This window comes from Macrobrachium nipponense, chromosome 6, assembly GCF_015104395.2.
Source record: "Macrobrachium nipponense isolate FS-2020 chromosome 6, ASM1510439v2, whole genome shotgun sequence".
NCBI classification, from domain to species: Eukaryota; Metazoa; Arthropoda; class Malacostraca; order Decapoda; family Palaemonidae; genus Macrobrachium; species Macrobrachium nipponense.
The window spans coordinates 97,196,546-97,258,775 of record NC_061108.1 but is presented as its reverse complement, the minus strand read 5'-3'; the positions used below and the strand labels follow the sequence as shown (position 1 = coordinate 97,258,775).

The 62,230-nt window shown below is 35.2% G+C and overlaps 1 protein-coding gene across 1 annotated transcript; it reads left to right on the top strand.

The window, feature by feature from the left end:
• The first annotated feature begins 27,796 nt into the window (after positions 1 to 27,796).
• On the top strand, positions 27,797 to 60,385 carry LOC135216595 (chorion peroxidase-like). Its single transcript, XM_064251974.1, has 13 exons — positions 27,797 to 27,989; positions 28,245 to 28,436; positions 29,265 to 29,450; positions 29,677 to 29,801; positions 50,158 to 50,269; positions 50,952 to 51,136; positions 54,726 to 54,828; positions 54,957 to 55,154; positions 55,769 to 55,908; positions 56,042 to 56,206; positions 56,384 to 56,583; positions 57,137 to 57,306; positions 60,202 to 60,385. The coding sequence occupies exons 1-13, from the start codon at positions 27,797 to 27,799 to the stop codon at positions 60,381 to 60,383; spliced, it is 2,151 nt and encodes a 716-aa protein (XP_064108044.1). The 3' UTR covers positions 60,384 to 60,385.
• The last annotated feature ends 1,845 nt before the right edge of the window (positions 60,386 to 62,230 follow it).

Below are 62,230 nucleotides of genomic sequence, written 5' to 3'. Positions count from 1 at the left end.
AGAAGTCTTTGTCCATTATTACAATTTTGCCGTCTTTGTCGGATCTACTTATTATAACATCTAACTTTTTTAGCGAGTGGATGGCTATCATGAATCTGGGGAACAGGATATTTCTTATGAAGGTCAGTTAAAGCATTCAGTAACACTCCTTTTAAACATATCTCTTCACGGCTGTAGTTATTGTCAGATATGAATTTATCAAAAGCCACTATGAAGTCTAGGTTGTTTTTGCGGTCTGGCATAAGGGCAAAGGATAAGCCTAAATTTAAAACTAAATGTTGATTTACAGTAAGGGGGGTGTTGGATAAGTTTAAAACTTTGTCTTGTTGTTCAAGATTATTCCATGCGCTATTATCTATTAGGTTATTTAACTTACGTAAAAGTCTGTTGGAATGAGTCACGCTTTTATAGGCAGCAATGTCGGAACAGAATGAAATCAGATACCTATATACGTGGTCCGTAGTGAGGAGGCGAAGATTAGACAAAATCAACCAGCTCCTTAGCGACACAAATACTTACGAAAAACTGACGAAAAATCCCCTCCAGAACGTTCCCACAGAATTTTTTCGGAAAGTAAGATTAATTGGCCAAGACAAAAAGAGTATTGAACCATTAGAGAAATTTAAAGTAATTAATCCTAAATTACCCTACTTTTATGGTCTTCCCAAAACTCACAAAGACAATCTTCCATTCAGACCCATCGTTTCATGCGCCGGAGCTTTCAATTACAAAATTTCTAAATGGTTAGCTGGCCTCCTTTCTCCTTTTTTAGGCACTTTTTCTCCCAGTCACATCAAACATTCGGAAGACTTTTGTCACAAATTCAGAGAAGCACATATACCACTTCACAACATAAAACTTTTAAGCCTTGACGTAGACTCCCTATTCACAAAAGTACCAGTACAGGACGTTCTTCAGTTTTTAAGAGAAAAATTATCCCCCTATTCAGATCATTTCCCTTTGGCACTTGACAAAATAATAAAGTTAGTTGAATTATGTGCATCTAATAACGTATTTTCATTCGGGGAATCATTCTACAAGCAAAAATTCGGGTGTAGTATGGGTAGTCCTTTAAGTCCTATTTTAGCCAATCTGTACATGGAATACTTTGAAACTACAGTAATAAATGCAATAAAACCCAAAAACATGCTGTGGATGAGATACGTGGATGACATACTAACATTTTGGATAATAAGTGGGGTAATTTTAATGAATTCCTCTCAAAATTAAACGCATTAGTGCCCAGCATCAAATTTAAAGTTGAATGGGAAACAGACAACAAAATTCCTTTTCTTGATGTTTTAATAATCAGAGACACGACAGAATACAAATTTACCATATACAGAAAACCAACGTTCTCACTTTCATATATTCACTACTTTAGCTATCATGACAATACTATCAAGATAGGTGTAGCTAGCAACCTATTCTTAAGAGCCTTACGAATTTGTTCCCCAGATTTCCTGGAAAAAGAATTTGAACTAATTCGCAAGCAACTTTCATCTTTAAAGTATCCTGACCATATAATTGAGAAAGCAATTCAAAAAGCAAACGTAATTTTCTACCGACCCCCTAAAGACAAGACCAGAGACACACCCAACAATAAAATAAAATTCCCCACCTGGAGACGATTAAGAGAGGTAACTCACCCCTTGGGAAATCCAAACCCTTTTGCATTTACCTACCCAGAAATACCTTAGCCAAATCCCTGATTAACGTCCAACAAAAGACATCGCCCAAAGACTCTGGGGTATATGAGATCCCATGCCAGGACTGTGACCAATCTTACATCGGATTTACAGGTAAATCACTTCCCCAGAGATTAATACAACACAAACGGTCAGTTAGGTATGGACAACAGAACTCGGCTATTTTCAACCATATAAATGAACATAACCATAGAATAAACTGGAATATGTCACGTGTAATTTATAGCAGCAACTGCCGGTACAAGAGTCAAATGATGGAATCGGCCTTAATAAAAGAGAAGCAGGTAATGAACATCTCAAAAGGGAATTGGACATCGGACATCGTCGACGCAGTGTTCATTCAACCAACGCTTAAGAAGATTAAAGGAAGATTATCAGCGGGGGTGACCTAAATTGGCTTACTTGTGGACGAATCTCTTGGTATAAATACCACCTTTTCTGTAAACTTTTCTCATTCATATACCTGGAAGAAGAGAGACAGCAGTCCCCCTCTGAAATATAGTACTTTTCTCTCTACATTTTGGTGTTTTTATGGGTTCCTTTTATTAGATGGAATTCTGTTGTTACAGACATTTTTACCAGTCATATATATATATATATATATATATATATATATATATATATATATATATATGTGTGTGTGTGTGTGTGTGTGTGTGTGTGTGTGTGTGTATAAGCATGTATTATTGTATGTATCGTGCATGTTATGTGTGTGTGTGTGTGTGTATATATATATATAGTATTTATATATATATATATATATATATATATATATATATATATATATATATATATATATAAATATATATATATATATATATATATATATATATATATATACATATATATATATATATGTGCTTAAAAATCACAGTAGATGCACGTGACTTCATTAAATAAGCAAATACCACAGGAAAATGATAGTCAGAAATCCAAGCGCTTTCGTCTTTACTAAGACATTGTCAAGGAACGAATGAAATACAATGGGAGAGAAAGGTCTCGGGTACACAACAAGATTAAGAATACCAGATGGTTAATTGTCAAAAAAGTAAAAATTAAAAGAGATAATCCAGGATTATCGGATATCACACGATCACACACCTAAACAGATTTGACCCTAACCGAAATTACAAACTATCCTTACATTCTAAAACATGTAAAAACTGAATATATTAATTTTGTTGCTTATATTTATCTACAACTTTTTTCATTATGAAGACATCAAGTTTAAATAAACCAAGACTTAAATTTAGAACATTTCCATTATTTGACTTGATGAAACAAGATTCAATGATATTCCTTTTAACTGTGTCATTACATGGGATTAAGGCTCTTGCTTGACTCCAGTTAATAGGATGATCTAAATCTCTCATATGTACGAATAATGCATTCGATATTTGCCCAGTTCTCACAGAATATTGGTGCTGTTTGAGACACTGTGAAAGTGACTTCCCGGTTTCTCCGTAATAGACTTTATCACACTTTTTGCAAGGAATTTCATATAAGTACGAAATATTTACTACTATTAGAGAATTCTATCTAATAAAAGTTGCCTGTAAACACACCAGAGAGTACATTTTACATTGCTATATTTAGGAAACTGTTTACATCAAAGGACCTTCCTGTCGGAGATAAACGGTAGTTTCCATAATATAACACTTAAAAATCTACCCTATTTGGTGTCTTATGGGCAACCTTTATAAGGCAATATAAATATATATAAATATATATATAATATATATATATATATATATATATATATATATATATATATATATATATTATATATATATATATATATAATATATATAAAAAAAAAAATATACTATATATATATAATATATATATATATATTTATATATATATATATATATATATATATATATATATATATATATATATATAACCATCAATGAAGGGAAGAGGACACACACAGATGTACATGCTGTCTTTATTGCAACGTTTCGTAATTATCAAGTTAATTACATCATCAGGCTGTTAAAATGAAAAATAAATTTCCTAGTAAAATTGTAAAAACAAAACTAAGTATTAAAAATTCAGAAATGCAAAAGTTAAAAAGTTATTCTTACAAGTGTACAAAATATACACATTAAAATTAAGGAAGTTAAATTATTTAAAAGGACATACATTAAAATGAAAGATAAATGAACATAAAATAAGCAAAAATTGACAAAAGATTGAAAGCAGTTACAGAACAAAGAAGTTAAGGACCGACCTAGAGGAGTGACAGCGTTTAAACTAAAACGTAAACATAAAAACATAAATAAACAACACAAGTCAAGACAAATACAGAGGGGAGGAAGAAGACGTATGGGTGTATTCAACGACGGAACAAGTTGTTTAATTAAGAGCGATTCTAGAATAACAAGGTCGTGCGGGTTGGTGGTAATGGCCGAAAATAACTGAACTCTTTATTTATCGATATATGTTTTACATATTTTGGAGTGATTTCTAATATTGGAGTGTTCTGGGGTTTGCAATCCTGCTGCCAGTACGGAAGCTTATGCCACGATGAGAATCGATACGCACCTTAAGGAGTCTGCTGGTGGATCCCACATAGGTCCCTGTTTGACATTCAGGGCAAGTATATTTATAAATAACACCAGAGGACATATAAGGTGATAATCGCTCCTTCGAGGTAAAGAGGGAACCGATGGTGAAAGGGTTCTTAGGGATTAAGGAGTCTGCTGGTGGGATCCACCAGCAGACTCCTTAAGGTGCGTATCGATTCTCATCGTGGCATAAGCTTCCGTACTGGCAGCAGGATTGCAAACCCAGAACACTCCAATATTAGAAAATCACTCCCAAAATATGTAAAACATATATCGATAATAAAGACTTCAGTATTTTAGGCCATACCACCAACCCGCACGACCTTGTTATTCTAGAATCGCTCTTAATTAAACAACTTGTTCCGTCGTTGAATACCCATACGTCTTCCTCCCCTCTGTATTTGTCTTGACTTGTGTTGTTTATTTATGTTTTATGTTTTACTTTAGTTTAACGCTTGTCACTCCTCTAGGTCGGTCCTTAACTTCTTTGTTCTGTAACTGCTTTCAATCTTTTGTCAATTTTTGCTTATTTTATGTTCATTTATCTTTCATTTTAATGTATGTCCTTTTAAATAATTTAACTTCCTTAATTTTAATGTGTATATTTTGTACACTTGTAAGAATAACTTTTTTAACTTTTGCATTTCTGAATTTTTAATACTTAGTTTTGTTTTTACAATTTTACTAGGAAATTTATTTTTCATTTTAACAGCCTGATGATGTAATTAACTTGATAATTACGAAACGTTGCAATAAAGACAGCATGTACATCTGTGTGTGTCCTCTTCCCTTCATTGATGGTTATTAATACGGATTGACTCCTGACTCCTGGCACTAAGCTATATATATATATATATATATAATATATATATACACACAATGGTACCTCGAGATACGAAATTAATCCATTCCTAGGCGCCCTTCGTATCATGAGTTTTTCGTATCTTGAACCGCATTTTACATGTAAAATGGCTAATCCGTTCCAAGCCCTCCAAAACACCCCAGTAAATTTCATAATAAAACTAAATTGACCTGTAAACAATGAAATACTACAATAATTTGGAACATACAATACCTAACCTCATACGTACTGCTAATATGTACTACATAGTACCTGTAAATAAAGTGTATTAGTGTACATGGTATACGTACAAGAAATACTGTCTGTACATAGGTACGTATGTATTAGGGCTTGTGCCTTGTATGATAAGGCGCCCTATGAGGTAATGTTAGACTAGCGATAATCTATACGCTAAGTCGGTTGGTATTGCACTTCCATCTTCAATGGAGTGTCTGGGGTTTTGTAGATCACTTACGAAGTCGGTATTATCTTTACGACGATGTGTTAAACTCATGGTTCGGTGAGGTTCTTGTAGAAAACACAAGGTATAAAAATAGTATATTCTTCTGAAGTTTTACATGATGAAGATCAGGTATGATCGTACAAGTCTTCTATGACGATAGCTTGATCGCTTCTGCCAATGATGATGATTAATCCTATTCCTCTACATGATAAAGCTTAGGTAAAGAGGTACAGGTCTTCTAATGACGATCACTAACTCTGTTCTGCCTGTCTACCATCTCTGTTACAAGTTATGAAGGAACAGACAGTAGTTCGAACATATGAACATACTATCAGATAACATAGTTTCATACGAACACACAATCGAATGAGACACGCTACAGATCACGTAGGCCGTTTGAATAATAGGTCGGGGTAGTTGTCTCAAGCAGGGAGCTTGGACTAATGTTTATAAACAATTGAATGACTACAGGTGACGGCATGTTATCTTAGCCTACATACTTATTGTATACGTCATCTTTAGCGTCTCTAGTCTGATCACATTCCTGCAAGCAATCTGGTTGACCTCTTTAGTTTTAGACTTTTATATATATGGACTAACATTCCATATTTTTATTATGTAAACACTTACATTAGCTCGGTCAGCTACCAAAACCAACTACTGAATATTACTCAAACTTGACTTGCATTTGACTTATAGGAGTGTGATACAGACACTATGTGAATATATATATATATATATATAAGTAAATAAAAATTCATTGTGTACATGAATTGATTCAAGTAATAAAATATAAAACAATGATATTGGTAAATAATAGTGATCACATGATATATATAATGATACAGTTTTTTCACTTCATCTCATTAAGATACATATGCTACAGAAAAATACTAATGTACTCTGATAATTGCATAGAATGAAGATTAACATGATAAAAATCATATTTTTAACTGATAAAAAAGTTCATATATGAATTGATAAAATTATTAATGTTTATGCTGATTGATTCGTTGATTTTTATGCTAAATATTATATCTGGATTCATTAATCAATATACTAACTCATAAATAACTGCAGATATTGGTATGATAAAAGGTAACAGATTGATTATAGGCTACCTGATTTGTTTATACATATGTATATGGATTCATAAAATTATGATTAATATATGTGCACTTAAAATAGATTCCTATTGCGTACACGCAAAGGTATATTTAGATTCTGTTATTTATGATCATTTATATAAGAGATTCCTATTGCGTACACGCAAAGATATATTTAGATTCTGTTATTTAGATCATTTATATAGTATATAGGATACATGATACTTTTATATATAGGATACATGACCGAGGTTATACTACTACACTTTTAACTAGCTTTCGAACAACTTTTCGTCCATTACACAGTTCCAGACAACCACCTTTAACCAAATGAAACGGCCTTTTTTCAATGGTTAAAACAAGGGGAAAATTTGCCTGGGCGGGTCCAACGTTCCATTTTGCGCTCATACTTATTCTCTGCATCCTAAGCTACACGATTACGTTCGCGATGAATAAAAAAAACATCCCAGCACGAGTCCTTCGCCAGCAAAGTAGAGTTGAATATCCTTCGGGTCGTAATTGTCGGAAGTATGTCCCTTTTGTAGTCGAATTCCGACAGCCGCTGGAGCGTTCCGCATGAAACGAGATTAACGACGAGATACGGTGTCGGTCGAAGAAGTCCATGAAATTCCTTTCACACTGTAGGCGGTTGTTACTTGACTGTAGTCGTCCGCTGCGACGAACGATTTTTTGAAGTTGCTATGTGAAACTCTCGTACTGCAGGATACTGTAACCGGTTCCATTAATCAGCCTGCAAGTGAAATTATACTTGTCACAAGGGCAAAGTAAATTCAGACGACATCCAAATACAGGGGAGGGGAGAGAGCCTTTTAGACCAGACTTAACCCACATGAATTCGCTGATATTTTGGAATTCAAAAGAGTCCGCTGTACAAACTTTTTTATCCATGGCATTAACAATGAGTGAACCTATCCAGGTCTATGATGACTGTAAAAATATCCAGAATTATAAAAAATAAATAGATATCATTACGAATCTCAAAGAAAATTCGATATTACTGGTAGTAGGTTACTAGACAAAGAAGTGGAAAACGGAGCTAATTGTAAGATTTCCAGGCAACATAAGAGTCAAAGAGAAGATTAATCATGATTCTATGTGCCCTAACAAAAGTTTCATATTCAATTTTCTCGTGCGCATCCTCTGAGGTTAACTTTTAAAACATTATTAATAGGTAGGAGATGCAACGAAAAAAACCCACTATGTAACTAATTTCTATATAAACTTTGGGTTTTCCAAGAAAATGTGACATTTTCCCATGAATGTGATTTACTTGAATTGTAATAGGCTAATGTTGCAAGTAAATATTTCTTATCCACAACTTGATAATTCTAAATGTCCGTTTACCCATGTCATAAGCTGAATTATTGACTAATTGTCTATGAGGTTCAGAAAAAAAAAATTAATTCATTTTGTTGTTATAGAAATTCTATTTGCTTATTATTGTTCATTAATTTTAAAATGATTACAAGTCCTTAACTAATTGACCTTACACACACGGATAAGAATATGTTATGTGGCCTGTCATGTGACCTATGAACCACATGTGAAGTTCATGAGCTGAGCATTCCTTTCTCCAGTCAATCTGCTGTTGCAAGCAGAGACGACACACAGATGAAGCCTGTGTAAGCAGATTATTGAGGTTAAAAGGAACAAATGCTGATACGGCAATGATGACGTCGTCACTTGGCAGGAGATTGCTCTCAGCCAGCTAAGAGTTACGTTACTTGCTGTAAGAGATAGACTTTAGTATTTCAAATGATATTTTAGTGTTTTAATTCTCCACCCGCATGAGAAGAATGTCTGAAAAAAAAAAAAAAAAAAAAAAAAAACAGTACCAAAATTGAACAATATATTAGTTTCATGTTGGCATTATGTTAAATAAATATTCCTTATTCAAACTATATGAAAAAGGTTTCCATACAAATTCTATATATATTATTAGCCCTGTATAAGATTCATATAGGATTATTCCATAGATAACATTTTCACTTCTAGACTTCCTGACTTTTAAAATCTCTTTTATTTTATTTTTAATCTTTTTATTTATTATTTTTATTTATTTTTTATTTTATTTATTTTAAGGGTGTTTTTTTTCAATTTTTTTTTTTTTTGACCTACCGAATAATAAATCCGGGACCGGGCAGACAATATGTCAGTAGGTTTTGATATGTGTTTGAACTTTTAGCTTATTTGTCATTACTAAAGCGTTAAGTTAGAGTTCAAATCTTTACGCATATATATTTGGATATTAAATGGTTACGTTTTGCTTATTGATATTATCGTGATTCCTTTTTTATTATAATTTGTAACCCTTCCGACTTCTTACGGAGTGTATTATATTGACTCCACTTGTATCCATATTTATTTTATTTTTTTATATTTATATTTATTTATTTATATATTTTTATATATATATTTGATAAATTAATGGTTGGCTTGAATATGTGGAAAAGTGTTCTAGCGACGTACCGTATAAGGCTACTTGCGGCATCAATTCTATAGATACAAGATATATATGATAAAGGTATTTAAAACCGCGAGAACCGCTATAATCAGTTTCGGATCCAACATCACGAGTTGTAACTCGTAAGACATTGACACTTCCTATTTAATTATCAGTTATTCTACCAAACCGATTGACTCTGGGTGATCAAATATATTATTGGTTTTCTTAATGGAAAGGAATTCACACCACGTGTTAAGGAGATTATTATTGATTTACACCACCCGAGTCGGATTATCCTGTGTTGAATTCCATGTTTACTGATTTAGCACTCATAAATATTCCTAACGCACTCAATTGCGGTGTTTGTTTTTAGTGCTATTACTTCTATATAACGTGTCAAGGAACTATTAACACTAAGAAGTGTTTATTTCCTCTGTCAGACTCGTAATTCTGTTAATAATTCTACGTATATTCTTTCAAGGATTGATTTGGCACAGGATAGGCTCCTAAACTGACAGGTGTCTTAGTGTGTCCCTTGTTTTCATGACACGTGTTACAATCAGTTATGTGTTTTTTATATCTGTAAGCATTGTAGGCCAGTAAAATAGTGATTTGGCTTTCTGTGACATAGGAGGGAACCCTGGATGACGGAATGCAACCAGTTTATGACGATTGGTATGAAAGAGATTATTATTACTACCTGGTCGTTAGTCATCTGCTGTGTTCTTCGGGTTTTCCTCGTCACAGACCTACATACTAATATTGACATTTGATTACTTATTCTGATACACATAGGTACTTTAAATGTACTTTTGAACTTTAGTTTCTGTCAAAAGTGTTTATTGTTTTTTGCTTAGCCACTGACCCTGTTTCCGTTTCGAAGTGTTTATGTTTTGGTGTTTATTGCTGCTGACTCTGTTTCCGTTCGAATGTTTATTGTTTGGGTTATGTCTGTTGACGCTTGCTTTGTTCAGTTTGTAACAGTTCTGCGCTCCGACCCAGATATTCAATGCTCGCGATCTTCTTGGGTTAAGGAATTTTTTGTTCTTGTTTTTAGATACGGTTTTTAACAATAGGTACGGATGTTTTTCTATATCTTTTAGTCTAATTAATGTTCTTGCAGTATGATGCGGGATTGCGGGATAATGCGTCAGCTATGATAATTGCTTTCCAGGTAGATATCTTATCTTGGCTCCAAGACCTGAATGATCATTTGTCACCGAGTCCTTTTGGACTGTGATTAAAGCCTTTGAAAAACTCTGTAAAGGACATGTTTCAGTAAAGACTTATCAGGATAGCCATAGATTATGAACTTAAAATGTAATAGTGTTAAAGATACCTAGCCCTTCCTTGCCTATTACTGCATATTTACTTTCAGAGGGCTTTAGTTTACGTGAATAAAAAGCTATAGGGAAGAAAAACTGTTTATCATATGACTGAAGTAATACCCTCTTACCCTTGGTCTGAGGCGTCTGTTGCAATAAAAAAAAAAAATTCCTTATTTAAATCAGGGATTTTTTAAGTTAGGTAAGCTGCATTTTCCGCTTTTAAGATATCGAACGCCTGTTGATGCTTTTCAGACCATAATAAATCTACGTTCTTCTTCGTAAGATCTGTTAAAGGAGCTGTCATGATTGAAGAGTTACATATTTACATACGATTGTAACACCCACTACAGCGCAAAAGTGCTGTATCCCCCTTTTACGTTAATAAGTACCGGAAAGTTATGAATAGCCGAAACTCTTACCATGGACTACTTTTAAGACCTAGACCAGACACATAAAACCTAGATAAACATGTTCGGATTTTTAAAAACTCACATTTAGATATTTTACTCTGAGATTATTTGTCTTTGTCTCTGTAGCACTAGCTCTAGTTTATGTCATGTACTTCTAAGGTATTAGAAAAGATTACAAGATCATCCATATAGGCATGTAGGTTATCCCCTAAAAGTCTCCAAACACTATATTGTAATTGGGGCGCAACGTAAGCCGGAGGCATACGTAAAAATTGATAATGTGCCCCTGAGTGTGCTGAAAACGGTGTATGAGGTACAATCACTTAGGTAATGGTATCTTGGTGAAAAGCATTTAAGTAAGTCCAAGTTGGTGAAAAAAAAAAAAATTTATTCTAACCTAACAGAGATAAGATGTCGTCGGTACATCGCACTGGAAAAAACTATCGGAAGTCGTTTCCTTGTTTAAGCGACAGAATCTACGCAGATACGCGAAATCCGATCTTTTATGGCATGACATTTGAGGGAAAAATTATATGGGCTTATTTGATTTCCTAATGGCTCCTATTACTAACATTTTTCAACTTCGTCATTTATCTCTATTTTGAAATTTCATTGAGAGTCTACACGAAGGTACGTATATAGCTTTATGTTTGTCCTTAGACCGTATTTTGTGTTAAATTACATCCGTTTTTTTCCAGAGATCACTCGCCAGTGGAGAAACTTCCCGGTATTCAGGTAAAAGATAAAAAAAATTTTTCTGCTGAATCACCTCTGCTTGAATGACTTTACGGATATTACTTTAGATAGATTATCAGAGAGATTCATCCACGACTGGTTGGGCGTGATTAAAAATTACAACAAAATAAAAAATGCGATATTTATAACTTCCGTATCCCCGATATGTATACTTTTAGGGCTTTGTTCGCGGAAATCGTTATATTTCAGAGTGTCGGGAAGGATTAAAAATTTCATTTCCCAGCAAAGTCTTTTTACACGCACTAACACCCATTCGAGGGTGCATGCTTCTCGATTTTTGATTTTTTGCGTGCAAAGTACGACTGCGGTTGTGGGAGAATTCTGTTGGGTCATTTGAACATGTTACGATTTATGAGACAAATGTATAGTTCCTTTATATAAGTTATTATTTGATTAACTCTCATTTTTGTTCAAAACGGATTTTAATATGTTTGAAGGTTTATAGGATTTTCCTTTGATAAACACGCCTTATTTTGGCAAGGATGTAAGATAATATTTTGTATACCCCTAGATGGATCTTACAATTACACTAGATACAGATCAATGTTTTTTTATAACAAAATATAGAGGTATCTGTAAGCGCTCGCTTATCCGGACTTCTCATTAGGGAAGTTCGAACAACAGACAACGGTGAGTCCGTAAATACAAGATATTACGTGTATTAAAGAAATAAAACAAGATATTCTAATTTTTACGCGCGTACAGTTGGGCTTAATCCACCAGTATTTATTATAACTTATGTATTAAAAAGAAAACGAAAACCTGCTCTGATTACTTATACGGTCGTGTGTTTCATAGGAAAAATCCTTTTTAATTCAAAAAGATATTGGTATGAACCAACATCGCTTTTCCCCACTCTGCTAGAGTCGCTTATTGCGTGGAATTTGCTTTGCTTTGAAAACTTCGGCAGATCTGACTAACCTTGACCGCTTGACTAGGTGACACAGTCACCGAGTTTGCTTGTTTGATCGATTCTGAACGGGTACTGTTTCTATTTCTTTTTGTAATAATTAGGATCCTTCTCTTTATTACCATCGGCAACGTATTTGTGTGGTTTTTAGCATTATTGCTGTGTTACGTATAAAGCAATGAATGACGAACTATTAGGAACTGAGCGATTACTAATAAGACAAGTTATCACTACTGCATACAATATTAACTGTTTGTACTTCATTCTTTGCTAAAATTTGAAATAGTGAGGGATCCTGGTCAGCGCATTTAGCCTGATGAAAGTTTTTTACAGACATGTTATTCCTTGCAATCCAGCCATATTTTTAAAGTTAAGTTGAGTCATTGAGGTTCGATATTTTATATAACTCAAAAAACTCAAGGCTAAAACTGCGATCGGGACTTGCAAAGGAGCATTTATTGTCATGACCCGAAATAGTGTTACCTCTAATTTATCTAGATTTGTACGGGTGTTCCACTTGTTTTTGTGTGTTTTCTAATCACTACGGTGCTTAACGACCGTATCCATGCATCTGTATAAATACAGACGTCCACTGCGTAAACGCATATTCACTGTTTAATATGATTTGTTACGTAAGGGATTAATAATCACCCAAAATGATAAAATTAACATAGTATATGATTATGAAATTTTCAGTAGAACTTCTGGAAACAGACACTCAAAGATAAAAAAACTCGCAGTAGCGAAATCTCAATGATGTAGATAATTTCTGTAAAAAAGTAAGATTAAGAATGTCTCGTAACTTCAGCCACAGGAATAACGAAATTCTACCTGTAAAGGAAACACTCAAAGTTACTCCAAATGAATAAAAATTGTACTTAGCTTGCTTTTGTGGGAAGTCACGGTGTTCCGATAACGACAACACGGCCTTGGTCCTCCTTCTCTATTTAGCGGACGACCTGGTTTGGCTTCAGTTTCCCCCGTGCGCTTGTTGTTTCGATGATTCGAGCCCTTAAAAATCCGATGCTGCAGATGCGTTCGGTTTGTTTCTTGCAGTGCCGGAAACGCTCACTAACGATGTTTTCTTGAATGATTCTAATGAGAGACGAAGCTTCCGTTGCCGTAGAAAAGGACACGTCGGTTTTGTTTCTTGAAGTTATTCACTAACGATGGATACTAAGTTGCTTGACGAATCTTGTTGTTTTCTGAAGTCGCTCACTAATGATGATACTAGGTTGCTTGAAGAATCTGCTGCTTTCGTCGTCGTTGACTTCATGATTTATTATTCTGTTTTCTTCGTAGGACGTTGTAGAGTTCTTCTGGTCCGCTGGCCACCAAATATTAGGGCTTGTGTTCCTTGTATGATAAGGCGCCCTATGAGGTAATGTTAGACTAGCGATAATCTATACGCTAAGTCGGTTGGTATTGCACTTCCATCTTCAATGGAGTGTCTGGGGTTTTGTGTAGATCACTTACGAAGTCGGTTATTATCTTTACGACGATGTGTTAAAACTCATGGTTCGGTGAGGTTCTTGTAGAAAACACAAGGTATAAAAAATAGTATATTCTTCTGAAGTTTTTACCATGATGAAGATCAGGTATGATCGTACAAGTCTTCTATGACGATAGCTTGATCGCTTCTGCCAATGATGATGATTAATCCTATTCCTCTACATGATAAAGCTTAGGTAAAGAGGTACAGGTCTTCTAATGACGATCACTAACTCTGTTCTGCCTGTCTACCATCTCTGTTACAAGTTATGAAGGAACAGACAGTAGTTCGAACATATGAACATACTATCAGATAACATAGTTTCATACGAACACACAATCGAATGAGACACGCTACAGATCACGTAGGCCGTTTGAATAATAGGTCGGGGTAGTTGTCTCAAGCAGGGAGCTTGGACTAATGTTTATAAACAATTGAATGACTACAGGTGACGGCATGTTATCTTAGCCTACATACTTATTGTATACGTCATCTTTAGCGTCTCTAGTCTGATCACATTCCTGCAAGCAATCTGGTTGACCTCTTTAGTTTTAGACTTTTATATATATGGACTAACATTCCATATTTTTATTATGTAAACACTTACATATGTAGTAAAATGTGGAAGCTTACCTTTTGAGTGAGGCTATCTCCTAAAATGGCAACAGAGGAGGAGGACAAACGGCAGATACGTATACTTAACTTTACGAAACACATAAAAAAATGTCAGGAAAACATAAACTAAACTTTACGAAACACATTAACAAAACTGTAACACTTTACAAAAAACTTAAAATTAAATTTTTTTTCTTTTTTTGATTTTTACATATTTTTTTATACTTTACGTATTTTACAAAATTTCAATTTCTTCACCACCGAATGGATGCCAGTCCATTTACAGAATTTTTCGAAACACCCATGAGAAGCCTTGAACTCTGGGATTGCCGTCGATGTCCCCACTCCTCCGTCGTCTTCAGCTTGGGCAATCAAATCGCTTAAAATAGCGCTGGCCTTCTGGCAGATTCCCGTCTCGGTTATCGTATCACCAGCGATTATTTATCTTCAATCCATAGAAGCAGCCTCTCCATTTCATCATGCACATGGCTCCTCTTGTTGGACAAAATAGTCACGCCCTTGGAAGGTGTAGCTGCTTTGATGGCTTCCTTCTGCTTAAGGATGCTGCCTATCATCAACGGATTTCAGCCGTATTCCTTAGCGATCACACTCAACCGCAAGCCAGCTTCATACTTTTTTATTATCTCCATTTTTGTCTGCATAGAAAGCATTCTCTTCTTTCTGTGAACTTCAGCAACTTTCTTGGGTCCCATGACTATACTGTACGTAATTAAGTTATGTAGTATACTAATTAAGTTCTCACACAACACGATAAAGTAGTACAACAAAATCGCTAACACGAATTTACGTTAACAAACGAAACCGTATAGGTGAACGAACGAATTCCGCGTGTGTATGATAACGCTGGTGAGAAGCAATGGCTGAAGAAGAACGCCGCTACGTACGATGCATGATGGGATCATGGGAGGGATGCTGACCAATAGGAGAGAAGGATCTCAAGGCGGTGACTAGCATCAGGAACCAATGGGAGAGCGGGACGATGGTGGTAAGTCTACTCAGTTGGCGGTGCGCAAGTTTCAAAAATGTTATCAGTGGTCCAGGCGATTCTCGGACTTCACAGCAACAACCTTTCGTATCTTGAGCAATTTTCGTATGTAGAGCCGTAAAATTTTTCGTATTTGCTTTCGTATCTCGAGTTTTTTGAAAGTTGAGCCTTTTGTATCTCGAGGTAGCACTGTATATATATAAAACAAAATATTTTAGTCATGATATATATGTGTGTATATGTGTATATATATATATATATATATATATATATATATATATATATATATATATATATATATAATATATATATAATTTTTCTTTGATTAAACATCTCCAACTATGGTGTATATATATATATATATATATATATATATATATATATATATATATATATATATATATAATATCTATATATACAGGCGGTCCCCGGGTTACGACGGTTCCGGCTTACGACGTTCCGAGGTTACGACGCTTTTTCTTAAATATTCAATGGAAAAATCCGTCCTGGGTTACGACGCTTGTTTCCGAGGTTACGACGCTGACGCTTCCGACGCTCCGAGTTAACGACGCTTTTAAAAAACGCATACTATGATAAAAATCCTTTATAGTTTAGCACAGTATATTAATAAAAATAAGTTTCTGGTTAGATTACAACAAAAATTTTGAGATTATGATGATTTTCGACACTTTTTATGTTGTATTTTTCTATGTTTTTTAGTGACGCCTCATATGCGGAACTAGTTTCCGAGCGAATGAATACATACTAGTTTACATATAACAGTCCAAAAGCGCAAATAATGAAAAAATCATTGCTTGTTTCCAGTAATAGTAACAAAACGAAGTTTCTGGTTAGATTACAACGCAAATTCCAAGTATCCAAAGAGAGACATTATCCAGTAATTTGCATACTATGATAAAAATCCTTTATAGTTTAGCACAGTATATTAATAAAAATAAGTTTCTGGTTAGATTACAACAAAAATTTTGAGATTATGATGATTTTCGACACTTTTTATGTTGTATTTTTCTATGTTTTTTAGTGACGCCTCATATGCGGAACTAGTTTCCGAGCGAATGAATACATACTAGTTTACATATAACAGTCCAAAAGCGCAAATAATGAAAAAATCATTGCTTGTTTCCAGTAATAATAACAAAACGAAGTTTCTGGTTAGATTACAACGCAAATTCCAAGTATCCAAAGAGAGACATTATCCAGTAATTTGATCTGAGAGAGAGAGAGAGAGAGAGAGAGAGAGAGAGAGAGAGAGAGAGAGAGAGAGAGAGGCGTCTTCAACAGAGAAGTGTTCGTTTCGTTAAACGGCCTCTGACTCATGCCAGTAAATGTTTTGTTGATACTAATAATATAAGCCTATTTAAAGATACGTTTACTTTAATTAGTCTATATGATACGTAAATAGTAATCAACTGTTCTTGTAGCCCTCAATATTTGGCAAAATCGAAGTATCCAAAGAGAGACATTATCCAGTACGTAATTTGATCAGAGAGAGAGAGAGAGAGAGAGAGAGAGAGAGAGAGAGAGAGAGAGAGAGAGAGAGAGAGAGAGACGCTTTGGCAACAATGGTCTCGGGGGTTTTTATAGCTTCCTTCTGCTTGATGATCGTGGATATTGTAGAAGGATTTCGACCATACTCGTTTGCCAAATCGACGATACGAATGCCACGTTCATGCTTTGCTATAATTTCATGTTTTGCTTCCATCGAAATCATTTTCTTGGGTTTTTTCTTATCACCTGCTTTGTCTTTAGCTTTGAGACCCATGGTTAATAATAAAAATAGACAAAATAACACGAAAAATAGGCGCAAATACAACGAACTAAACAACGTGTTAACATGCAGCACCAACAAACAAACAGACTGAACGCCATTTATCGGTCGCCTATACAACTAACACTCATCGCAAAATCGTATCTCAAATATTTCGTTGTATATCAAAGCTTGTATTTTCGCAAATTTTCTGTTATATCTCAAAACATTCGTATATTAGGGCAATCGTATGTCAAGTTTCCAATGTAATTTGATCAGAGAGAGAGAGAGAGAGAGAGAGAGAGAGAGAGAGAGAGAGAGAGAGAGAGAGAGACGCTTTGGCAACAATGATCTCGGGGATTGACGTAACGTTTATTTTCTGAACAGATAGGACAGAGAAGTGTTCGTTTCATTAAACGGCCTCTGACTCATGGCAGGAAATGTTTTGTTGATACTAATATATAAGCCTATTTAAAGATACATTTACTTTAATTAGTCTATGTGATACGTAAATAGTAATCAGCTGTTCTTGTAGCCCTCAAGATTTTGCAAAATCACTCCAGGTTGTACATAAAACTTCAAGAATGTAGTGTCACCAGAGGATTACAATAGTTTTTACCTTCAAGAACCAGCATTCTTTTATGAAAATAACTCCAGGTTGTACATAAAACTACAGGAAATGACATGTAGTGTAACCAAAGGATTACAAGTAAGGTTTTTATAACTTTTTATTAGTTTAAGACATATTTCCAAGCGTCGTTCCGGCTTACGACGATTTTCGGCTTACGACGCGTCTCAAGAACGGAACCCCCGTCGTAACCCGGGGATGCCTGTATATATATATATATATATATATATATATATATATATATATATATAAATATATATATATATATATATATAATATATATATATATATATATATATATATATATATATATACTATATATATATATATATATATATATATATACATATATATAGATATATATATATATATATATATATATATATATATATATATATATATATATAATTTTCTCTAATTAAACATCTCCAACTGTGGTATATATATATATATATATATATATATATATATATATATATATATATATATAGATATATATATATATATATATATATATATATATATATTATTATATATTGCTACTTTCAAAATGCATGTTTCCCCTCTTTGAAATGTTATGTAGATTGCGTAACATTTTTTCAGATTTCTATAGATAGCTTAGAATAGGATGTTTTAAGATGTGTGTTCAGATTTCGCATTACTTAATGTAAAAGAATATATATTTAACGTAAAAAGAGAGAGATCTCCGTTTGCTTCCCTACGCTGTCAGCGCGTTTGATAGCGAGCGAGCTCGACTTCTGCGTTGTTGTCAAAACATGTCAATCTTATTGTCGCCCAACCTCCGTCTCGTTCGAGTCGGGTACGTCTTTTTTTTTTTTTAACAGACTCGTCTGGTACGTGTATATCTTTGTCAAGTCCCACGTGGGTATTGCACATTTAGTATGTGAGATTGCATCAGATTTCAGAAGATTCGAGAAGCATTCGTGACTAGTACGTTTTGAGACATCTGCTCTGTCATTTCCATAAAGGAAGAGATTTCCATTCTATCTTGAGACATTGAGGCAGTCAGTTCTCTCTCTCTCTCGCTCTCTCTCTCTCTCTCTCTCTCACTCGACATCGAGATTATATTAACGTAACGTAAATTTGGTCACTCATAACTTGTGAGAATTTTATATTTGATATTTATTATTATTTAGTTTCTTTTGTGGAATCTGAACAAACATTTCGTAACGGCGCCTGGTTTTTTTTTGTGAAAGTGTAATATACAAGCTGCAGCAAAAGAGAAAGAAAGAAGTTGGTATACCAAAAAAGGTAAAGAGTGTTATATTTTTATTAGTTGCAACTAATAATGGATAGGGAGTGTGTTTAACTAATAATGGATAGGGAGTGTGTTTAACTAATAACGGATAGGAATTGTGTTTAACTAATAACTAAAAGTTAATGGGAAAAGTGTTTGGTTAAGTTTACGAAGGTTTGGTAAAAACTGTTGGTTACAGTGTTTTTGAGTGAAAAAGATTTACACTTTTACACATTGCTGATTTTTTTTGTGTTTGTGTCTGTTCCATTGTTTGTGCACTTATTCATTTTCTTATTGAAGTGTGTCTTTTTGTTTTATATTTTCATTTGCATTCACAATTTAATTGACTTAATTATTTTCATTGCTTTATCATTGCACATTTAATTAAATTTAACACTTGTGAATTAATTTGCATTTACTTAGAATTCTTTTCAAGTTTTATTATTGTTTAACACTTGTGAATTAATTTCAAATTTTCAATTATTGCCTAACACTTTTGAATTTTGATTGAATTAATTTTCTTGAATTTTGTGATAAATTAATTTTGATTTAATTTTACTTAATTTGATTCAAGAATTAATTAAACTTTACTTTGTTTTCAAGTAACAGTAATTTTCCCTGATATTGTGAATTTCACTTATAAATTTTGAATTTAATAATAAATTTTTGTATTTAAAATTTTTATAAGTGTTTTCTTTATATTACACCAGTATATGTGATTATGATTATATTGATGATAGGTAGAAACATAGAGTGGTAATTGATTTGCTTTCCTTCAAGTAACTTGAAGTGACTTAGAACCAGGGAAGTACTTAGACTTCTGAGATCAGGGAAATACTTAAACTTTTAAAGTTGTTGAAGGAGTGATGCCCTTTGGTTAATTTAATTACTTACAAGATTACCTCACACCTGTTTTGATGAACTTAGTCTGATTTTCTGCAATACTGGTAAGTGTTAAGGGATCACTGTTGCCTTTAGTGTATTCAGTCGTTTAAACGTGTTATGAGGGTTCAGGTGTCTGGCTTTTTGTGAGGTAATATTTGATGCATGGTAACCAGATATTTGGCACTTCGTAACATTGTTTAATGGTGCCCAGAGACCCGGGAAAGCAGATTTCATTATCACTCTAGAATATACTGGTGGTGTTAGGAATATGTTTTGTTAGGAGAGTGACCATATAATTTTGTTTTGCATTTATTGTATTGAATTGTAAGTTGATAACTTAGAAAAAAATGGCTCAGTTCAATGTTCAGGAATTTTTAGCAGCCCCCTCCATCCAAGTTTTGTCTGAAACCACTCTGTCTAGAGCACAGTGGAGCGCTTTAGCAGAGGCATGTGGTGGTTTTGTGTCTACTAGTATGGTAAAGGCACAAATAAGATGTATTGCTATGGAATCATTGATAAACTCTGGTAGAATAAATGATGAAGATGAGTTAGAATTGGCTCAAGAGTTGTTGAATGTAGCATGTGCTGATCTCATAAATAAGCAAGCAGAAAAGAAAGAGAAAAGTGATGCAGAGTTAGAGCTTAGACGCATTGAAGCAGAAGAGAATTTGATTAAGCTAAAATTGCTTGCTGAAAGAGAGAGAATGCAAGCTGAAAGAGAAAGAATAGACAGGGAAAGACAAGAAAGAAGAGAAAGAGAAGAAGAAAGCAGCAGAGGAAAGACAAGAAAGAAGAGAAAGAGAAGAAGAAAAAGCAGCAGAAGAGGAAAGAGAAATTGCAAGACATGAAAGGGAAATGGAATTAATAAGAGCTAGATCCACATTACCTGTAACACCGTCTAACCCTAACCAAGGTAATCAAGACCTTGTGTATTTGATGTAGTGAGAGTACAGAAGTTAATCCCTAAGTTTACTGAAGAAGCTCCAGATGAGTTTTTTGATCACTTTGAGAAAGTGGCTTCAGGTATGGGATGGCCAGAGGATAAATGGTCAGTTTTGCTACAAAGTGTCTTAATTGGTAAAGGGAGAAGTGCTTATCTAGCTTTAACAGCTGATCAGTGTAAAGACTACAAGGTACTTAAACACAGTGTGCTACAAGTTTACCAGATGACCCCAGAGTACTACAATGAGAGATTCAGAAATTTGAGAAAAGATGAGAAGGGAACATTCTTAGGTTATGCTTACAAAGTGAGAAGGTGTTTCAAACGTTGGGTAGAAGCTGCTAAAGTTAAAACTTTTGATGAGTTAGAAGAGTTACTTGTTCTTGAACAGTATCTTAAGGGAATTCCTGAACATATAAGAGCTTATTTAAGAGAGAGAGAAGTGAAGAAACTTGACAAAGCTGCTACCCTTAGTGAAGATTACAATATAATCAGTAGCAAGCGTAATTACAATATCAAGTACCAGAGTCAACAACGCCCAGGTTTTAAGTCTTTTCCAAATAACAGGAACAAATTTAATGGGAAACCTTCAAGTGATACTACCAAGAGTACACAACGTAATACAACTCAGCAACTAATGTGAAATCCTCATCCAGTTTTTCAAGACAGTTACAGAAACCTAATGTTGTCTGTTTCAAGTGTGGATGAATAGGACACTACAGTCAAAAGTGTTACCGGAATCAACAGCAGTCAAAACCAGTTGGTCAAGTTGTAAAAGGTGACCAGGTGAAACAAACTACGAGGTTCAGTGTGGGAAAGAATCAGACTCCAGAGAAGAATGAAACTAAACAAGCTGAATGTTTAGCAACCAGTGGAAATGTTACCTCAAGCAGTGAGTGGCTAAGCAGTGTGGAGGCTTTTAAGCCATATATCTATGAGGGTATGCTGTCAACTCAAGAAGGAAGTATGCAGGTACCAGTCAAGATATTACGTGATACAGGGAGTAACCATAGTGTGGTAGTACATGGTTCTCACCCTCAGTTGGAGAAGAGTCTCACAGGAGATTAAGTTATTTTGAAGGGTATAGGAGGAGCGGAAGTAACTCCTATATGCCGCTTACACCTGTCATGTGAATTGGTGACAGGGAATGTTGATTTTGCTGTAAAGGACTCACTAGCTGTGGAAGGTATGCATATTCTGTTGGGGAATGAAGTTGGTGGTGTGCCATTTATTCCTTGTCCTGTAGTGACAGACAAACCATTGAGGATTAGTCCTACAGTAGAGTTGGAGAAGAATAACCCCCACCTGTTTCCTAGTTGTGTAACTACCAGAAGTATGAAGAGGACTACAACTGTAAGTGAAGAAACTGAGGATTTACACACCCAAGAAGGATCAAGTGAAGGATCTTTGTGCTTAGAAGAATTATTCCAGGGAAGTGAAGTTTCCCATAGTGCTGATCAAGAAGAGATTTCCCAAGAAGATGAAGAAGACGACAACGACGAAGAAGAAGAACCTGATGTTCCTGAAGAGACTCCGAGTAGTCAAAGTGTTACTGAAGACAGTAGTGAAACTACAGTAGCTGAGTTAGCAGATATTGAGAATTCAACCCTTGAAGTTGGTCAAGTGACAAGAGAGAAGCTGATGGACTTGCAGAAGAAGGATGCATCGTTAACTGATTTGTTCTTCAGAGTTGTTGATCGAGAAGAGATGCAACAAACTTCTACCTGTTACTATCTGAAGGAAGGTTTGCTGATGAGGAAATATAGACCTACAGATATACCAGGAGATGCTGTATGGGGCGAATATCATCAAATTTTGATTCCATATCCATTGAGAAAGCAAGTGGTTGCAGTAGCTCATGAGTCTGGATATATGGGAATCAGGAAGACTGTGGAGAAGATCATGAAATATTTTTTTTGGCCTGGCCTTCACAGAGATGTTAGCAGGTTTTGTCGTTAGTGTCATACCTGCCAGATAGCTGGAAAACCGAATGAAACCATCAAAAAAGCCCCCCTACAACCTATAGAAGTTAGAGGAGAACCCTTTAGCAAAGTGATTATAGACATGGTTGGACCATTGCCGAAGACAAAGAAAGGAAATGAGTATTTGTTAACATTAATGTGTCCTGTGACAAGGTATCCAGAAGCAATCCCTGTTAGAAACATATCTGCCAAGATAGTTGCTGAAAAACTTGTGGAGTTTTTCTCAAAGTTTGGAATACCAGAAATAGTACAAAGTGACAGAGGAACAAACTTTACTTCAAAGTTATTCCAGGATGTGATGAATTTGTTAGGAGTGAAACAACAGTTATCCACTGCCTATCATCCAGAAACTCAAGGTGCCTTGGAAAGGTTCCACCAGACATTGAAAAGTATGCTGACAAAGTATTGTTCTGAGTCAGGAAGAGAATGGGATGTTGGTTTACCATTAATGTTGTTTGAAGTTAGGAGTGCTTATCAAGAAAGTATGGGATGTTCACCTAATGAGATGATTTTTGGAAGAGAAGTGAGAGGACCGTTGAAGATTCTTGCAGAAAATTGGGAAGAAAATCAAGAGGAAAGCCAAGCAGAGTATGTGAAGAACTTAAGGAAAAGGTTGAAAGAGATTAGAAAATTCTCTTTAGAAAACTTGAAAATGAGTCAAGAGAAAATGGTAAGGAGATTTGATGCTAAGGCTAAGCTAAGAAGTTTTAGTGTTGGTCAACAAGTGTTAGTGTTCTTACCTGTCAAGAGATTTCCCCTCTCTAATAAATTTCAAGGTCCTTACAAGATAATTCAGAAGTTAAGTGATAGAACTTATGTGATTGAAACACCAGAAAGAAGAAGAAAACAAAGGAGGATACATGTGAACCTCTTGAAACCTTATTTCTCAGAAACTAAAACTGAAATTGTGTCAGTAACCCAGACAACTTTATTTACAGAAGATGATGATGGCTACGAATTGGGAGCTGCAAGCAAGATGAATAATTCTTCAATTTTGGAAAATTTGGAGGATAAACTGAAACATCTGAGTGTTGAACAAGGTGAAGACTTAAGTGACGTAATTAGAAGTTTTCCAGAAATTTTTTCAGATGTGCCTAGACGTACTGATCTGACCAAGCATGAAATCAAGATTCAAGAAGATGGAAAACCTTTCAAAGAGCCTATCGCTTATCACCGTATCATCGAGATGTTTTGAAGAAAGAAGTTGAGTATTTGCTGCAACATGGATTAGCAGAACCCAGTTCAAGTCACTTCAGTTCTCCATGTGTGTTAGTGAAGAAACCAGATGGTTCATTTAGGATGTGTACTGATTATAGGAAGCTGAATTCTATCAGTGTGGCTGATAATTATCCTTTGCCTCTTATAGATCAGTTACTTGATAATATTGGGCAAGCCAAGTTTGTTTCCAAGATAGACTTGTTGAAAGGATATTATCAAATTCCCTTAGATGAGAATGCAAAGTTGCTGTCAGCTTTTATTACTCCATTTGGACTGTATCAGTATACTGTTCTGCCGTTTGGTCTGATGAATGCACCCGCAACATTTCAATGAGTGATGGTTCAACTGCTAGGATCAATAGAAGGAGTAGGTGTATACCTAGATGACATCGTGATTTACTCTACAACGTGGGAAGAACATCTGAAGATTCTGAGGAAAGTTTTCAAGAAACTACAAGAAGCAGGATTAACAGTCAACCTAGAGAAGAGTGAGTTTGGAAAGGCAACTGTACAGTATCTTGGGTTTGAAGTTGGGAAAGGCCTTCTTGCTCCAGTAAATGCTAATGTAGAAGGTATCCGTAAGGCTACCCCACCTACTACCAGGAAACAGCTACAGAGATTTTTGGGGATGGCTGGTTTCTATCGTCGTTTCTGCCCAAATTTCTCAGCCGTAGTAGCTCCCTTGACAGACTTGACTAGTCCCAAAGCTAAGTTTATTTGGACTCCAGAGTGTCAAGAATCCTTTGAGAAGGTAAAAGCCATTTTAACTTCAAGACCAGTACTTCAAGCTCCAGACTTCGACAAGAAATTTGTGATACAAGTTGATGCGTCAGACTGTGGTGTTGGAGCTGTTCTACTTCAAGAAGATGAAAATAATATATACCATCCTATGTGCTTCATGTCTACAAAATTGAAAAAACATCAGAAAGTATATTCGACAATTGAAAAGGAAACTTTAGCCTTAATCACTGCATTGAAAAAATTTGCAGTGTATGTGAACAGACCTAGGAATGAAGAAATTCTAGTTATGTCTGATCACAATCCACTATCATTTATCCAGAAAATGAAAAATCATAATCAAAGACTGACCAGGTGGTCTTTGTGCCTGCAACAGTATAACTTAAGAGTGCAGCACATTAGTGGCAAAAACAATGTAGTTGCTGATTATTTATCTCGTTGCGAATCATTGGATTCAACACCGTGATAAAAAATCTCCTGGGGGGAGGTATATTATATATTGCTACTTTCAAAATGCATGTTTCCCCTCTTTGAAATGTTATGTAGATTGTGTAACATTTTTTCAGATTCCTAGATAGCTTAGAATAGGATGTTTTAAGATGTGTGTTCAGATTTCGCATTACTTAATGTAAAAGAATATATATTTAACATAAAAAGAGAGAGATCTCTGCTTGCTTCCCTACTCTGTCAGCGCATTTGATAGCGAGCGAGCTCGACTTCTGCGTTGTTGTCAAAACATGTCAATCTTATTGTCGCCCAACCTCCGTCTCGTTCGAGTCGGGTACGTCTTTTTTTTTTTTTTAACAGACTCGTCTGGTACGTGTATATCTTTGTCAAGTCCCACGTGGGTATTGCACATTTAGTATGTGAGATTGCATCAGATTTCAGAAGATTCGAGAAGCATTCGTGACTAGTATGTTTTGAGACATCTGCTCTGTCATTTCCATAAAGGAAGAGATTTTCATTCTATCTTGAGACATTGAGGCAGTCAGTTCTCTCTCTCTCTCTCGCTCTCTCTCTCTCTCTCTCTCACTCGACATCGAGATTATATTAACGTAACGTAAATTTGGTCACTCATAACTTGTGAGAATTTTATATTTGATATTTATTATTATTTAGTTTCTTTTGTGGAATCTGAACAAACATTTCGTAACAGCGCCTGGTTTTTTTTGTGAAAGTGTAATATACAAGCTGCAGCAAAAGAGAAAGAAAGAAGTTGGTATACCAAAAAAGGTAAAGTGTGTTATATTTTTATTAGTTGCAACTAATAATGGATAGGGAGTGTGTTTAACTAATAATGGATAGGGAGTGTGTTTAACTAATAACAGATAGGAATTGTGTTTAACTAATAACTAAAAGTTAATGGGAAAAGTGTTTGGTTAGGTTTACGAAGGTTTGGTAAAAACTGTTGGTTACAGTGTTTTTGAGTGAAAAAGATTTACACTTTTACACATTGCTGATTTTTTTGTGTTTGTGTCTGTTCCATTGTTTGTGCACTTATTCATTTTCTTATTGAAGTGTGTCTTTTTGTTTTATATTTTCATTTGCATTCACAATTTAATTGACTTAATTATTTTCATTGCTTTATCATTGCACATTTAATTAAATTTAACACTTGTGAATTAATTTGCATTTACTTAGAATTCTTTTCAAGTTTTATTATTGTTTAACACTTGTGAATTAATTTCAAATTTTCAATTATTGCCAAACACTTTTGAATTTTGATTGAATTAATTTTCTTGAATTTTGTGATAAATTAATTTTGATTTAATTTTACTTAATTTGATTCAAGAATTAATTAAACTTTACTTTGTTTTCAAGTAACAGTAATTTTCCCTGATATTGTGAATTTCACTTATAAATTTTGAATTTAATAATAAATTTTTGTATTTAAAATTTTTATAAGTGTTTTCTTTATATTACACCAGTATAAGTATATGTGATTATGATTATATTGATGATAGGTAGAAACATAGAGTGGTAATTGATTTGCTTTCCTTCAAGTAACTTGAAGTGACTTAGAACCATGGAAGTACTTAGACTTCTGAGATCAGGGAAATACTTAAACTTAAGTTGTTGAAGGAGTGATGCCCTTTGGTTAATTTAATTACTTACAAGATTACCTCACACCTGTTTTGATGAACTTAGTCTGATTTTCTGCAATACTGGTAAGTGTTAAGGGATCATTGTTGCCTTTAGTGTATTCAGTCGTTTAAACGTGTTATGAGGGTTCAGGTGTCTGGCTTTTTGTGAGGTAATATTTGATGCATGGTAACCAGATATTTGGCACTTCGTAACAATATATATATATATATATATATATATATATATATATATATATATATATATATATATATATTTTCTGATTTGATTAAACATCTCCAACTGTGGTATTAGCAAAATTGTTTCTAAATAAAGCAAAATCAATAAATCATCTCCAACTATAAACTTCTGAGATAACTTGTCTACTGGAGCCAGTTTCTGCCTCAGCTTCCTGACAGACATGAAGAAAATGTACATGCCTGGTTTCTCCAGGTGTCATAGTGATTCCATTCAAGTCTTCAGTGAAGCATCGTAACCAAAGAAATTACATATCAAATTTTGCTAGTCCTCAAAATCTTTCAGAAACAACCTGTCTACGAGAGCGAGCTCTGGCCTTGGCCTCCTGGGGGACACAGAAAAATGCAAATCTCAGTTCCTCAAGATGTTAGTAGCTCCATTTCAGCTTCTCCATGGAATCTTTGGTAGCGATCAGAAGGTAGGCTCTGAATTTGGTGCCTGTGACCCTCATGACCGCTACAGGACGATGGATGGGTCCTGCAACAACCTGCAGGACCCTCTGAAGGGTGCTGCCTTCAGAAGATTCAACAGGATTCTGTGGCCAGAGTATCATAAAGGTTCGTGTAACTAGCAATATATGTTCTTTTGTAGTTACATTTGGCCCCACATGTGTTACCCTTTGCCATTTACTCCCTTTTTCTGTTGTCTCTTATGCATATTTGTTTGTCTACTCCAATTCTTATATGTTCTTTTACGAACAAATCCATAAGCCTCATCCAAGAAAGGGTCCAGAAATGTGTCTCGGTGGCCTGATTAAATTACTTTGTAAGGACAATGTTCTACATCAGCTGATGCCACAATTTCCTTAACAGGAGTCTCGCATTTACGAAGAGATACAAATGGCAAGCCGCTGCCCAGTGCCAGGTTGGTTAGCACTACAATCAACACGATGAAAGTCAGCCCAGAAAACGGTCATCTATCTGCTTTCCACATGACGTATGGGCAGTTCCTAGACCATGACATCACACGAACACCTGTGATGAGGGTTCTACAGATGGAAAATGGTAAGCATTTGCAGTCCTGGATATTAAGAGGTATGCAGAGAACTCAAAATTCTTGCTAAAAAGACAAATGTAAACGTAGCAATTCGAATCACGATTTGTTGCTATAAAGAAACAATACTGAATAGACTTTCAAAGGAGTCATGATAAACAAAAGTAAATAGCAAAATATATAATTGCTTTCATGAATTATCTATGTGACTGCAAAGGGTGACATGTATACACGAATGAGAAAACTGAAGTAGTTTACTTGTGGGACTCAAACCAGTGGCCAAACATATGTACATTTGCCTACTTGATACAACAATCATTTTACAACATAAGCTTTCCGATATGTCTACAGTACAGCCTAGTTCTAAAGGAAAACATACTGTTGTGTTACCTATGATGGTATCACTTGAATATGTTTAATGGTATCTTCAAGTACTTTACCATAAAACCTCGAAATGATAAACTTCAATTTTTTTCTATATTCATGCAGTATTGAAGCCCACGTTTGCTTTGGGAGGTAACAGGAGAACACATTTCCTGTCACTGTATAACTTGTAAAATGTTTGGTTGTAAGGTGAAGATGGATACCAGACAATTTACCCATGAAACACTCCTCAGGTAGGCTTCACAAGGAGGGAATTTTTATATTATTCTAAAGGTACCATATATTTGCTGGAGATGAACGTCCTCCCGTGAATTTGAGTACAAAAAATGGAAATGCAATTAAAAACATTATGGACATAGCTAAACCCATTTATAATCATCTCATACCAGTTAAAACATCCAACATGCAAACAACCAAGGACCATCATTTTCCTAACATATTTCTTCACTTCAAAGGAACCACCACAAATAATGGGCTCCCAATCAAGTGTTGTGACGAGAGGTTGAATGGAATGGCTGAAAATCTAGAAGATTTGGGGTGCGCTCCCATAGATATTCCTAAGAAAGATCCCTTCTACTCAAGCTTCAAACAAACGTGTATGGAGTTTGTGAGGTCCACGCCAGCCCCCCGGTGTACCCTGGGTGAGGAAGCAATTTACGATCTTTTGTGAAATTGAAAAGAGTATCATAACAATAAAGAGTCCATACTTTGCATAGTCCTTCTAACAAAGATACAAACTAACTGTTGTTGACGATTAAGCTGCCTTAGGAAAGAATGGGTTTTTGCTACACACACACACACACACACAAACTAATTGAACCATATGCAATCTTCTTAAAAAAAGTAATGGCAATAACTATTTCACAGGCCCGAGAGAACAAATGAACGAGCAATCTGCCTATCTGGATGCGTCCCAAATCTACGGAGTGAAGCCAACCACCCCAGGCAATGATCCTCTGAGAGCCAATGTTGACGGCCTTCTGCTCAATCACGTGAGTTTCCTTGATGGAATATATCCATAGCCTATGAAAGTATTGTCAAGTGGATTGAGATTGCTGGGCATACCCATTTGCCAATTTCATGAGTTAATCTGATATTATTCAGAATTTATTTAATAACTAATGTCATTAATTAATCAATGCTGTAGGCACTACAGTCAGCTCACGAAGTATTGACGTAGTTTCTTTATTCATTGTCCGTTATGGAAATATTGCCATATGCAGGTGCCAGATTATTTACATATAAACAAAATTTCCTTTCAAAGATGTAAATACTTAAAATAAATTAAATTAGAATCGAGTAGACTTATTCAATGTATCAAAGGCAATTATTTTGCAAAGTAAGGAAAATATTTTACCCACGACTCCACGAATTGTAATTTTATTCTTGACTCAAGTTTCGTGACAGTACAAGCATTTTGAAGTGGGCTTTCTTCCGGTCGAGTCTTAACCCAACGTATCGTACTGTACTGGGGTGTCGTCATTTCGTCTCCTGATTTTCACATATGATTGACCTAAGTATATTTTCAGCACGATACTCTCTCGGATACGTAATGTGAATGAATATTTAAATCGACAATATCTATACTAATCTGCCATGTTCTCCTTTGTTCTTATCCTTTTCATGATAGCTAAACATAATTTACTCAGACCTAGCTATCCCAAGTGTCTCATCCAGACACGTTGGAAAGCTGTGGGAGCCAAAACTGACGAATGCAATAAGAAAGGCTTACTTTCACAAAAACTTTCTTGGATTGATCTTTCTGTAGCTGGCTATTGATTTGTTCAAGATAGAAATTAATTAAAATTAGTTTTACATGTATGGCTAGAGCTACTACCAAAAGCATATTATGGCTAAAAGGATAAGAAATATGAAAGATGACTTTCTCGTTGAAGTCTATTTCAGATATTTATTTTTACAATGAAAACCTACTGCTTTAACCAGCGGTTGTTCTTTGATAGCCGGAACAATCATAAAGGGTGTAACACGAGTGAATGCAAATATTTTGGGGAATGAAAGATTAATTTTGAGCAGAAAATATTTTATAAACATGCTTTGGTTGTCGGTGAGGGGAATTTTAGAATAACCGGTATTATTAGTGATACTTTCAGAGATGGAGTTCGTAGCAAAAAGTCGGGTCGAGTAGCCTGAGATGTGGGGGGGGGGGGGGGGGGTGGGGGGGGGGGGGGTTAGGTGCCGTACAGGAGTGATTGAGGGATTATGCCGATGTTTAATAAAGTATCTCCCAATTAAATGTATTATTTAGATATTTTGAAGAAAAAAATGCATGCATCATTGAATCTGGTTCCCTCCCTATCCTTGGTATTCACTAGACACCGATAAACAAAGCAAATAAAAAGTAAGCCTAACTGAACATCTCATCCATCAAAGTAAGTCTGCTTATTCATTAGACACCCATCAAAGATTTCAAGCGTATTTTTAAAAATCTCTCCCTTGTCACTGGTTCAACAATATCGTGACGAGGCGTTAGAATTCAAAATTCACAAATGAATGTTGCTAAGCAACAAAATTTACACTATTATATTGTCTTGCTCTCTTGTGGTGCTTCGAGGATTTCCACCTATAGGCCCATGTTCTAAACTTTGCCATTCACTCTGCCGTTCTCTAAACAAATTACTTGTGGCAGAGTTTCATAATTTTTCGTTCACCTGCCTGACCCACAATTCATACCTTATTAATGTGTTTTTCTTATCGAAGATGGAAGAAATCGTATGTAATGACGTTAAAAACAGTCACTGATATCTTTAGAACATCGTGTTATGTTATTGCGTAAAACTATTTCCCATATAGGGAAATTGACGTGGACGAAACAAGGTGATAAAGAGTCACATCACAACCACTGACATACTTACTAGGTAGACTAGTAGTATCGCATAAACATAGTCTTATTATAAATTCAATATTAAGTTGAAGATAGTTGAGCGATTACATTTGTTAAATTTTACAGATAACACTGGAAACTCGCAAAATGCTATAAAAGAAAACAAAATTAAAACAGTGTGAACCATGCGACCTCACACTATTTTCCTTACTTTGCCAAATAATTATCTTTGATACGTTGAATAAATCTACTCAATTCTAATTCAATTTATTTCAAGTATAAAATCTTTGAAGGGGAATATATTATCTATTTACAAGTAAATAATCTGGCACCAGCATATGGCAATATTTCTATACCAGACAATGAATTAAGAAATTACGCCAACAGTTCGGTAATCTAGCGCATTGTCAACTGGTGTTAGTCAAGGTGTTTACTCTTGACTTCTACAGGCAAAGTTATAGTCAGCAGGTCTCGCTTACAGATTCGAACGTCTGCTATCCCTCATCCCTTCCCTCTCCCTAGCTCCCTTTCTCTCACACTTTATTGCTGTTTTTCTCATTTCTCCCCCATTACTTCTAAGTAATTTACAATATGAAATAAAATACCGTTTTCCATGATATTTTTCAATACCAGCAGATAATTGGAGAGTTCACAACGAAGAGGATAGAGAGGTTTGACATAATGATCATGACAATGGTTAATTTTTCCCAATGTATTCTGTTTATAGTATCCTTGGCGTGTCAGGTAATACCGTAATGCTAAAGGGGTTCTCTGTATGTCGGCTGCAGCAATCGCACTATAAAATTTAATATTCACAGAGTAATTGATGAAGACGAATTTTCCATCGCTGTCATGGCCGCCATGTTACTTTTCCGCGTCGTTGCAGAAATGAATTTGCAATACGACTTCAAACCATATAAAAAAGGAGAAAGCTAACAATAGGTTAAGGATCAATCTCAATAGAAAAGTGAGACGGCCCAGAGCCTTCGAGGATGAATACTGGTCCACAGAGAACATCCACAAACCTGTAGATCCCGTCATTATCAACATCGACAGTGATAACGAGGATTATTCGTTCCTTGATAGTGACGAAGACTGTGAATAAAGTTCCTGAGATATTCTCAATTGTTTTCATCTCTTTTCAGTCTATGATAATACTTAATACACGCTAGAGAGAGAGAGAGAGAGAGAGAGAGAGAGAGAGAGAGAGAGATGATTTCATAATTCATTTACCACTCTAAATAATACTGTTAATTATAAACTGGGTCGTCGGTTAAACTGTGATTTAATTTTGGTTACCTGATTTTCACGGGGTGATACTTAAGTAAACATGTCCGTTTTCTTCAAGATCCACTTGTGAACTAAGGTAGGCTGGAGAATTCCTGCCATTCAAATTCATAAGCAACAAATATATTCAGATTATATAAGTCATGAAATCTATTGATAAATATTCATCACCTTCAATTTTGGTCTGTTGCCGTCAAGGAATAAAAACCGAGCAACTCTTCAATTATGTCAGTTTGTGATGCTGCAAAATAAATACAAACCTGTAAAAGACATGAAAATTTATTTCTTAACTGATTATGAATGAGGCGAAAATTGTATACCCCCTTTATAAAAAAAATGTTAAATGCCTGAAAAACGGATAATAGGTAACGCTTCCATTAATGATAAGTTATATAATTCAAGAGGCAAGAAACTCAACTTATTCACTGAACTCAGTACGGTACAAGAATTAGATCCTTATTACTGGCGTTAGATTAGTAGAAACGAAATGGCAGTGTGATATGAATACAGAAACACAGATATACAATTATATTATGATAGTGGTTTCCCCCAAATCATACCCAGTTTCTATTTTTTTCTCCTTTACGGCAATTCACCTGCTAAGCATTAAGGAAGTAGACAAAGCTCCTCCTCCTACTTGGGGGATTTTGGGGAAGTGGGGAAACCTTGGTAAACAGGGTGAAGGTCATACGTCATACGCTCTTTAGCCTAATCCCATTTATATAATTTAAGAAAATACAATAACTATATTTAAATGAACCATTCAAGTTCACGTGATATAATGGGCAGGAAAGGGGCGGGGGGCGGGGGGAGACGGGAAGGCCAGGAAAGTGGGTTGAGGGAGGGATGAGAAGGGGAAGGGTAAGGGAGGGATGTAGGGAGGGACGGAATGGGAGTAAAGCACGTTCAAAAGCATAGCTTGGCAATGCTTGGCAACACTTTGTAAGTCAAGGGTAAACGCCGTAACTAACACCATTTGACAATGCGCTGTTACCAAAAATTAGGGCGAGATGTCTTGTACACTGTGTTAAAGTACCATTTCGATCAAATAATTAGTTTGAAAGATATTTGAGAAAAACGATGACTCGCCATCTCTGAAATGAATATTTAAAAATGATTGTTAAAAAACAGTAGGTAATTTATTCACAGGAAAAGCAGAGGAAAACTAAGATACCATAAGGGTCAAGAAAAAACAACCAGTTTGTTCCGATTCTGTATCGATTTGAATGCCTCATTTTTGCACTTGTTTTCAACTTATCATATTATTAACTTACTTGCTTTTCTTTTGTACCATGAATGCAGTATTCTAACTTTGTGTCAGCATTCCTTACCTGTCACAATGAGTTTGGTTATAGATTTATTCATGTCACTAGCAGGGGTGTAACTTAACGCTGAAGTGCTAATTAGGCTTACCAAATATCTAATCTAGAAATCCAGAAGATCACGCGCTCACACACAACACAAAATGTGTTTTTACTTATGCATACCAGCTTCCTTAAAGCTGCTGCTGTTTCTCTTGTTTTTTTATTTTAGTATAACTTTCTCAATCAAGGTGATATATATATATATATATATATATATATATATATATATATATATATATATATATATTTATATGTATATATAATATATATATATATATATATATATATATATATATATATATATATATATATATGTATATATATATATATATATATATATATATATATATATATTGTTACAAAGTGCCAAGAATCTGGTTACCATTTATCAATTATTACCTCACCAAAAGCCAGACACCTGAACCCTCATAACACGTTTAAACGACTGAATACTCTAAAGGCAACAGTGATCCCTTAACACTTACCAGTATTGCAGAAAATCAGACTAAGTTCATCAAAACAGGTGTGAGGTAATCTTGTAAGTAATTAAATTAATCAAAGGGCATCACTCCATCAACAACTTTAAAACTCTAAGTATTTTCCTGATTTCAGAAGTCTAAGTACTTCCCTGGTTCTAACTCACTTCAAATAAATTGAAGGAAAGCAAATCAATTACCACTCTATGTCTCTACCTATCATAAATATAATCATAATTAAATATAAATATACTGGTATAAGAAATAAAAAAACACTTATAAAAATTTTAAATACAAAAATTTATTATTAAATTCAAAATTTATAAGTGAAATTCACAACATCAGGGAAAATTACTGTTACTTGAAAACAAAGTAAAGTTTAATTAATTCTTGAATCAAATTAAGTAAAATTAAATCAAAATTAATTTATCACAAAATTCAAGAAAATTAATTCAATCAAAATTCAAAAGTGTTAGGCAATAATTGAAATCAGAAATTAATTCACAAGTGCTAAACAACAATAAATCTTGAAAAGAATTCTAAGTAAATGCAAATTAATTCACAAATGTTAAATTTAATTAAATGTGCAATGATTAAGCAATGAAAATAACTAAGTCAATTAAATTGTGAATGCAAACGAAAATATAAAATAAAAAGACACACTTCAATAAGAAAATGAAATAGTGCACAAACAATGGAACAATCACAAACACAAAAATCAGCAATGTGTAAAAGTGTAAATATTTTCACTCAAAACATCAGTTTTTACCAAACCTTCGTAAACACCTGTTATTAGTTAACCACTGTTCCTAACAATTATTAGTTAACCACACTCCTTATCCATTATTAGTTAAACACAATTCCTATCCGTTATTAGTTGCAACTAATAAAAATATAACACTTTACCTTTTTGGTATACCAACTTCTTTCTCTGCTGCAGTCTTGTCTTACACAATTTCACAAAAACCAGCCGCCGTTACGAAATAATGTCTGTTCAGATTCCACAAAAGAAACTAAATAATAATAAATAAACTCTAAGAAATATCAAATATGAAATTCTCACAAGTTACGAGTGACCAATTTACGTTATGCTAACCCTCTTACGCCGGAGCGGTAAATAAAAAATTGTCTCCCGTATGCCGGAGGGGTTTCGGAGTGAGCGCAGAAGCGGAAAAAATATTTTTTTACAAAAATCACAGCGCGCTTAGTTTTCAAGATTAAGAGTTCATTTTTGGCTCCTTTTTTTGTCATTGCCTGAAGTTTAGTATTCAATCATCAGAAATGAAAATAATTATCATTATCATATATAAATAATGCGATATATGATAGTGCAAAAACGAAATTTCATATATAATTGTATTCAAATCGCGCTGTGCGCAAAACGGTTAAAGGTAACAAGTTACTTTTTTTTCGTTGTAATTTACACTAAATTGCGATCATTTTGGTATATAAAACATTGTAAAACAATAAAAGCAACACAGAGAAAATATTATCACAAAATAATGCATGAATTCGTAACGCGCGGACGTAAACATATTCAAAATTCACCAAATCTAAATATTGTCCTAGAGACTTCCAATTTCTTTCAAAATGAAGACAAATGATTGAATATTACTATACTGTAAGAGTATTAGCTTACAATTGCAGTTTTCGAACATATATGATGAGTTAAAGTTGACCGAATGTTGAATTTTTTTATATATATATTGTTTATATGCAATTATTTCGGAAATAAGAAAAGCTATAACCTTCAAATATTTTTCGTTTTATTCTACATGAAATTGCACACATTTTCATATATAAAACTCTATGAAATGCCTAATATGAAACGGAGCAAATATTCCGAGAATGGTACGTAAGCATTTCGGAGATTTGTGGCGGAGAATCCGCGCGCGGAGGGAAGGAAAGATTTTTTTTTAAATTCACCATAAATCTAAATATTTTGCTAGAGACTTCGAATTTGTTTCAAGATGAAGATAAATGACTGAATATTACTAGACTGTAAGAGTTTTAGCTTACAATTGCGTTTTTCGACCATTTCGGTAGAGTCAAAGTTGACCGAACGTGGGTTTTTTTTCTATTTATCGTGATTTATATGCAAATATTTCAAAAATGAGAAACGTTACAACCTTCAATTATTTTTAGTTGTATTCTACATGAAATTGCGCACATTTTCATATATAAAACTTTATGTAACGGCTAATTTAAAATGGTGCAAACATTACCACAATCACACGTATGATTTTTTCGGAAGAGTTACTGCGCGGACATAAAGAAAATGTTATTTTTTTCATAAATTCACCATAAATCGAAATATTGTGCTAGAGACTTCCAATTTGTTGCAAAATGAAGGTAAATGCTTTAATATTACTAGAATATAAGCGTTTTAGCTTACAATTGCGTTTTTTGACCATTTCGGTAGAGTCAAAGTTGACCAAAGGTTGAAATTTTGTCAATTATCGTTATTTATATGAAAATATCTCAAAACTGATAAAAGCTAACACCATGGGTTGTTTTTAGTTATATTGTGCATGAAATTGCGCACATTTCCATATATAAAAGTTTATATAACGGCTAATTTTAAAATGGTGCAAACATTACCACAATCGCATGTATGATTTTTTTCGGAAGAGTTACCGCGCGGACGTAAGGAAAGGTTTTTTCATAAATTCACCATAAATCGAAATATTGTGCTAGAGACTTCCAATTAGTTGCAAAATGAAGGTAAATGATTGAATATTACTAAATTATAAGAGTTTTAGCTTACAATTGCGTTTTTCGACCATTTCGGTAGAGTCAAAGTTGACCGAAGGTTGAAATTTTGGCAATTATCGTTATTTATATGAAAATCTCTCAAAACTGATAAAAGCTACAATCATGAGTATTTTATTGTTGTATTCTACATAAAAATGCCAACATTTTCATATATAATTCTTCATGTAACGGCTAATTTACAATGGTACAAAAATTATGTCAAAGTGACAAAATAATTTCCGAGATGTGTCACAGATACTTTTTAGTGCGGCAAGAAAGAAATTCGCGCTTGCGCGCCTGCGTAACGATTGTAAACAAAACAACACCTTGATCCGTGAACTCCCAGCATCCCCCAAGGTGCGTGATTCAAAAGTTTTAGGCTGGTAGGCCTATAAGTATTTTTCCGCGAATTTAAAAAAAAACTTTTGTAAGTCGACGTAAAATACGTCCAGTCGGCACACGAGAGACAAAAAATGTTGACGTAAAATACGTCCAGTCGGCGTAAGAGGGCTAATATAATCTCGATGAGAGAGAGAGAGAGAGAGAGAGAGAGAGAGAGAGAGAGAGAGAGAGAGAGAGAGAGAGGGAGATCTAACTGCCTCGAGGTTCTATGATCGAATGTAATCTTCTCATGCGAAACTGGACAGAGCAGATATGATACAAAACGTTCTTGTCACAAATGCTTCCAGTAAGTTGGAAATCTGACGCAATCTTCATAAAGAAATGAGTAACATGCACGTGGCTTTGATCTAAGACATACGCGTACGAGTCCAGTCTGTTAAAAAAAAGAAAGACGAACCTGATCGAAACGGAGTCTAAGCGATAATTAAGATTGACCTGTTTTGATAACAAAGCAAGACTCCAGCTCGCTTGCTATCACACGTGTTGACAGATTAGGGAAGCAAACGGAGATCTCTCTCTTTTTACGTTATATATATATTCTTTTACAACATGCAATGTAAAATCTGAACACACATTTTAAAACATCCTATTCTAAGCTATCTAGGAACCTGAAAAAATGTTGCATAATCTAGATGACATTTCAAAGAGGAAAAACATGCATTTTGAAAGTAGCAATATATAATATACCTCCCCCCCAGAAGATTCTTTATCACGGTGTTGAATCCAACGATTCGCAACGAGATAAATAATCAGCAACTAAATTGTTTTTGCCACTAATGTGCTGCACTCTTAAGTTATACTGTTGCAGCCACAAAGACCACCTGGTCAGTCTTTGATTATGGTTTTTCATTTTCTGGATAAATGATAGTGGATTATGATCAGACAACACTAATATTTCTTCATTCCTAGGTCTATTCACATACACTTCAAATTTTTTCAATGCGGTGATTAAGGCTAAAGTTTCCTCCTCAATTGTCGAATATACTTTTTGATGTTTTTTCAATTTTGTAGACATGAAGCACACAGGATGGTAGATATTATTTTCATCTTCTTGAAGTAGAACAGCTCCAACACCACAGTCCGATGCATCAACTTGTATCACAAATTTCTTGTCGAAGTCTGGAGCTTGAAGTACTGGTCTTGAAGTTAAAATGGCTTTTACCTTCTCAAAAGATTCTTGACACTCTGGAGTCCAAATAAACTTAGCTTTTGGACTAGTTAATTCTGTCAAGGGAGCTACTACGGCTGAGAAATTTGGGCAAAAACGACGATAGAAACCAGCCATGCCTAAAAATCTCTGTAGCTGTTTCCTGGTAGTAGGTGGGGTAGCCTTACGGATACCTTCTACATTAGCATTTACTGGAGCAAGAAGGCCTTTCCCAACTTCAAACCCAAGATACTGTACAGTTGCCTTTCCAAACTCACTCTTCTCTAAGTTGACTGTTAATCCTGCTTCTTGTAGTTTCTTGAAAACTTTCCTCAGAATCTTCAGATGTTCTTCCCACGTTGTAGAGTAAATCCGATGTCATCTAGGTATACACCTACTCCTTCTATTGATCCTAGCAGTTGATCCATCACTCGTTGAAATGTTGTGGGTGCATTCATCACACCAAACGGCAGAACAGTATACTGATATAGTCCAAAAGGAGTAATAAAAGCTGACAGCAACTTCGCATTCTCATCTAAGGGAATTTGATAATATCCTTTCAACAAGTCTATCTTGGAAACAAACTTGGCTTGCCCAATATTATCAAGTAACTGGTCTATAAGAGGCAAAGGATAATTATCAGCCACACTGATAGAATTCAGCTTCCTATAATCAGTACACATCCTAAATGAACCATCTGGTTTCTTCACTAACACACATGGAGAACTGAAGTGACTTGAACTGGGTTCTGCTAATCCATGTTGCAGCAAATACTCAACTTCTTTCTTCAAAACATCTCGATGATACGGAGATAAGCGATATGCTCTTTGCTTGAAAGGTTTTCCATCTTCTTGAATCTTGATTTCATGCTTGGTCAGATCAGTACGTCTAGGCACATCTGAAAAAATTTCTGGAAAACTTCTAATTACTTCACTTAAGTCTTCACCCCATTCAACCCTCAGATGTTTCAGTTTATCCTCCAAATTTTCCAAAATTGAAGAATTATTCATCTTGCTTGCAGTTCCCAATTCGTAGCCATCATCGTCTTCTGTAGATAAAGTTGTTTGGGTTACTGACACAGTTTCAGTTTTAGTTTCTGAGAAATAAGGTTTCAAGAGGTTCACATGTATCTTCCTTTGTTTTCTTCTTCTTTCTGGTGTTTCAATCACATAAGTTCTATCACTTAACTTCTTAATTATCTTGTAAGGACCTTGAAATTTATTAGTGAGGGAAAATCTCTTGACAGGTAAGAACACTAACACTTGTTGACCAACACTAAAACTTCTTAGCTTAGCCTTAGCATCAAATCTCCTTTTCCTTTTCTCTTGATTCATTTTCAAGTTTTCTAAAGAGAATTTTCTAATCTCTTTCAACCTTTTCCTTAAATTCTTCACATACTCTCCTTGGCTTTCCTCTTGATTTTCTTCCCAATTTTCTGCAAGAATCTTCAACGGTCCTCTAATTTCTCTTCCAAATATCATCTCATTAGGTGAACATCCCATACTTTCTTGGTAAGCATTCCTAATTTCAAACAACATTAATGGTAAACCAACATCCCATTCTCTTCCTGACTCAGAACAATACTTTGTCAGCATACTTTTCAATGTCTGGTGGAACCTTTCTAAGGCACCTTGAGTTTCTGGATGATAAGCAGTGGATAACTGTTGTTTCACTCCTAACAAATTCATCACATCCTGGAATAACTTTGAAGTAAAGTTTGTTCCTCTGTTACTTTGTACTATTTCTGGTATTCCAAACTTTGAAAAAAACTCCACAAGTTTTTCAGCAACTATCTTGGCCGATATGTTTCTAACAGGAATTGCTTCTGGATACCTTGTCACAGGACACATTAATGTCAACAGATACTCATTTCCTTTCTTTGTCTTCGGCAATGGTCCAACCATATCTATAATCACTTTGCTAAAGGGTTCTCCTCTAACTTCTATAGGTTGTAGGGGGCTTTCTTGATGGTTTTATTCGGTTTTCCAGCTATCTGGCAGGTATGACACTAACGACAAAACCTGCTAACATCTTTGTGAAGGCCAGGCCAGAAAAAATATTTCATGATCTTCTCCACAGTCTTCCTGATTCCCATATGTCCAGACTCATGAGCTACTGCAACCACTTGCTTTCTCAACAGATATGGAATCAAAATTTGATGATATTCGCCCCATACAGCATCTCCTGGTATATCTGTAGGTCTATACTTCCTCATCAGCAAACCTTCCTTCAGATAGTAACAGGTAGGAGTTTGTTGCATCTCTTCTCGATCAACAACTCTGAAGAACAAATCAGTTAACAATGCATCCTTCTTCTGCAAGTCCATCAGCTTCTCTCTTGTCACTTGACCAACTTCAAGGGTTGAATTCTCAATATCTGCTAACTCAGCTACTGTAGTTTCACTACTGTTTTCAGTAACACTTTGACTACTCGGAGTCTCTTCAGGAACATCAGGTTCTTCTTCGTCGTCGTCGTCTTCTTCATCTTCTTGGGAAATCACTTCTTGGTCAGCACTATGGGAAACTTCACTTCCCTGGAACAATTCTTCTAAGCACAAAGATCCTTCACTTGATCCTTCTTGGGTGGTAAATCCTCAGTTTCTTCACTTACAGTCGTAGTCCTCTTCATACTTCTGGTAGTTACACAACTAGGAAACAGGTGGGGGTTATTCTTCTCCAACTCTACTGTAGGACTAATCCTCAATGGTTTGTCTGTCACTACAGGACAAGGAATAAATGGCACACCACCAACTTCATTCCCCAACAGAACATGTATACCTTCTACAGCCAGTGAGTCCTTTACAGCAAAATCAACATTCCCTGTCACCAATTCACATGACAGGTGTAAGCGGCATATAGGAGTTACTTCCTCTCCTCCTATACCCTTCAAAATAACTGAATCTCCTGTGAGATTCTTCTCCAACTGAGGGTGAGAACCACGTACTACCACACTATGGTTACTCCCTGTATCACGTAATATCTTGACTGGTACCTGCATACTTCCTTCTTGAGTTGACAGCATACCCTCATAGATATATGGCTTAAAAGCCTCCACACTGCGAAGCCACTCACTGCTTGAGGTAACATTTACACTGGTTGCTAAACATTCAGCTTGTTTAGTTTCATTCTTCTCTGGAGTCTGATTCTTTCCCACACTGCTCTTCGTAGTTTGTTTCACCTGGTCACCTTTTACAACTTGACCAACTGGTTTTGACTGCTGTTGATTCCGGTAACACTCTTGACTGTAGTGTCCTACTCTTCTACACTTGAAACAGACAACATTAGGTTTCTGTAACTGTCTTGAAAAACTGGATGAGGATTTCACATTAGTTTGCTGAGGTGTATTACCTTGTGTACTCTTGGTATTATCACTTGAAGGTTTCCCATTAAATTTGTTCCTGTTATTTGGAAAAGACTTAAAACCTGGGCGTTGTTGACTCTGGTACTTGACATTGTAATTACGCTTACTACTGATTATATTGTAATCTTCACAAAGTGTTGCAGCTTTGTCAAGTTTCTTCACTTCTCTCTCTCTTAAATAGGCTCTTATATGTTCAGGAATTCCCTTAAGATACTGTTCAAGAACAAGTAACTCTTCTAACTCATCAAAAGTTTTAACTTTAGCAGCTTCTACCCAACGTTTGAAACACCTTCTCACTTTGTAAGCATAATCTAAGAATGTTCCCTTCTCATCTTTTCTTAAATTTCTGAATCTTTCATTGTAGTACTCTGGGGTCATCTGGTAAACTTGTAGCACACTGCATTTAAGTACCTGGTAGTCTTTACACTGATCAGCTGTTAAGGCTAGATAAGCACTTCTCCCTTTACCAATTAAGACACTTTGTAGCAAAACTGACCATTTATCCTCTGGCCATCCCATACCTGGAGCCACTTTCTCAAAGTGATCAAAAAACTCATCTGGAGCTTCTTCAGTAAACTTAGGGATTAACTTCTGTACTCTCACTACATCAAATACAGGGTCTTGATCACCTTGGTTAGGGTTAGACGGTGTTACAGGTAATGTGGATCTAGCGTTTATCAATTCCATTTCCCTTTCATGTCTTGCGATTTCTCTTTCCTCTTCTGCTGCTTTTTCTTCTTCTCTTTCTCTTCTTTCTTGTTTTTCCCTGTCTATTCTTTCTCTTTCAGCTTGCATTCTCTCTCTTTCAGCAAGCATTTTTAGCATAATCAAATTCTCCTCTGCTTCAATGCGTCTAAGCTCTAACTCTGCATTAATTTTCTCTTTCTTTTATGCTTGCTTATTTATGAGATCAGCACGTGCTACATTCAACAACTCTTGAGCCAATTCTAACTCATCTTCATCAGTTATTCTACCAGAGTTTATCAATGATTCCATAGCAATACATCTTATTTGTGCCTTTACCATACTAGTAGACACATAACCACCACATGCCTCTGCTAAAGCGCTCCACTGTGCTCTAGTCAGAGTGGTTTCAGACAAAACTTGGATGGAGGGGGCTGCTAAAAATTCCTGAACATTGAACTGAGCCATTTTCCTCTAAGTTATCAACTTACAATTCAATACAATAAATGCAAAACAAAAACTATATGGTTACTCTCCTAACAAAATATATCCCTAACACCACCAGTATATTCTAGAGTGATAATGAAATCTGCTTTCCCGGGTCTGGGCACCATTAAACAATGTTACGAAGTGCCAAGTATCTGGTTACCATTTATCAATTATTACCTCACCAAAAGCCAGACACCTGAACCCTCATAACACGTTTAAACGACTGAATACTCTAAAGGCAACAGTGATCCCTTAACACTTACCAGTATTGCAGAAAATCAGACTAAGTCCATCAAAACAGGTGTGAGGTAATCTTGTAAGTAATTAAATTAATCAAAGGGCTTCACTCCATCAACAACTTTAAAACTCTAAGTATTTCCCTGATTTCAGAAGTCTAAGTACTTCCCTGGTTCTAAGTCACTTCAAATAAATTGAAGGAAAGCAAATCAATTACCACTCTATGTCTCTACCTATCATAAATATAATCATAATTAAATATAAATATATTGGTATAAGAAATTAAAAAAAACACTTATAAACATTTTAAATACAAAAATTTATTATTAAATTCAAAATTTATAAGTGAAATTCACAACATCAGGGAAAATTACTGTTACTTGAAAACAAAGTAAAGTTTAATTAATTCTTGAATCAAATTAAGTAAAATTAAATCAAAATTAATTTATCACAAAATTCAAGAAAATTAATTCAATCAAAATTCAAAAGTGTTAGGCAATAATTGAAATCAGAAATTAATTCACAAGTGCTAAGCAACAATAAATCTTGAAAAGAATTCTAAGTAAATGCAAATTAATTTACAAATGTTAAATTTAATTAAATGTGCAATGATTAAGCAATGAAAATAAATAAGTCAATTAAATTGTGAATGCAAACGAAAATATAAAATAAAAAGACACACTTCAATAAGAAAATGAAATAGTGCACAAACAATGGAACAATCACAAACACAAAAATCAGCAATGTGTAAAAGTGTAAATATTTTCACTCAAAACATCAGTTTTTACCAAACCTTCGTAAACACCTGTTATTAGTTAACCACTGTTCCTAACAATTATTAGTTAACCACACTCCTTATCCATTATTAGTTAAACACAATTCCTATCCGTTATTAGTTGCAACTAATAAAAATATAACACTTTACCTTTTTGGTATACCAACTTCTTTCTTTGCTGCAGTCTTGTCTTACACAATTTCACAAAAAACAGGCCCCGTTACGAAATAATGTCTGTTCAGATTCCACAAAAGAAACTAAATAATAATAAATAAACTCTAAGAAATATCAAATATGAAATTCTCACAAGTTACGAGTGACCAATTTACGTTACGTTAATATAATCTCGATGTCGAGTGAGAGAGAGAGAGAGAGAGAGAGAGAGGGAGATCTAACTGCCTCGAGGTTCTGTGATTGAATGTAATCTTCTCATGCGAAACTGGACAGAGCAGATATGATACAAAACGTTCTTGTCACGAATGCTTCCAGTAAGTTGGAAATCTGACGCAATCTTCATAAAGAAATGAGTAACATGCACGTGGCTTTGATCTAAGACATACGCGTACAAGTCCAGTCTGTTAAAAAAAAAGAAAGACGAACCCGATCGAAACGGAGTCTAAGCGATAATTAAGATTGACATGTTTTGATAACAACGCAAGACTCCAGCTCGCTCGTTATCACACGTGTTGACAGATTAGGGAAGCAAAAGGAGATCTCTCTCTTTTTACGTTATATATATATTCTTTTACAACATGCAATGCGAAATCTGAACACACATTTTAAAACATCTGAAAAAATGTTGCATAATCTACATGACATTTCAAAGAGGGGAAACATGCATTTTGAAAGTAGCAATATAAATTAAAATTATATATTATAGGTTTATATAATAATATATATAATTTTTAAAATCATTTTTATTTTTTATTTATATAATTAATTTATTTTTTATTTTTATTTATATATATATAGATTTTTTTTATATATATATATGTATATAGTATACATATACATATGTATATATATGATATATATATATATATATATATATATATATATATATATATATATATATATATATATATATATATATATATATATAATATATATATAGTATAGGATATATATATATATATATATATATATATATATATATATAATATATTATATATATATAAATGTATATATATATATATATATATATATATATATATGCCAAAAAAATATAAAAAAGTATGTACTATATTTCAGACTGTCGTCTCTTTCTTCGGGTAGGTAATGAATGAGAAAAGGTACAGAAAAGGCGGTATTTATACCAAGAGGTCCTTTTACAGGTAAGCTGTTTCACTAGATCACCCCAGTTGATCATTTCTCTATAATCTTCTTAAGTGTTGAAGTAAATTTTATCTATGATATCTGAATCCCAGGCGTCCTTTGTGATGTTCATTACCTTTCTTTGTTTAATCAATGCTAACTCCACCATTTAGCATTTTGTACCGAAATTTGCTGATATAAATTATATGTGACAAATTCCAGTTTATTCTGTGGTTATGGTTACTTATATTGTTAAAAATAGCAAAGCTCTGTTGTCCATACCCAACTGAATGTTTATGTTGTATTACTCTGTGGGGATGTGATTTTCCTGTCAAACTGATATAAGATTGGTAACAGTCCAGGCTTGGGACTTCATTTACTCCTGGTTTTGGGGATTGGCTTTTGTTGGATGCTATCAGGGATTTGGCTAGGGTATTTGGGTAGGTAAAGGCAAAAGGGTTAGCTTTTCCGAGAGTGTGTGTCACTGTCTTAATCCTGTCCAGGTGTGGGATTTTTATTTTATTGTTGGGTGTCTCTCTGGTCTTGTCTTAATGTGTCTGTATAAAATTACGTTTGCTTTATGAATCGCTTTCTCAATTATATGGTCAGGGTACCTTAAAGATGAAAGCTGCTTATGAATTAGTTCAAATTCTTTTTCCAGGAAATATGGATAACAAATTCGTTTGGCTATTAAGAAATAGATTGCTGTCTACGCCTAACTTGATAGAAATGTGTATGAAAGGGAGAATGTTGGTTTTCTGTACATGGTAAATTTGTATTCTGTCGTGTCTCTAATTATTAGAACATCAAGAAAAGGAATTTTGTTGTCTGTTTCCCATTCAACTTTAAATCTGATGCTGGGTACTAATGCATTTAATTTTGAAAGGAATTCTTTGAAATTGCCCCACCTATTATCCCAAAATGTTAGAATATCATCTACATGTCTCATCCACAGCATGTCTTTAGGTTTTAATGCAGCCCATATATAGATTGGGTTTCAAAGCGTCCCTTATATAGATTGGCTAAAACAAGACTTTAAAGAGCTACCAATGCTACACTCGAATTCTTTATTATAGAATGAATCCCTGAATGAAAATGCGTTATTAGATACACGTAATTCAATTAGTTTTATTATTTTGTCAAGGGCCAGTGGGAAATGATCTGAATAGGGGGCTAATTTTTCCCTCAAAAACTGTAGAACGTCCTGTATTGGTACTTTTGTTAATAGGGAATCTACATCAAGGCTTATAAGTTTTGTTATGAAGTGGTATATGCGCTTCCTTGAATTTGTTGGTAGTTCCAAATGGCTAGCTAACCTCCTTTCCCCTTTCTTAGGCGCTTTTGCTTTTCTCCCAGTCACATTAAACATTCCAATGATTTTTGTAACAAATTCAGAGCAGCACATATACCACTTCACAACATAAAAGTTTTATGCCTTGATGTAGATTCCCTATTCACAAAAGTACCAATACAGGACGTTTTACAGTTTTTGAGGGAAAAATTAAATCCCTATTCAGATTATTTCCCACTGGCCCTTGAGTCCTGTTTTAGCCAATCTATATATGGAATACTTTGAAAATACAGTAATAAATGCTATAAAACCGAAAAACATAAACATACTGTGGATGAGATATGTAGATGATATTCTAATATTTTGGGTTAACAGGACGGGCAATTTCAACGAATTCTTTTCAAAATTAAATGCATTAGTGCCCATCATTATATTTAAAGTTGAATGGGAAACAGACAGCAAAATTCCTTTTCTTGATGTTTAATAATTACAGACACGACAGAATACAAATTCCCCCCCCAAAAAAACAACATTCTCACTTCCATACATTCATTATTTTAGTTATGCCATTTCTATTAGATATGCATAGCCAGCAATCTATTCTAAGGAACCTTATGAATTTGTTCCCCAGATTTCATGGAAAAAGATTTCGAACTAATTCGTAAGTAGCTTTCGTCTACCCTGACCATATAATTGAGAAAGCAATTCATAAAGCAAACGTAATTTTCGACCGGCCCGATCAAGACAAAACTAGAAAAACACCCAACAATAAAATAAAAATCCCACACCTTGACAGGTTTAAGACAGTGACACAGACTCTCGGAAAATCTAACCCTTTTGCCTTTACCTACCCAAATACCCTAGCCAAATCCCTGATTAGCATCCAACGAAAGCCAATCCCCAAAGACAGGAGTAAACGAAGTCCCAAGCCTGGACTGTTACCAATCTTATATTGGTTTGACAGGAAAATCACGTCCCAAGAGAGTAATACAACATACTGGTCAGTTAGGTATGGACAACAGAGCTTAGCTGTTTAAACCATATAAATAAACTGAAACTTGTCATATAATTTATAGCAGCAAATGTCGGTATAAAAGACAAATGGTGGAGTCGGCCTTGATTAAACAAAGGTAATGAACATCGCGAAGGGCACCTGGGACTCGGATATCATAGAAAAAATCTTCATTCAACCAACGCTTAAGAAGATTAAAGAGAAATTATCAACTAGGGTGATCTAGTGAAACAGCTTACCTGTAGAAGGACCTCTTGGTATAAATACTGCCTTTTCTACTTTCTATATTTTGGCATTTTATGGACTCCTTTTATTGGATGGAATTCTGTTGTAACAGAACATTTTTACCAGTCATATATGTGTATATAATATATATATATATATATATATATATATATATATATATATATATATATATATATATAATAATATAATATATATGTGTACATATATATATATATATCTATATTTTTATATATATATATATATAGTATATATATATATATATATATATATATGTATATTGTGACGAAGTACCAAGTATCTGGTTATTACACTTACCATTCATTAATTGTTACCTCACAACAGCCAGACACCTGAACCTTCATCACAGGTATTAAACGACTGAATACTCTAAAGGCAACAGTATTCCCTTAAACAACTTACCAGTATTGCAGAAAATCAGACTAAGTTTATCAAAACAGGTGCCCTTTAATTAATTAAATTAATTAAAGGGCATAACTCCATCAACAACTTTAAAAGTCTAAGTATTTCCCTGATTTCAGAAGTCTAAGTAACTCCCTGGCTCTAACTCACTTCAAGTAAATTGAAGGAAAACAGCTTAAATTACCACTCTATGTTTCTACCTAACATAAATATAATCATATTTATACACTGGTGTACAAAAAAAAACTTATAAAAATTTTAAATAAAATAATTCATTATCAAACTCAAAATTTATAAGTGAAATTCACAATATCAGGGAAAATTACTATTACTTGAAAACGAAGCAAAGCTTAATTAATTCTTGAATCAATTAATTAAAATTAAATCAAAAATAATTTATCACAAAATTCAAGAAAATTAATTGATTCGAAATTCAAAAGTGTTAGGCAATAATTAAAATTTGGAAATTAACTCACAAGTGCTAAACAACAATGAAACTTGAAAAGAATTCTAAGTACATGCAAATTAATTCGCAAGTGTTAAATTCAATTAAATGTGCAACGATTAATTAATGAAAACAATTAAGTTAATCGAATTGTGAATGCAAATGAAAACAGAAAAATGTGGAAAATACAAAAATTGTAGAAAGTATTAATCACACAGAATATAAAATAAAAACACACACACTTCAAAAGAAAAATATGAATAAATGCACACAAAAAAATCACTTCAAATGAAACAAACAAAACATAAAAATTTGCAATGTGTAAAAATTGAAATAGTTTCACTCAAACCAATGCAACTATTAGTTTAAATTTTTACCAAACCACTGTTACTATTAGTTCTCTAAACCATTGTAATTATTAGTTATTAGTTGCAACTAATAAAAATATAACACACTTTACCTTGGTATAGCAATTTCTTTCTGCTGCAGCTTGTTTCACAGTTTCACAATTCACAATATTTCAAAAAGGTGCAACTGGTATATACTGGTTCATAATGTTTTAATTTGCCACATGATTTAGAGCTACTTCCGTTGCTGGAACCCTTGTGCTTCGTAGGTTGCACAGGAGTTTAATAATTCCTAAGACACATATTGTGATCAACATAACGGCTACCATAACCGCAGTCACTGGAACTGTGTAGCGTTCGAAGAAAAATTCATCTTCGTCATTATCCTCCAACGGTGGGACCGTAACCCTCTCTAATGTAGGCGGAACTTGAACCGCCTCATGGTTTTCATTTAAGTGTTTCATGAACACCTTCGTCGATGAGTTGTACACACGACGGCTAGGCACCATAAACCACTCCGAGATAACGCAGCAGGAACCATCGAACATCTGTGACCCCTGTAGTTGGAGTGAGTTGTTGTCTTCGTTGCATATAGTTGAAATCCTGCATCTGGCGCAGAAGGCCGCTGTCGTTGTCTCCGTTGTCACCACTTGATATGGGTCAGAAAATTCTCTTGAGTCGGTATACCCTCGTGAGCTAACTCTAGTTCACAACCTGACAGGTCAACGCATCTTAGAGTAAATATCCTACTTTCACACACGTATCTATCATAGGCTAACACACCCTGCTTTATAGTCAACTGCTGAGGACTGGAATTCCTCTCCTAATATATACATGATTTCTACCCCTGTCCAAACAACTACTGATCCCTTGAAAGCACTAGGAAACGGTCTAAATATATATCTATGAAATGGTTTTTTATCACTAACTGGTATATCAACAAGTAGACCCTTATCTGATAATTGTACTCTTAAAATCCCATAGTATCTTTAAAGATCTCCCGTAAAAATAAATTTGATCCCCATTCATATCCTGCGTCTTTTAAGGTTGACTCCAAAGTTCCTAACGGCAACATTACTCAGCAAAGATTCGGTTTCTCTTTCAATGTTCGCTAGTGTAGTGTGTATAGTGAAAAACATAATGGTGATATACAGGTCTTCCCGAAACCCCTTCACTGTTGCGTGTAATATATTACACGATTTTCATAATTCAATAAACCCATTTTCTAATTTCTCATTTCTCCCTCTAAGAGAAGTCAGAGCTCTCCCATCTTCGGCTAGTTCCGCCTCTAATTTCACGACCTTCACTAACTCGTTATTGCTATTCCGGCTATGGCCACTATAGCTATATGCCCCCGTCCGCCAACAGCTGCACCGCCCTTTTCTGTCTCTTAGACGGGTCCCGCCCCCCGGCTGGCTTTATTTCTGGGACCCAAGTGAGTGTTTCTGCAATCTTGCCTTGCACCCTCTTTGCAGTAATTCTTATTTCTGTTAAAAGTCGACCCAATGATCCGGAAAGATTTCTTGTAGTCTCAACCCTGTTCAACGTGTTCATCAGTCCTTCGACTTTGTTATGCGATTCTTCGAGTTCCAATCTGGCTGAACCCAAACTCGAATTCAATGCTCAGTGTTACTTTATCAGACGACAACCACACCAGGTGGTCTTCCTCAATTAGCACTCCGGGACCCAGTTGTACTTTTGTCTTCGCGAGCGCCATCAACCCCAGGGCGATGATTAAGCAATATCTCAGCATCTGAACGTGAACGAGACCAGAAAAGACAAGAAAAAAACCTGTCAGTCATCTAATTCTTCAAGATGACATTTACGTCAAGTCACATACAAAAAAAAATTCAACTTTCCCCATTACCAAATATATTACGTATCCTCACGGAATTTGCTGCCGCAGCATATCCTATCCACCAGAATTGACCCCTTACATTCATCCCAATAGAACCATATTCCTCCAAATTGTCCCTAGGACATCCACAAAGGTACCCAAAAGTTGTCCTCGAAGACAACTCATTCATAATACTGCCACATATATGTAAAACCGCATAACCACCTAGTCGGGATATAAACCACAGAAAACCACAATTCAACCATTATATATCGCCAAATATAACCACTGGTGAATATAAAAATACAACCCCTTCATAGGGACCCATAAAACCAGGTCGTAAAACCACAGATCACCGCCAAAAATTATAACCAAAAAAAAAAAAAAAAAAAAAAAATTCAGCCCCAAAAATTCACCAAAAAAACCGCAAAAATTCGGCCCCAATAAAGCCATACACACAGAAACCACCACAGGCTTGTCATAATATTTCTCAGCTTAACAGAAATTTGCCATACTTTTCAACCTGATTTTCCACGTGAAATAATTACCTCTGGTTTTTACGCCAAATCGCCACAGTTTGCGCATAGTAGGAAAAATAGCAGAAAAAATTAAATTGAAAAAAAAAAACATTAAATTAAACTGACTAAACACATTTCTCCATCAATTTGCAAAACCAGGAAAAAATGCAACTGTGCGATATTATATTAGGTACCACAACCAACTCTTTTCCGTTTTGATATATTGGTTAATTTCGACCAACCTGTTTTTTCCTCTAAGACTATAAATCTGTTTCCAGTCTTTTCCTCAACGACTCTAAAAAGACCCTCAAATTTGGTACCCAATTTGTAATTTAGTTCATTTCTCATGTTGATTTTCAGAAATACCTTGTCTCCAACATTGATTTTAGGATCAGATGTTCTGCTACTACTTCTTTCTACCATTTCTCGGGTCGTGGCCTCGAGATTATGGCTGAAACAAGCATGTCTCTCTCTCGCTGTAGATATTAATGCTTCAATTGTATCTTCCCCATGATGAGGTTTAGTTAACAGATCGAATGTGCCTCGTGCTGGGCAACCAAACAAAGCTTCAAAAGGAGACATTTTAATGGAATCACTAACAATAGTGTTAATATTATGTCTAACAACATCAATATATCTATCCCAGTTTTTATCATTACCACCTACAGTCTTCCTGAGAGCTTTGAGCACTTTCCTGTTTGCTCGTTCACACAACCCATTAGCTTTAGGTCTGTGTGGAATAACTATTACTTTCTGCATCCCCATGACTTCCGCCAAACATTCTAAAATTTTGTTTACAAATTCTCTGCCATTGTCGGTCAATAAAACCTCGGGTGAGCCATATCTGCAAATGATACCATTGAAAAATGCTATAGCTACTTCTTCAGCAGTTTTATGTTTAAGTGGAAAAATTTCTACTATCCTCGTAAGTTCATCTATTATTACTAACAAGTACTTATTCGCATATCTAGATTCACAAAAATTTCCTAGGATATCCATATGTATTCTCCAAAAAGGTCTACTTGGTATTGGATACGACCCTAATTTGCAGGAAGTTATCCTTGCAGGTTTGCATGCATTGCATACTGTACAGTTTTTCACAAAATTTTCCACATCTTTCCCAATGTTTTTCCAAATATATTTAGCACGCACCTCATTATACGTTTTTTCTATCCCCAAGTGTGGACTACCGAACCTGCAATGTACTATATCCAAAACCACTGGAATTAGGACTTTCGGAATCACGATCTGTGTCGGGCCTCCTTTATTTTCATCAGTCCTCAATTTATATTTAATTTTCCTGACCAACAGATTACCTTCTAACTCTAAACCCGAAAAAGGTGACTTATAACATTTCCTGAATAATTAAGCCTCTAAGAAAAGCTTTTGCGTCCGCCAAAATTTCATCTTAATCTTGCCTTTGCTCTATGAGACTCATATCCCATTCTATGGAATCTCTAGTGACTAGCGCAGACCTCTCATCTTTTCATCACCTATCACCAAGCCCATACAACAAACGCTGTGGACACACATACAGACACGCCTTGTGGAGTGCCTGGCAATGATGGGCGACCGCATGATCTGATCATGTGATCTCTGAGGTGTCGCCAACCTCAGGTCGCATAGGTCATCATTCCTGGCTGTTTTTCATTTCAGCATTCTTCAAGGAGCCTAGCGCTTGTCACTAAGCGCCTGTCTCCAACCGGAACAAGCTGAGATTAACAATTCACTACCACAGCTTTTTTAAGATATATATATATATATATATATATATATATATATATATATATATATATATATATATACATATATAATATATATATATATATTATATATATATATTAAGGGCCGTCTATATATATACACGTATATATGTGTGTGTGTGTGTGTGTTTGTGTGTGTGTGTGTGTGTGTGTGTGTGTTGAAGTAACTTTAGAATAACATGCAAAACAGAAAGTAAATAAAATAAAAAATAAATAAATAAAGTTAACAATATTTCCAAGAACTAGAAATTCCATTTTACTTAAAACAATATTTTTTAAAAGTCCGGGAGGTTTAGAAGCCATTTTGGGAGACAGGAGACTAAGCAGGACTACAGAAGAATCCCAGCAAATCCAGGATATCGAGAAGATCAATGTCACCCTTCGTCTTTCCCTCACTGAACCATCCTCCACTCAGTGTTTGTAAAATCAGCATTGCCAGTAATGTAGATAACGGCCTCTCCCTCCTAGTTCTAATAATGAAACGATTTGAAACCTTGATGCCGTGTTTGAACTGTTTTCTTTGGCTTGTATATTGTAGTAAACCCTTCATCAACATTTCCAGTTTTTCTCCTTGTGATAATTTTATATAATTATGTATACTTGTAAGGAAGCCAAAGTTCAGGTTGCCCGAGATCCACCAACCTTGACTACATTATTGCAACTATATATCACTTCTTTCCCTCTGTTACAAATACTACTCACTCAAATTGCCATTGTCCTACCAATATTATTTTCTTTATAACTCCCACAATCACTGGTTCACTATCCACTTCCAAAATGACAGCTTATAACGCTATAACTACTGCTATGATTTACTGCTTAACTGACTAAAAGTGCTACTATAGCTAATACTTATGCAAATAAAACTACTTAAAATGTGGCTAACATTATTTTTCCTGGGAACAGATAACTCAAGAAGGGTTTGAACTGCTTTCACTTTCAAAGAACTTGGATGATGGGTGTAACGTCCCAAAGAATGCAGCCAAGGGCAAGTTCTGCTTCAAAGCAGGTGAGAGAAAGAGAGAGAGCAAAAGGGAATTAGTTATTTTAATAATACCAATTGTTAAAAGATTTGTAAAAAGCTAAGAGATTGATAGAGATGCAAGAACCCTCTCCCTCAAACAACCTACTCCACAGGAGATGGACGTGTCAATGAGGTCCTGTCCTTGACCTCTTTCCATGTATTGTGGGCTCGTGAGCACAACAGAGTGGCAAAGATCCTCAAGGACCTTCGTCCAAGAGCTAAAGATGAAGAACTTTACCAGGAAACCAGGAGGATCATTACAGCAGAGCTCCAACACATCACCTACAATGAGTTCCTCCCAAGTGTGATACGTGAGTGTTGTTACTATTATGATGACTATTAGTAAAGCTAATTCTGCTATTAAGATGCAGATCAACTGTTTCTTTCTGGTAAAAGCTACACATTTTTCATATATATTGCAGCTATTGAGCTAAACACTGATTTCTATGCCTGGTTGTTGCTCCAATGTGGTGGGTTGCATTCAAGGGGCTGAAGGGAATTGGACTAGAAATCTCAGTCCTCGGTTATCTGTGGGGTTTCCAATCTCGGTGGGGTGCTGATAAGCGAAAACCTCCATTACCCGAAACTCGGCAATTTATGGCACTTATGGCACTGAGTTTCAAATAATGATGCCAAAAACTGGTTAATGGTACCTCTGTCAGGTATGTTATGATGCCATAACTCTATTATCAGCACCTTATGGCACCGATAACTGAGACTCAGCGTTTTATGACGCCATAAATCATAGACTTTATAGCGCTAGACATGCGCCATAAAACTGGACCGCCATCAATAGAGTCTGCCAATAACCGGGACTGCCTGTATGTAACATCTTAGGAGTCACCTCGTTCAAGGGATAAAGGCACTTAAGCAAGATAAAAAGTAATTTTAACTGTCTGATAACACTATCTCTTCTCTCTCACAGCCTTTCCGATCTTAGCAGCTCAAGGAATGCTTCCCAAGACAGGACAAACCCAAACAAAATCATACAATCCTACAGTAGATGCTACAATCACCAATTCCTTCTCAACTGCTGCCTACCGCTTTGGGCACAGTGAAATAAGGGTTAGTATGAGAGTTTGATGTTATATGGATGGATGCTAGTATGTACTGACATTACTCAAAAATAGTAAAATGCACTAACACTAGCACCCCTCTGGCCTTATGTAAATATTAATAGTCTTTTTTCATCTCCAAGGATTCCATCAGGCACATAAAGGAGAATGGAAACATTGAGGATGATGAACTTTCCAGTAAATTCTTCAACCCTTTCGACCTCTATGATCAAAATACCATGGGGGACATAGCTAGAGGAGAAACAAGCAGCAATTCTAAGATGGTGGACCAGTTCTTCACAAAGGAGGTAAGATTTGTCAGTTCAGAGTTTTCAAAGTTAAACAACAATAAAAACCATAGATGCATCATTTAACAGCCTTTATCAGGGAAATGAGGTCATAGGATGTCTTACAAATGGAAAAATTCATAAAAGTCATGGGACACAACTGAAAAAAAATAGAAAACTATAGTCTTCTGATTGCAGGTAACAGGAAAGCTATTCCGAGGCCCCTTTGGCTTTGGGCTAGACCTGCTAGCTCTGAACATCCAGCGAGGCAGAGACCATGGGCTTCCAGGCTACACAAAATGGCTGGCCAAATGTGGATATCGAAATTTCAACAAATTTGAAGACCTTTCTCGCGTTATGTCCAACAACACCATCGCAGCCCTGAAGAGTGTTTACAAGTAAGAATTACAGTTACTGCAACTACCACTTTACTACTACTCCTAAAGAATAAATGTCCTGGTAGGAAGGTGTCTCAGACCCAGATAATAGGGCACAGACAATTTTTTAGAAAATTAGTTGCAATAACTGTGGCAGCAGTACCTACTACCACCACTATTATCACAATGACTATTTCCCCTTCTACAAATAATTTTATGTTACTCATTTTTAGTCTGTGGTAACTTGTCCTATGACTTTCTTCAGTCTTTGGATTGAATACCCGTGCTCAACAGAACTTATAGCATGCACGTCTTTGAAACCCAGTGTGTCACAGCTGACCCAAGTCACTGAATTATGAACCAGCTGAGAGCAAATGGGTTTAGGCTAGAAGGAAAGTTCCTTCTGGTGGGGCCTCATGACAGGGGAAGAGTTGATTTGTTAATAAGATTACTGTAATGGGTTGCAGGAAACTAATCCCTAAATGCTAGCTTAGAACTAAAAGTGTCATATTCTGGAAACACATGCCAAAAGGGGAAAAGCCGCATGGATGTCATCCCTTTCTCTTCTCCCCAGATCTGTACATGACATAGACTTGTACCCAGGAGGGATCTCTGAAACACACTTGGAAGGAGGGATCCTCGGCCCAACTTTCACCTGTCTACTGACTGATCAGTTCAAGAGGATGAAATTTGGTGATCGCTTTTGGTATGAAGAGAGAGGCCAAGCTGGGTCATTCACGAAGGGTGAGTTGAGTTATTACTTACTGAAGCTATTTGTTGGTAATTGAATGATTTGTTAATCATTGTAATGAATTAAATAAAATGACGAGTTCATAATTTATAAATAATAAAATTCTACGGGATATGGATTATAAATAAGATTTATTAATAAAATTAGAGGTATATATATATATATATATATATATATATATATATATATATATATATATATATAAAGCTCTGTGTTTGTTAAGTCTTTTATATACTATAACCAGACCTAGAATCTTAGAGGACGTGGTATAATTCCATTACAGCATGCAGAACTGCACATTTCCATGGTGATGTTATCCAGGGTTTAAATCACACACACACAGAATTTCCATGTTCCTTAAAGTGCAACAGTCAACGGGACAGCCAACCTACTGAGATTCAGGACCTCTGTAACACGGTTTTTTGGACTTTGCTCTTTGTCAAAGCATCGGATGTAGCTGAAAGTTGACATATGTATATTTTACAACCACACACAAATTTTGTCAGCATTATCAATAACCTAAACCCAATAGTTTTAATTTTATAGAGTAAAAATTATCTAGCCGACGCCATGGTCAATGATTACGAGCCAAGTGTCTAAAAACATTCATTACGTAAGCAAAGTAAATACCTTTTAACGAAATGTTGCCCCGCCCATCCACTAAACAGAAACTCATTCTCCTTGTTCCATCGGCTCTGAAACCCGAAGATTTTATGAATGGCGGAACGATACATAGATGTGGGTGGGGTATCTGTGCTAGTGTAGTAATACTACTGTAGCAGTAGTAACACAACAGTATATGCGTAATATACATGAATTAAACGTTTAGGCCAACTGCTGGGATCCTTGAGGATCATTTAGCACTTCTTACAACTACTCGAGAAATGAGTTTTTATAGCCAGAAGTTAAATTTTGTAATCCAACAATGCCCATGATACCCTTCAGTGTTATCCTGAATTATAACGAGGCCAAAGTGGGTGGAGCCTCATGAAGTTATCATTCTGACGATAATTACTGGTGAAGGTTTAAAACCAAAATACAGTACCGGCTATTTTTTTTCAGTAAATAGGTAGATAGCCAATAAATAAAAATTGCTTGACATTGGATATAGCAGTTATCAAATCAAGCTTGTCTACTATGTTTTTGAAAATTACCAACTATTCCCTACATCTTGTCAATCTCATTGTGACCTATAAAGTAGACTGTAATTTCTTAGGAAACTTATTTGGGGAGTTAGACTAATAATCGAAGTGTTTTTGTATTTATTAACATATTTTGTTGGTTTGTTCATTATGACAATTATCAGTGGAGAGGTTTCAGAGTTCATAAAGGTGTGCTGCTTTGCTTGTATTTAAATTTGTTTGTCATTCTTGCCAGAGGTATAGCCTTCGTTACGTATAGCCAATCATCCATCGAGAAAGAGGGAAGAAATACTGTCATAAGTTACGTAACGAGTGCGTTCGAAACTTTTTCTCTGAGTAAGTTGGCCCGTCTTAAAAAAAAAGTCACTTTTACTTTGTAAGTACCAAATTTATTCAACCTACGTAATGCAGAATGCAGTCAAAATTTATGTGTACATATAATGTGTATTCTGAATAAGCGCTATATTTATGAAATGCATAGATAAAAAGTTATTGCGAAAAAACCGTGTTACAGAGGCCCTGAAGCTCATAGTAGTAGCTTTTCACAGCCCAAGTTTGAAGAAAAAAAACCAGACAGAAGTGAACATGGAGATAAAAGCAAGAGAGCAATGACCCTGAAAGCCTAAGGGCACTGCAAAGAACCTCAATACTGCTCACATTTTACTAAATAAGGCAAACTGTAAGCAGCTGACCTGCAATGTCTTTCTTGCAAGGGTCTTGAGAAACTGATGTGAGCAGTGATGGGTCACAACGAGACCGACAGCCACCAGCCTGAATACGGGAGGCATCGAGAAACAACGTCTCTACTTATTGTAGGGCAGATACTAGAACTGGATGAGGCCTTCACTACCAGAGCCTTGGGGATACCAGAGCAGCAATGGGTCTCAACAAGACCTAGAGCCACAGAAATTACCTTAATTCTCTCAAAGTTGTTGGGCTAATACAAATGATGAACCTCTGAGTGCCACTGACGTAACCTTGATTATTTTCCATCTGAGTGACTGCAAAATATACATGAGTGTTTTTATGTGGGTCATTGCGCAAAATCTTCCTTGAATTAGCTTTTGTTGAGACGATAGAAACATCGCTGACTCTCAATAGGCACAAAAACCAGCAGAATAATCTGGATTCTTTTCATCTATTATGCCAAGAATGCTTATGGCTTTATTTGTTTGTTTGTATGGTGTTTTTACGTTGCATGGAACCAGTGGTTATTCAGCAACGGGACCAACGGCTTTACGTGACTTCCGAACCACGTCGAGAGTGAACTTCTATCACCAGAAATACACATCTCTCACTCCTCAATGGAATGGCCGAGAATCGAACTCGCGACCACAGAAGTGGGACTTTATGTTTCCTCTGTGATGAGAACTGGACAATGCCTTTCTTACTACGGCCTCTGTAAACTAGTATACGCAGTGATGGGTTAGGGTGACAAGTTTTTTTTATTAATTGCATAAAAGCACAGAAACAGATGTTATTGCAAGTGTCGTTATATATAGCTGGTCATACATGGAACTGAGTGAACTGGTATAAAGACCATTGGGTCTAACCAAGTTTCAAAGCCATCAAAATGACCTCAAATACTTCTTGATTACAGTAGTGCAGTAACACTACAAGCACTCTTATTTTGTCAAAGGTTGCAGCACAAGAATTCTCTTTTTGCAGAGGCATTAGTAAACTAGGTGAACTACGAGCAGCCTTAAATGCACCAAAAATTACTTCCATTCTCTTCCTCCATTGCAGACCAAATTCAAGAACTGCACCAGGTCTCCCTTGCGAGGGTCATGTGCAACAACATTCCGGAACTGAAGAGGATCCAGCGCTTTCCGCTTCTGGAACCAGGACCCAAAAACCCAGTTCTGCCCTGCGAGTGTCACAGCAGCCTCATTCCAAACTATGACCTTACCCCTTGGAGGAATACATAAGATCTCGGCTGGGCTGCTCCTATTATTTCTATGTTTTGTTATAAATATTTGTGTGTATTTTTCTTGATGTAATTAATATATATATATATATATTTATTAGATATAATTAAGAATATATATATAGATAATAATATATATTATATAATATATATATATATTTATATAATTTGTCTTTTCAATTTCATGTATTCATTATTTTATTTGACCTCTATTTATCACTTATTAAATTAATCACTTATAAACTTGTTGTATTCGTCATCATCCGTGAATTATTTCCCATATACATTAAGGTGATCTTTATATTTCTAATTAATCTTTCCTGAAAATATCATGTATAATGTGTAGCTTAGTATAAAGTGGCGTACTGTAAGACGCAAGATATGTGGGCAGTCCAGTTGCACATGAAGTGTGAGAAAGGGACACTGCTAAAAACAGCACTTTGTATGTAACATATACTTCCACCAAACCAATGAACAGTACATGGATGAAATTTTCTTAATGTATGAGAGGGTTTTCGTGGCAAAGAAGTTGTCAGCTAAACTTTCAGTGAATGACACTTATGATACGTCATTTATACCACAATTAAGGAAGATAGTGAACAAACATTTCCCAGCAGTTGATATCAAATTCATCTTAAGGAATCCAAAAACCATAGGTGGATTCTTTCGACACAAAGAAAAATTGCCTACTTAAATGCGGTCTGGCCTAGTTTACTTGTATACTTGCTGTTCGTGCAACGAACAGACTTACATGGGGAGCACTAGCCAACTGCTCAAAGTCCGATGTGACTCACACATTGGCATTAGTTACCGCACAGGGATGAAGCTTTCTAGAAACCATCCACAAATATGCATATGCAAAATCAACTACGATGATTTTAAGATCATCTTATCCAGCCTTAATAAGAACCACCTCCTTATACTAGAATCCTTGGCCAACAATGCAGCAGTTCTAATATACATTACTTAGACTGCCCACTCTTATTTTTCCTTAGTTATCTCGACTCCTTCCCGCTCTGGCAAACCTTTCAGAAACCGAACCTCTTGGGGTAAGGTTTGTTTAAAAGTTTTTAATTTTTTTTTTTCTTAGTCTTTAATACAGTGTGTTTTAAGTTTTTTGTGCTTATTTGTACATTTTATAGCCTTGAAAATGAGACCATAGTCATGAAACGTCGGCAATGATAAAGCAACCGAAGTATTGAGCTGTTTTGCCTCTTCACCTGTTACATGAAGGGGACTAGCCTCGGCCTCTTATTGGATGTATATACCGGGTGTTTCGAAATTAGAGGCCCCCCCCCCCTCCACAGAACAAATAGAAAGTTATGAATTTTTCTGCTATAGCCTATCTCCAAGTACATTGTCTTAAGTTTCTATTAAGCTATTTTTCATTTCACATTTCTAGTATTTTCAGACTGAGTGACGGAGTTAGATACAGCCATGGCTAACGACTTGGAGGAAATCAGATGGATTGACCGAATCTGGGCTATAACCTTCTGAGGCGCCAGGGATGCTGGCGCATCCTTCATTTCACATTCCTGGATAGCTAAATACATGAAAAGAGATGAATCCTTTATTAAAAGAAACTAGAACAAAAATCCATATGACTGTCATAGCGAAAAGAGTGAGAATCTTGGAAGGCCTGAAGTCCTTTCTCAGGAGTTAAAAAACATCATAGCTGAGGCAGTGGGTAGACCAAGAAAGTCTTTAAATAAATTGGCACTTGAACCAGAAACAAAAAGGGGAAAGAAAAGACGTTATAGTGCTGTATATCTTGAGTTGAAAAAATCTGGTATCAAGCCATTTCATGTTATCAGCAAGCCCAACATTACTCAGCAACAGAGAGAAGAC

Excerpts from the sequence above, each read along its gene's own strand:
- LOC135216595 (XM_064251974.1), top strand. The coding sequence starts at position 27,797 with ATGTTAGTAGCTCCATTTCAGCTTCTCCATGGAATCTTTGGTAGCGAT. Across the intron at positions 28,437-29,264 it reads GGTTCTACAGATGGAAAATG|GAACCACCACAAATAATGGG; the intron begins GTAAGCATTTGC and ends TTCACTTCAAAG. Across the intron at positions 56,207-56,383 it reads ACCAGTTCTTCACAAAGGAG|GTAACAGGAAAGCTATTCCG; the intron begins GTAAGATTTGTC and ends TTCTGATTGCAG.